The sequence below is a fragment of the Lycium barbarum genome, chromosome 1, assembly GCF_019175385.1.
Source record: "Lycium barbarum isolate Lr01 chromosome 1, ASM1917538v2, whole genome shotgun sequence".
In the NCBI taxonomy this organism is placed as follows: domain Eukaryota; kingdom Viridiplantae; phylum Streptophyta; class Magnoliopsida; order Solanales; family Solanaceae; genus Lycium; species Lycium barbarum.
Genome location: NC_083337.1, coordinates 133,160,251 through 133,232,339, shown reverse-complemented (window position 1 = coordinate 133,232,339; position 72,089 = coordinate 133,160,251). Strand labels below are relative to the sequence as shown.

The 72,089-nt window shown below is 38.0% G+C and overlaps 2 protein-coding genes and 1 pseudogene across 4 annotated transcripts; 1 reads left to right on the top strand and 2 right to left on the bottom strand.

Annotated features, from left to right (window-relative positions):
• Positions 1 to 30,028: 30,028 nt before the first annotated feature.
• On the bottom strand, positions 30,029 to 33,036 carry LOC132614367 (GDSL esterase/lipase EXL3-like). The gene is made up of 5 exons (XM_060328803.1): positions 32,898 to 33,036; positions 31,507 to 31,637; positions 30,734 to 30,967; positions 30,355 to 30,613; positions 30,029 to 30,219 (listed from the first exon to the last, which is right to left on the bottom strand). Exons 1-5 carry the CDS (start codon positions 33,034 to 33,036, stop codon positions 30,029 to 30,031), a joined length of 954 nt encoding a protein of 317 aa, XP_060184786.1.
• A 2,433-nt stretch (positions 33,037 to 35,469) lies between these two features.
• On the top strand, positions 35,470 to 51,092 carry LOC132638129 (uncharacterized). Of its 3 annotated transcripts, none has more exons than XM_060355110.1 (9): positions 35,470 to 35,748; positions 40,188 to 40,238; positions 41,279 to 43,385; positions 43,466 to 45,349; positions 47,230 to 47,471; positions 47,570 to 47,763; positions 47,859 to 47,951; positions 48,912 to 49,008; positions 50,783 to 51,092. In XM_060355110.1, exons 3-4 carry the CDS (start codon positions 42,322 to 42,324, stop codon positions 43,566 to 43,568), a joined length of 1,167 nt encoding a protein of 388 aa, XP_060211093.1. In that variant the 5' UTR covers positions 35,470 to 35,748; positions 40,188 to 40,238; positions 41,279 to 42,321; the 3' UTR covers positions 43,569 to 45,349; positions 47,230 to 47,471; positions 47,570 to 47,763; positions 47,859 to 47,951; positions 48,912 to 49,008; positions 50,783 to 51,092. The 3 variants fall into 3 exon arrangements, 2 of the variants coding, with proteins under 2 accessions (XP_060211093.1, XP_060211100.1); XM_060355117.1 differs by having other exon boundaries at positions 48,031 to 49,008; XR_009581614.1 differs by lacking the exon at positions 41,279 to 43,385 and having other exon boundaries at positions 45,136 to 45,349.
• LOC132614360 (large ribosomal subunit protein eL24-like) lies at positions 49,995 to 51,108 on the bottom strand (annotated as a pseudogene).
• Positions 51,109 to 72,089: the final 20,981 nt, after the last annotated feature.

Sequence of the window (72,089 nt, the reverse complement as noted above, 5' to 3'; positions counted from 1 at the left end):
AAGACTCGAGATCCTATCGACCAGCCAATGCATAAATGCAGTTCTGAGGACCGCTTGAACTGGACACTCCATCTCTACTTCTACCACGATTGTCTGGTGTCTGAGAACCCTGCAAAGGAGGGCATACGAATGACGAACAGCCAGTTGCAGACTCTATCGGCTAAAATACACCACCACCATCTCTCAATGGATAATCTCGCGTAATGTAGCCTGGCCGACCACAAGTATAAGAAACTTCTAAACCCAAGCTAGACTTCCCAGCATGTATCTTCCCACACTAAATACATCGTGGCAGAGATGGCCTTGCCTGACTAGGACCACTCCTGAACTGGACACTGGAAGCTCTGGAACTCTGGCCTGGCTCAAGAGAAATAGGTTTATCAAACATGGGTCCTGGAAACTATGAAGGCGCACTAGCTGAAAGAGCACCGCCAACGGTTGTAGAGGAAAGTGAGTCCCAGAATGTGGCTCAATCTTAGTCCTCTCATTCAGTGCCTATTCCTGAGGAGCATGAGGGAGCCTCAGCCCCATCTCCAGCACCTCTAGCTCCTCCACTGGATGCTTCAGGCTAAGATGTAAAAGAGGCCATTCATTTGCTTACTCAGTTGGTTGCCGCCCAGACTCAGCGGTAAGGTACAGGGCAGGGTGATAGGGCTGTTAGTGCAAAGACCCGTGATTTTGTTATCTTGAACCCTCCAAAATTCTTCGGATCAAAGCCAGATGAGGATCCTCAGAATTTTATTGACAGGATGTTGAGGACACTTCGGTTGATACATGCTTTGGACATCGAATCGATGGAGTTAGCATCCTATAGGTTGAGGGATCTTGCGGTTCATTGGTACACAGTTTGGATGGCTTCATGGGGAGCAAATGCACCTCTCCCGGTATGGCAGGAATTTGTAGATGCCTTCCTCCGACATTACTTGCCTCCAGAAGTTCGGCGGGCTAGAGCCGATAAATTCTTGAATCTTAGGCAAGGGAGTATGAGCACTTTAGAGTATAGTCTCCGCTTCAATTCTTTGTCTAGGTATGCTTCGGCCATGGTAGCGGATATGGGTGACCGAGTGCACCGATTTGTGAGAGGCCTAGGGCCACATTTGATGGATAGGTGCTTGACTGTGTCCCTTCAGGACAACATGGATATTTCACGCATTCAAGCCTATGCCCAAAATTTAGAAGAAAGCCAACAACAACAAAGAAGTGAGCGTGAGCATGATAGAGGGCATAACAAGAGGGCCAGATCTTCGGGTCCGATGAGTGAGTTTAGAGGCGGGCACAGACAACAGTTTTCTAGGCATACAGGCCATTCTATGACTAGTGCGCCTCTACGGTTTACAGGCCAGAGATTTGATAGATCTACTCATTTCAGGCCGAGTCAGAGTTTTTCAGGTTCTCAGTTCAGAGGTGATTCTGGTTAGGTGAGGCCACCCGTGCCACGATATTCCCAGTGTGGTAAGTTACATTGGGGCCAGTGCCTATTAGGTTCAGAGGTTTGCTATGCATGTGGTCGGCCAGGCCATATTATGTGTGATTGCCCTTCGGTTGGTGGCAGAGGTAGGACCCAGCCTTCAGGGTCGGTAGCTGGATCTTCTTCATCTATACGCGTTCACATGTGCCAGTCGGCCATGGTAGAGGTAGCGGGAGAGCCCCCAGTTCTAGCGGTTCTCAGCACCGTATTTATGCTTTGGCTGGATGCCAAGATCTTGAGTCTTCTCCTGATGTTGTTACAGGTATATTATCGGTATTTTCTCATGATATATATATATGTTTTGATAGATCCGGGCTCCACATTTTCATATGTTACTCCATATATTGCGGGTCGGTTTGTAACACCCCGTACCTTTTACCTAAGCTTTGACCATGATCCTAGACTTAGAAAACCGGATAAAGAATGTGGGAACTGGAAATTTCCTCTTCAGTTGTAAGATGGTATTTTACGCCCATGAACAGTGACCGTATTTCAGTTTACGGTCCATAATTCAAATCGTAAACTGAAACCAAGGATTTCTGAGCATTCTGGAATTTGGCAATTGGATGTCAAATGGTTAAATACGGACCGTATTTCAAAATACGGCCCGTATTTCCAAACATATTTGGAATTTGAGAAAATATCCTTCATGAAAGTTGTAGAGCTTTGAAATACCTTTCCAACGGTATATTATGGGGGTCCAACGGACATCTGTGCAAAGAGTTATGACTATTTTACTGAAGAGACACAGTGCAGTCCGTATTTAACTGGGCCGAAAAACTAATTTTTCCAGAACAGTATATATTCCTCCATATCAGTTCAAATTATTATTATTCATTCCTTCAAGCCCTAGAACGACCTCCTATCCTCTTCCATCATCAAGAACACCAAGGTAAGCCTACTCTAATTATTCCAACTCAATTCTAATACCTATCCTTGTAATCTAAACAAGAAGTTATCATTCCAAAACTAGGGTTTTCAAGAAAACCCATCTCAAGGTTCAAGAATTCAAGATTTTGGAGATCTTCTTCAAAGCTCAAGTCTTTAATTCAAGTTTTGGAGCGACTAAGGTATGTAGAGTTACTATCTACGTGTGGGAACATCATTGTTCTTCCCCACGCCTCATAATCCATAAAATTATGATTCTCTACTAAAACTAGGATTTCTATACCATGCTCATGATAACCCTAGGTCCATGTCCATGATTATATTATGTATGAATTCTTATAATTCCATCATTGAATTCTTAATATTTCTTTATGATTATTAAGAATCCGTCCGTAATCCATGAAAACCCATGTCTCGTATTCCATGGGTTCTTGCATGCATATTTTTAAATAAAAATGATTATTTCATGAATATCCTACATGTCTACAAGTTTTCATGCAACTATATTATATAATTACTTTCATGCTATGATACAAGATACATACATACTAAAAACAAGTTATTTCATGAAACCATATTTACATGTTATTTCATGAAACCATGTTTACAAGTTATTTCATGAAACCATGTTTACAAGTTATTTCGTGAAATCATGATTGCAAGACAAGTACAAGTTAATTCACGAAAATCATGGGCTTCTTAGCCAACTATATTATGTTCATGTTTTTGAGAGTTGCACGAATTACCGAGAAGGCTCAGATAGCCTGAAACTACGTAGTCACCGTAGGACAAGGATCGCTCCACCCAGATAGGACGATACCTTAATATTACACTGAATGGATCCATCAGGCACGTTACCACCTTATACCCTGGCAAGGTATGAGGGCTCTGCTGGTCCGGCGAGGTACCAGACTCCACATACCCACGTGGTGATATCACATGTCGGTTTATGAAATGCTCTCCCTACTTATCATGTTTTACTTATGTTATATATATATATGTACCTATGCTCATGCTCAGGTTTTCAGTTTCAGTTCTTATCATGTTATTCCATGTCCCATGTTATTTCTTTCAGTTGCTTCACATACCAGTACATTCAATGTGCTAACGTCCCCTTTTATTGCCCGGGGGCCTGCATTTCACGATGCAGGTACTGATATACAGGACGACACATCTGCTCATTAGGACAACATTCGTATCAGCTTATTGGTGAGCCCTATCTCATTCGGAGTTTAGTCAACTTTTATTTTATGATTAGTTATGCATCTAAGGTATGCTGGGGGCCTTGTCCCAGTAAGTACGTTTTCCAGTCAGACTCGTGATAGAGGTTTCATAGACTAGACAAGTCAGTTATGTTATGTCAGACATTCGGAGTCGTATAGCCATTTTGGCTCATTCATGTTATTTCCACACTCATGTTTAAACAAGTATATTTATTAAGTATTATGACTTACTACGTTTTATAAAGGTTCATCATGCATTCACGTTATATTCCACTCATGTTATGCCACATGATGATTCAGCAAGTCATGTGGTTCGCTCGGTCACTGCAGTAAGGCACCGAGTGCCGTGTTATGCCCAGGCCATCTTCCGCTTCCCACGTCATTTCCTCTCCATTGTTATTTCTCCACAGAACTTTAATTGAGGCCACTTCTTTGTTTCTAAGCCTCCGTACTTTCCTATCTAATATGGCAATGGGTATTTCATCATAAGTTAACTTTTCTGTCACATGAATATCATTCACTGGGACGATCCTCGTAGGATCTCCAACACACTTCCGAAGCATCGAGACATGAAATACTGGATGGACTGACTCCAAATCTGGAGGTAGATCTAGCTCATAGGCCACTTTGCCTATTTTGCGTATAATCTCATAGGGTCCGATATACCGGGGACTGAGCTTCCCCTTTTTGCCAAATCTCATAACGCCTTTCATTGGCGACACTTTCAAGAATACCCAATCCTTAACTTGGAACTCTAAGTCCCTTTGACGATTATCTGCATAGGACTTCTGGCGACTTTGAGCCGCTAACAATCGATCTCGTATAAGCTTGACTTTCTCTATTGCTTGCTGGACTAAATCTGGACCTATCAACTTGGCCTCTCCGGTTTCAAACCACCCAATTGGGGATCTACACTTTTGCCCATATAGAGCTTCATACGGTGCCATTTGAATGCTAGAATGGTAACTGTTATTGTAAGAAAACTCAATGAGTGGCAAATGGTCATCCCAATTTCCTCCAAAATCTATCGTACATACCCGTAACATATCTTCGAGAGTCTGAATAGTACGTTCACCTTGCCCATCAGTCTGGGGGTGAAATACCGTGCTAAGGCGCACTTGGGTCCCTAGACCCTCTTGGAACGATCTCCAAAACTTGGTTGTAAACTGAGTTCCTCTATCGGAGATAATAGATACTGGAACACCGTGGAGTCTTACTATCTCTTTAAGATAAAGCTTGGCATAATCTTCTGCCATATAGGTCGTTCTGACCGGTAAGAAATGCGCTGACTTTGTGATTCTATCCACGATCACCCATATAGAATCATATTTACGTCGAGAACGGGGTAACCCTGTAATGAAGTCCATATTAATCACTTCCCACTTCCAAGTTAGGATTTCTATAGCTTGCAATAAGCCACCCGGCTTTTGGTGTTCTATCTTCACTTGTTGGCAATTAGGACACTGAGCTACGAATTCCGCTACGTCTTTCTTCATCCCATTCCACCAATATATAGTCTTAAGATCATGATACATTTTCGTCGCTCCTGGGTGAACGGAGTAACGGGAACAATGAGCTTCTCTCAAAATCTGATGGCGTAGACCTGCCACATCGGGAACACATAACCTGCCTCGACATCGGAGAACTCTGTCTTCCGAAATGTCAAATGATGACCCCTCCTTCTGAGGGAGTGTATCTCTGTACTGCATTAGCATGGGATCCTCATATTGTCGCTCTTCTACTTCCGCTACTAACGATGAAACTGCTGAATTCTGAATAATAGCTCCACTGCTACCGGAGTCCACCACTCGGACTCCTAGGCTAGCTAACTGCTGAAGATCACGGGCCATCTCTTTCTTTTCTGGTCGTACATCACTTAGACTTCCCATCGACCTACGGCTAAGAGCATCAGCCACAACATTTGCCTTTCCGGGGTGGTACAGGATTTCGACATCATAGTCTTTTAGCAACTCTAGCCATCGTCGTTGCCGCAAATTCAACTCTTTCTGCTTGAAGATGTACTGGAGACTCTTATGATCTGTATAAATATCCACGTGGACACCATATAAGTAATGTCTCCATATCTTTAAAGCATGGACCACCGCGGCCAATTCTAAGTCATGGGTAGGATAATTCTGCTCATGTTTCCGTAATTGTCTAGAAGCATACGCAATCACCTTACCATTTTGCATCAATACACAGCCTAGCCCGACGCCTGAAGCATCACAATAAATAACATATCCTTCCAATCCCTCTGGAAGTTTCAAGACTGGGGCTGAAGTCAGTCGGTCTTTCAACTCTTGGAAACTACGCTCGCAAGCATCTGTCCATTGAAACTTAGCTGACTTCTGAGTCAACTTGGCGAGCGGTGCAGAAATAGAAGAGAAATCCTCAACAAATCTTTTGTAATAACCTGCTAAACCCAAAAAGCTACGAACCTCCGTAGGGGTCGTGGGCCTTGGCCAAGTCTTCACTGCCTCAATCTTTTGGCTATCCACTCGAATACCGTCAGCTGCAACAATGTGGCCAAAAAATGCCACTGAGTTCAACCAAAACTCGCATTTGGAAAACTTCGCGAATAACTCTCGAGCTCGAAGAACTCCAAGGACAATACACAAGTGATCCGCATGTTGTGCCTCGGATCTAGAATACACTAGGATATCATCGATGGATACAATCACGAATAGATCCAGAAAGGGCCTGAATACATTGTTCATTAAGTCCATAAACACTGTCGGTGCATTAGTTAGCCCAAACGACATTACTCGGAACTCGAAATGGCTATATCTTGTTCTGAAAGCTGTCTTAGGGATATCTTTCTCCCTAACTCTTACTTGGTGATACCCGGACCTCAAATCAATCTTTGAAAACCATTTGGCACCTTGCAATTGATCAAATAAATCATCAATCCTCGGGAGGGGATACTTGTTCTTAATTGTCACTTTATTCAATTGCCGATAATCAATGCACATTCTCAAAGAGCCATCCTTCTTCCGGACGAACAATACGGGTGCTCCCCACGGGGATGAACTAGGCCTAATGAAGCCTTTTTCAAACAAGTCTTTTAATTGCTCCTTCAACTCTTTCAACTCTGCGGGTGCTATCCTATTAGGAGGAATAGATATGGGTTTAGTATCTGGCAACACATCAATCGCAAAATAGATCTCTCGCTCGGGAGGAAGGCCTGGAAGCTCTTCCGGGAACACATCCGGAAATTCGTTCACTACCGGAACTCACTGAAGAGTCGGCGACTCAACTTCTACATCTTGAACTCGCACTAGGTGATAAATGCACCCTTTCGTGATCATTTTCCTTGCCTTTAGATAGGAAATAAACCTACCTTTTGGTGATGCCGCATTCCCTTTCCATTCTAAGACTGGTTCTCCCGGAAACTGGAAACGAACCATCTTCATTCGGCAATCAATATTGGCATAACAAGAAGCCAACCAATCCATGCCCATAATAACGTCAAAATCTACCATTTCCAGCTCATGCAAATCAATCATGGTACGACGATCACAAATCACAATCACACAATTCCTATATACTTGGCTAGCTATTACCGATTCACCCACGGGTGTAGACACCTCAAAAGGTTTGATCGACTCCGGCTCAACTATAAACCGACCCCCAATATATGGAGTAACATAAGACAATGTGGAGCCCGGATCAATCAAAGCATATACATCATGAGAGAATACCGATAATATACCTGTGACCACATCAGGAGAAGACTCAAGATCTTGGCGTCCATCCAAAGCATAAATACGGTGCTGAGGACCGCTAGTACTGGGAGCTCTGCCTCTACCTCTACTATGGTCGACTGGCGCATGTGAACCTGGCCCCGTAGGGCGTACAGATGCCGAAGATCCGGCTACCGACCCTGATGGCTGGGTCCTACCTCTACCATGTACTGAGGGGCAATCACGCATAATATGGCCTGGCCGACCACATGAATAGCAAGCGTCTAAACCTGATCGGCACTGACCCCAATGTAAATTTCCACACTGGGAACATCGTGGTACGAGTGGCCTTGGCTGGCCTGAATCACCTCTAAACTGAGACCCCGAATAACCCTGACTCGGCTCGGAACGAGTAGATCTGTCAAATCTCTGCCCCGCGAACTGTGGAGGTGTACTGGTCATTGAATAGCTTGAATGGCTGGGAAACTACTGTCTGTGTCCGCCCCTGGACTCGCTCCTCGAACCCGAAGGTCTGGCACTCTTGTTATGGCCCCTATCCTGCTCACGTTCATTTCTCCGCTGCTGTAGGTGTTCCTCTAATTCCTGAGCATGTGCCTGAATGTGTGCAATATCCATGCCATCCTGAAGGGACACAGTTAAACATTTATCCATCAAGTGTGGCCCTAGGCCTTTCACAAACCGGTGCACCCGATCGCCCATATCCGCTACCATGGCCGAAGCATACCTAGCCAAGGAATTGAAGCGGAGACTATACTCTGTAGCACTCATGCTACCTTGCCTCAGATTCAAGAATTTATTGGCCCTAGCTCGCCGAACTTCTGGAGGCATGTAGTGACGGAGAAAAGCATCGACAAACTTTTGCCATACCGGCGGAGGTGCATTGGCTCCCCGCGAAGCCATCCATACTGTATACCACTGGATCGAGATATCTCTCAATCTATAGGACGCTAGCTCTACTGACTCAGTGTCTGAAGCATGTATCAACCGGAGCGTCCTTAGCATACCATCAATAAAGTCCTGGGGATCCTCCTCCGGTTTCGACCCAAAGAATTCCGGGAGTTTCAAAGAAATGAAGTCACGGGCCCTTGCACTAACAGCCCTGTCACCTTGCCCTGCGCTTGGCCTCTGAGTCTGGGCCGCAACCAACTGAGTCAACAAATTAATGGCCTCTCTCACGTCTTGGCCCGAAGCATTCTGTGGAGGAGCTGGAGCTGGGGCTGAGGCTCCCACGTGCTCCTCGGTAATAGGCACTGTCTGAGAGGACTGAGATTGAGCCGCACTCTGGGACTCAACTTCCTCTACTACCGGTGGCGGTGCTCTTTCAGCCCGCTTTTCTGCCACCGTCTTGCCCTTTTGGGCTGCTGTATCCTTTTTCTTTTTAGGCATCTCTGAAATACACAACACACGATTTAGGAACAAGAATTTCTTACCTCATAGCTCTATCGCACGATTCTTATGAAGAAAGAAGGTCATATATTCCTAAAATGTCTACAACTTCTCGTTTATAAGTGTGGCGCGCAACACACCCATAACCAAGACTCTACTAGACACGGCTCGTAGACACATCCTAGGACTGAACTGCTCTGATACCACTTTTGTCACGACCCGGCTAAGGGGCCGCGACGAGCACCCGGTGCTACCCCACCCGAGCACCCCCTTATCGTACATAACATAACATCTAGGTGAACCATAAGTCAATTCGTGATTTTCTTATCGTTAATCATATAGATCCCATTAGACGACCATCATCATTTAACATATCATAGGCATCTATGCCACATCACAAGTACAAGGCCGACGAGGCCAACAAAAGATATACAAAACATGGGCCGACATGGCCGAACATCTCTACCCACATACACATGACTACGAGCCTCTAAGAGTATGACATATCGTATGAGCGGGACATGACCCCGCTATGCCCATAATTATATACACAAAAGAATAAGTACCCAAAATCTACGGCTCCGAAAGAAATGGAGCTCTGCTATGCAATCTCTGAATAAACAGTTATGGATCAAGTCTGTCTCCCTGTGCACCTGCGGGCATGACGCAGCGTCCACAAACAAAAGGACGTCAGTACGAAGAATGTACTGAGTATGTAAAGCATGATCAACATCGATATAGAAGCATAATAGATATCATATGAAAATAGCATAGGAGGGGAGACAGTAATATCATCATCATGTCGCTTACTTGCATACATCGTCGTTCGTATCCCATAATAATACTCGTACCATACTTGTGCTCATATTCGTATACATGTCCTTATTCGTATTCCTATACATAGTCTTTTCACATTCATATTCATATTATATACATAGTCATTTCATATACATAGCCTTTACATAGCATACCCGACCTCATAGGATCGGTGTTTCATACATACTTGGCCAACCAAGGCTCAAGATCATACATACCTGGCCCTACCAAGGCATCAGGGTTATCCGTACCATCTGCATAGGTGTGCGCGCATTTCGTAATCGTATACATACATTACATAGTCATATACATATAGTCTTACCCGACATCATAAGCTCGGGGCCTTATCATATCCCTTCATAGGCATACATATACATATATCGTAGCTCGTAAGCATCTCTAGTCTCATTTTACTCTCATCATCATTACTATCCTCATCATTATCGTTACATTTACATTATAGACTTACTCGTCATACGAGGAACGTAGTATAATCATAGTACATATCAAGGGTCGTGAGCTTATGAGCTCGGAATGTCAACCATGTGAAGACAACATACTCATATAGAGGAATTTAGGAATTTGGCCAAGAACCATGCCTTATGAAAGAAGGGTTAGCCTTACATACCTTTCCGTCGAACTATTCTACACTTGCACGTTCCCTTCCAATGCTAGCATTTATACCTTCATTAATATTATAACAATGGCCATTAGTCATTCACATTATCCACATTATCTAGATTCCTCAATTTGCCTCTAATTCACCCACATTCATGATTATAGCACCCATCTTCGTCCATTCGTCTAAACTGTTTAGTTCATGATCTTAATACCATTTATAACACATTCATATCACAACACAACAACATTCATAACTCAATTCAACTATTTCTCAAAATGTCACTATTCATCATTCATGACCTAGTTGACCACATTTTCTACAATCCATGTATTTTAATTCTCCAATGCCTTAAACATCTTGTAAAAATCATGAATCTTACCTTAGAAGTTGTAGGAACAAGCTTTGGTTGATAATACTCTTCTTTGAGCAAAACCCTAGTTTTTCTCCATTTGGATTTCTTGACTTGGATGATCCTTGATGATTCCCTTATCCTTGATTCACTTGTCTTAATGTTATTGATGGCTTATAATCCTTGAAAACTCATATAATAAATGTAGAGAGAAGTTTTAGAGAGAAGTGGTGTAATGTGGAAATGAAATAAGACAAGTCTTGATCCTCATATTTAATGAATTGGAAAATCTGTGCTGGGTGAACAGTGGTCGTCCATAGAGGTTTACGATCCGTATTCCACTTTACGGACCGTCCCTCGTGGTCGTCTTTAAGCTTAAGCAGGACCAGAGACTTTGGCCTGCATGCATGGTGATTTACGACCATGGTTTACGGGCCGTAAATCCCTTTACGGTCCGTCCACCAGGTCGTATTATACCTCTTCCTCAGCTGGCAGAAAGTTGAAGTTGGACATGCCAGTTTACGACTTCAAGTTTACGGACCGTATTGCACTTTACGATCCGTACTTTGCACTATACGACCACTGGCAGAAGGCTGAAGCTTTTGCATGGCAGTTTACGACTGCCAGTTTACGGACCGTGTTGCACTTTACGGTCCGTATTTTGCAATATACGACCACTAGGCAGTTTTGCCAACTTTCAATTTTTTCTCATTTCTCGACTTTTCATTCTAATCATCCACATCCCTTCACATACATTTCCCATGAAACATTATACACTCGCACTCCTCGCACACATCATTAGTTCATTTACTTGCGTACCAACGGGAAATTTTCCGACGTGTAACACAAAGCTTGGTATCAGAGCCTAGGTTCAAGTGTCCTAGGGAGTCTATGAAACCGTGTCCAGTGGGGTCACTTTTATATGTGTGTGCGCGCCACACATATAAACAGTTGACCACCAAGACATTTAAGTTTGTCTCACTTCTTTCAACTCTAGATCGTGCAATAGAGGTATGTTCTCAGAAATCACTCGGACTCATGTGTTGTTTCCCATTCTACCGAATACGCCACGTCTCAATGGATGAGAAAGATATAAATCTAATCATTATCGATATGTTGCTTTAAGATGGAGTCATCAGGAATTATCCTAATTCGTGCCATGAAGTTTAGAGCAGTAAGTAACATTTTTTTTCCATCTAATTCTGAATGTATCAAATGTTTAAGCGGCAAGAAGGAAATTCGAGACCCAAGACTTACCAAATAGTGCATGGTGTGTTTATCAGGTGATAATACCCTTTTAAAAACAAGTTTCGGCATGGCAGTACACGTAGGTTATATACCTTATAGAGTATGTTTAGTTGGACTCTTTGACCATGGAGCTATAGTATAAGGGTGATGGTTCATATTTAAGACCCCACGAGGTAGGATGTTATGAAGTTAACCGCAGCAGGCATAATTGTCCACGGTAGTTTTGAGCAGGAAATAGCCTAAGAGCCAACCACCTGTAATACTAGAAAGTCTCGACCTTTTCTAGGATATATATATATATATATATATATATATATATATATATATATATATATATATATTGCCATATGATCTATGCACATGACTAGGAAGGGACTGATGCGATAAGAAAACCACGAGTAGACGATATTGAATTTTATTTTAGGGTTAGTTTTAAATTATTTAAGCTTATTCAGGTCAGACCTAGAGAGATGACGTTAGTAAGTTACTACAAGAGGCAGATATTACTATGAGATAAAAGATATGACAATTCCCTCTTAGGTTATGTGATTAAGTATTTATCCCTGGTGTGTATTGTATGATATAATTTTGAAAGTGTATAGGGAGTTTGGGGTTAGTTGTTCCAATTCCTTGTTTGAGACAGATGGAATTTTCCTAAGTGTGATCCATGTCCATAGTTCAGGAAAAAAAAATAGTATACAACCCCAGAATAGAGTCAGATAAGGAGGAAAAGTTAGGAATAACTTTATGCTCCACTTTAGTTGTTATATCCCGTATTTTTATACATTGGAATATTTTTAAGCGAATTGAGGTAAATTTGAGGACAAGATTATTTCGGGGAATAAGATAGAGACTTTTAATCTTCGATTTTAATTAGTACACGAATTGCTTATAAATTTTAATTGGTAAAGAAATATTAGTGGAGATTAGGAATTAATTAGCCGTGATTAGATTATTAAGTGGGGATTAAGACTAATTATCATTTAATAAGAGGTTAGTGGGCCGTGTGGACCCCACCATGGCATGGCCAAATCTGATTGGCCCATGCCTTGGGTGGGGCACGTGTCCAGCCCATGGACAACATATAAATGCCAACTTGATGACTAATAGACCAGACCTTATTTCATTTTCATCATCTTCACATTTTGTGAACTATAGAGATAGAGAGGGAGAGCTCACGGCTATGGCTGAGCTAAATCAAGCTCACAAATCTTGATTCAAATTTAATTTTTCCAAGGTGTTCTAAGTCAATTGAAGGAAATGGGAATGAGAATTAACCATTGAAGGGCATCAAGAACGTGTATTTAAATTCACTAAATTTCAGCCACGTTGAGAAGTCAAGTTGTTAAGGTAAGGTTTGATCATTTTCTACACGTTTTAGTAGGGATTTGGACTTGTTACAATTTGTAGATGTGAATTGGATATATGGAATTATGTATGTTGATCTTGAAGTGTTGTTGAAGCCGTGTAGGGGGCTGTTTTTATTTGGAAATGGTGAATCAATTTTAAGCCGTGTGTTGGCTGGTATAATTCACTAATATAGATGAAAGGAATGTATGGAATAATGTATAAAACGCGTATGTGGTTTGCTTGGTGTATTTGTAGATGTTTGTAAGAATTTCGGGCACCTTTATGTTGTTATATTGGTTGGGCTGTTATAAGGTCGTTTCGATGAAAATGTTATGGCTAAGGATCATTAAGAATAACTTGGATATGTCGTAGCCGTATGTAGGTTATTATCGACTGCTATGATATATGGGCTGATTTGAAATGTCATGCGGGTTGTTTAGAGTGTTCTCGAATCTTGTTTTGATTAGTCTTAATATGGTACTTGAACGTGTGGTTGTTGATGTTGACTTGGTTGTTATGTAGTTGGTTTGAATGTAAGGGAAACGTCGTCTAATTACCTAGAAAGGAGTTACTAACGTTGGAATACGTTTTGAACCTTCCCGTAGTTTAACCATAATTCTTGACGTCTTAATATAGGTTGAGACACTTCGGGCAGCGTATACGTATTGTGTTACGGATAAGCGTTAAAGGTATGTAAAGCTGTCCTTTCTTTCTTTTGGCATGTCTTAGATATAAGTGACGTATGATATGAGCTTTGGGGTAATCCTATTCATAAGTTTCGAGTGTGATTCGTGATTCGTATTCACTTCTTGATGTTAGAACTCTTAAGGTAATTAAGCTATTGCCTCTCGAGTCTTCTATACGTTGGATAGTAGTCGGTATGTATAAGCTCCTATTCTTAGAGACTCTACGATGACTAATGTCCTTGACTTTCATAAGATATTTCATATTATCTTGATACATGTCTATGATTCCTGAGGCTCTATTTGATATAGTCCATAGCGATATTTAAAGGGGTACTCAACATGACTATCGCCTTTGATACTCGAGTGTTAGCTATTCTATTGAGTCTCAGATGATGATTTAGTTGCATATGGTTGCTCATGATATTCTACTCGTGCATACTGTTATTATATTATTCACCGAGTCCCGGGCCGGGTATGTTATCGTGCACAGTGTCACTGCATTATTCACCGAGTCCCTTACTAGAGGGTCGGGTACGGTATATGTATATGATGATATGATTATGGCACCGAGTCCCATGATGGGCCGGGTATGGTATACGCGTACACGACTTTATTCACCGAGTCCCATAATGGGCCGGGTATGGTATATGATAATGATATGTATGATTTTGTTTCATAAGGCACAGGTACAGTGATTTCTTGATTATCATACTTGTCTCCTGGAATCTCTACTTCAGTTATGAGCTTCCTTAATGTAATTCATGCTTTATATACTCAGTACATATCTCGTACTGACCCCCTTTCTTCGGGGGGGAGGGGGGCTGCGTTTCATGCCCGCAGGTGCAGATACTCGCTTTGGTGATCCTCCAGCTTAGGGCTTCTACTCAGTTGTCTTGGAGTTCTCCATTGTTCTGGAGCCTAGACTTTTAGTACAGATCCTTTTTATGTATATATATGTTTATCCAGGGGTACGGCGGGGCCCTGTCCCGTCATATGTCACTGTTAATACTCTTAGAGGTCTGTAGACATATGTGTGGGTTGTGTACCGATGTTGTTCGGCTGTGTTAGCATGACTTATCGTTGGGACGTTCCCATACGTAGTGGCAGCCTTGTCGGCATGCATATATATATATATATATATTGGGATGTTGTATGTAGTAGCAGCCTCATCGGCTTGTATATATATTTTGGGGATGTTCCCGTACGTAGTGACAGCCTTGTCGGCTTGCGTATTATGTCATGCTTGATTGATTGTGACTCCTCAGGAGACAGGTTACCTTGATGTATATATGTGACAGTTCTGAGACGACGTATTGCTTTTACAAGTTTCCATATTATGTTTGGTTTCAGGTTGATTATAGCTAACAGGTACGTATACGAGTGTCCAGCTCGGGCACTAGTCACGGCCTACGGGGCTGGGTCGTGACATTAGTACTCAGAGAAGAATTAGAGAATATGATGCTAGCAAGTGGTTAACAGAAGCATAGTAAGTAAGTTTGAATAGATACAGTGAATTAGAAATTTTCAACAGAGTTAGTAGAAGTACGATTTGAGTTACTTAGTCAAGTTAGCACTACTAAGTGGGTGACTGTCTGAATACACCGAAGGCGTATTAGAACCCAAAGGGTTTAAGTTACATTTTAGGTATAGAAATTGGTGAAAGAAGAAAACCATCTAAGCAATAAGAGAGCAAGCTACAGAAGAAGAGCCTTTAAGAGTTATCAGAAAAGCGTTTTCCTCAATACTGACAAAGCTAGTATGCCAGTTATGTACATTAGAAACCCGTTCATTTAAGTAATCCAGTTTTCCCAGTAAGTTAGAGGAAATTAGAGAAATCACTAGATGACCAATTATCTCTAACTCAAGGGATCCACAGGCTTTAAACATCATTTTTTGAAGTAAGGGGGAGATTGTGCGATAAGGTGTCGATATAGACTATGTGATAGGTGTTAAGGAGATTATGTCAGAGGATCACAGTTTCATGTAACCAAGATAAGGTGCGTAGAATATGATTTTTGTCATGCTGTTAAGATCAAGTACTAGGTAATTATGTTATGAGATAAAGTTCTAGATCGAATAGTGGGTTTTAAAGGTATAACGGTTCCAATTCCAGAGTAATTCATGTACTATGTGGTACTAATACCCAAACGTACTCTACTCGTGCCTTTCGTACCCATATCATGCCCATGTTAGAGATTGATACTCCGCGTTTAAGATACAAGAATTAAGACTTCATACGATAGTAAGTTATGCAAGGGAATGTCCTTTCATGTCTGGCACTTCTGGTGTGATCATGTCTAAAGTTAAAAACCGCATTCAGGTCTCACGTATCTATCGTGCTTTTATACTCATGTCCATGTTCTAGCATCTAAGTGCTTTTCAAATCTGATGATGATCTTGACCCCTATGATTATGTTATCCATGTTACCACATACTCATGCCCCAATTCATTTCGCTATACATTCCACTTATAGCGGTATCGTAATAATGATTTTGTGAGATAATAATGAAGGTGAACTAAGATGGATGTTCTACCCATGATTCTATGTAATTCGTGCTTATGTTCCTTTAGCTAATGTTTTACGATCACGATGACATGATTCCTTTTTCCTTTCGCTAAGTATCTAGGTCTCATTATGTTCGAGGTGACTTTCTACCCATGTCTTAGATGCTCGAGGAACGAGTTATACATGCCTATAATCCATTCTTTCATGTGTCTTATTTATAACAAGAGCGTTTACTCACGGTGATAAGAGTAAGCTATGTTGAACCATGTCCTATTCCTTCGGTATATCTAAATCCTAAAGGTAATGTTTTATCCATGCCTTACGTCTCTGAGTACCCAAGAGTTAGCCTACAACTGTACTCCACGCAAGTCACACTTATGCCTTAGTCTTACTTCAATGCTCATGAACTTAAGTCTATACGCCATGGTATGCAGATACTTATGTGAACGCCATGTTTTTCATGTACCCATGTCCCATGTCATGCTATTCACGTAATCACGTTTCATGTCATATGAATCACGTTCCCATGTACGCATGTTCCAGGTTACGTCCTCCATGTACAATGCACCATGTCATGTCTGTTCTCTAAAGCAAAGTATCTTATGTGAATAGTACCAATAATTCCTTTTCTCTCAGTCCTCTATAATACGCTCACGAGAATGAGCAAGGTGAGCTAAGGTATTCATAATCATGATTAACAGCTAACAAGATAATCAGAAGTAAGGTGCATTCCTATATTCAAATAGATAACTATTCATATAACCTGTGGTACTTATCTCAAGAGCATTCTACTCAGATTCGATGTATTCATGTCATGCCTATGCTAGAGATTTATGAATACCTATGTTAGGATCATATTCTTGTTATACGATTCAAGTCTGTCGCATTTCGCATCGAGTTGCGCTTACATTCAAAGCCTAAGTCATACTCCTATCTCATATTACATGGTGACATACTAACGTCTATGATTAAGTCTCTAAGTATCCAAATCCTACACGCGCTTAGTATTAAACCCACATGTTGTAACAATCATGTTTTCGACATTCAGATCCCATGTTACGATATCCATTTTTACACGTATTCGTATCCCATGACAGATTAGCACTCATGTATTCATGTCATCCAGTCTTCACGTATATGCCCTACGTCATGCGTCTCACGGCCAGGTAATCATGTCATGTTCGTGCCTATTTCCAGTACTCATGTCATTCGTGCCTACGGACTTTCTTCCAAACCCCATATATAGTAATCATGTAATCATTCAACTGATATTCGTGTGTTCAAGCCAGCTCAATATTTATGTTAGCTATATCAAGATGCAGTAATCACGTTATGTCACATCATGCTTATTAAGATACCCTGTGAGTTGTGTGTCGGTACTTTAGCTAGCTAGCAGGCGTTTGAGAAATGTTGTGAGGGTCCGAATTATGAAGGAAGTCCTGCCATAAATTTTGTAAATTCCAGAGTTAGTAGTGATTCTTAACCACTAGTCATAAATCGAGGACAAATGTTTCATGATTCTCATTCATGTAGGCGCTACTCAGTTTCATGTTCCCAATGTACATGTTTCCATGTAATCACGTACTCAGTTCTCATGATCCATGACCATGTTCCCACATAACCATGTCAAGCTCTTATGTTTTACGTCATGTTTCTTTCATGTTCATGAATTCAAGCCATGTCCAGCCATGTTCTTAACCATGACCCATCATTCGAGGACGAATGATCCCAAGGGGGAGATATTGTAACACCCCGTACCTTTAACCTAAGCTTTGACCATGATCCTAGACTTAAAAAAACAGATAAAGAATGTGGGAATTGGAAATTTCCTCTTCAGTTGTAAGATGGTAGTTTACGCCCACGAACAGTGACCGTATTTCAGTTTACGGTCCGTAATTCAAATCGTAAACTGAAACCAAGGATTTCTGAGCATTCTGGAATTTGGCAATTAGATGTCAAATGGTTAAATACGGACCGTATTTCAAAATACAGCCCGTATTTCCAAACATATTTTTAATTTGGGAAAACTTCCTTCATGAAAGTTGTAGAGTTTTGAAATACCTTTCCAACGGTATATTATGTGGGTCAAACGGACATTGTGCAAAGACTTATGGCCATTTTACTGAAGAGACGCAGTGTAGTCCGTATTTCAAAATACGGCCAGTATTTCAAAATACGGCCCGTATTTTGAAATACGGCCAGTATTTAACTGGGCCGAAAAATTAATTTTTCCAGAACAGTATATATTCGTCCATATCAGTTCAAATCATTATTTTTCATTCCTTCAAGCCCTAGAACGACCTCCTATCCTCTTCCATCATCAAGAACACCAAGGTAAGCCTACTCTAATTATTCCAACTCAATTCTAATACCTATCCTTGTAATCTAAACAAGAAGTTATCATTCCAAAACTAGGGTTTTCAAGAAAACTCATCTCAAGGTTCAAGAATTCAAGATTTTGGAAATCTTCTTCAAAGCTCAAGTCTTTAATTCAAGTTTTGGAGCGACTAAGGTATGTAGAGTTACTATCTACGTGTGGGAACATCATTGTTCTTCCCCACGCCTCATAATCCATAAAATTATGATTCTCTACTAAAACTAGGGTTTCTATACCATGCTTATGACAACCCTAGGTCCATGTCCGTGATTATATTATGTATGAATTATTATAATTCCATCATTGAATTCTTAATATTTCTTTATGATTATTGAGAATCCGTCCGTAATCCATGAAAACCCATGTCTCGTATTCCATGGGTTCTTGCATGCATGTTTTTAAATAAAAATGATTATTTCATGAATATCCTACATGTCTTCAAGTTTTCATGCTACTATATTATATAATTACTTTCATGCTATGATACAAGATACATACATACTAAATACAAGTTATTTCATGAAACCATATTTACAAGTTATTTCATGAAACTATATTTACAAGATATTTCATGAAACCATGTTTACAAGTTATTTCATGAAACCATGTTTACAAGTTATTTCGTGAAATCATGATTGCAAGACAAGTACAAGTTAATTCACGAAAATCATGGGCTTCATAGCCAACTATATTATGTTCATGTTTTTGGGAGTTGCACGAATTACCGAGAAGGCTCAGATAGCCTGAAACTATGTAACCACCGTAGGACAAGGATCGCTCCGCCCAGATAGGACGATACCTTAATTTTACATTGAATGGATCCATCAGGCACGTTACCACCTTATACCCTGGCAAGGTATGAGGGCTCTGCTGGTCCGGCGAGGTACCAGACTCCACGTACCCACGTTGTGATATCACATGTCGGTTTATGAAATTCTCTCCCTACTTATCATGTTTTACTTATGTTATATATATATATGTACCCATGCTCATGGTCATGCTCAGGTTTTCAGTTTCAGTTCTTATCATGTTATTACATGTCCCATGTTATTTCTTTCAGTTGCTTCATATACCAGTACATTCAATATGCTGACGTCCCCTTTTATTGCCCGGGGGCCTGCATTTCACGATGCAGGTACTGATATACAGGACGACACATCTGCTCAGTAGGACAGCATTCGTATCAGCTTATTGGTGAGCCCTATCTCATTCGGGGTTTAGTCAACTTTTATTTTATGATTAGTTATGCATCTAAGGTATGCTGGGGGCCTTGTCCCAGTAAGCACGTTTTCCAGTCAGACTCATGATAGAGGTTTCATAGACTAGACAAGTCAGTTATGTTATGTCAGACATTCGGAGTCGTATAGCCATTTTGGCTCATTCATGTTATTTCCACACTCATGTTTAAACAAGTATATTTATTAATTATTATGACTTACTACGTTTTATAAAGGTTCATCATGCATTCACGTTATATTCCGCTCATGTTATGCCTCATGATGATTCAGCAAGTCATGTGGTTCACTCGGTCACATGCAGTAAGGCACTGAGTACCGTGTTATGCCCAGGCCATGGTTCGGGGCGTGACGGGTTTGGGGTCAAACCGGAGTCGATCAAACCTTTTGAGGTGTCTACACCCGTAGGTGAATCGGTAATAGCTAGCCGAGTGTATAGAGATTGTATAGTTGTGATTTGTGACCATCGTACTATGGTTGACTTACATGAGTTAAAAATGGTGGATTTTGATGTTATCATGAGTACAGATTGGTGGGCTTCTTGCTATGCCAATGTTGATTGTAGAATGAAAATGGTTCACTTCCAATTTCCGGGAGAACCACTTTTAGAATGGAAGGGAAATACTGCGTCACCAAAAGGTAGGTTTATTTCCTATCTAAAGGCAAGGAAAATGATCACAAGAGGTTATATTTACCATCTAGTTCGGGTTCAAGATGTAGAAGATGAACCGCCAACTCTTCAGTCAATTCCCGTGGTGAATGAGTTTCCAGATGTATTCCCGGATGAGCTTCCAGGCCTTCCTCCCGAAAGAGAGATTGATTTTGCTATTGATATGTTGCTAGACACCAAGCCTATATCTATTCCACCTTATAGAATGGCTCCCGCAGAGTTGAAAGAGTTAAAGGAACAATTGAATGACTTGGTTGAGAAAGGCTTTATTAGGCCTAGTTCTTTCCCGTGTGAAGCACCCGTGTTGTTTGTCCGAAAGAAAGATGGATCCTTGCGAATGTGCATTGACTATCGGCAATTGAATAAGGTGACGATTAAGAATAAATATCCTCTTCCGAGGATTGATGACTAATTTGACCAATTACAAGGCGCCAAATGGTTTTCAAATATAGATTTGAGATCCGGGTATCATCAAGTGAGAGTTAGGGAGAAAGATATCCCTAAGACAGCCTTTAGAACAAGATATGACCATTTTGAGTTCCGGGTAATGTCATTTGGGATAACTAATGCACCGGCAGTATTTATGGATTTGATGAATAATGTGTTCAGGCCCTTCCTAGATTTATTTGTGATTGTATTCATCGACGATATCTTGGTGTATTCTAGGTCCGAGGTAGAGCATGCGGACCATTTACGTACTGTACTTAGAGTTCTTCAAACTCAAGAGTTATTTGCCAAATTTTCTAAGTGTGAGTTTTGGTTGAACTTAGTGACATTTTTAGGGCACATTGTTTAAGCCGATGGTATTCGGGTAGATAGCCAAAAGATTGAAGCCGTGAAGACTTGGCCAAGGCCCACGACTCCTACGGAGGTTCGTAGTTTTCTGGGCTTAGCAGGTTATTACAGGAGATTTGTAGAAGACTTTTTTTCTATTTCTGCACCGCTCACAAAGCTGACCCAGAAATCAGCTAAGTTTCAATGGACAAATGCTTGTGAACGTAGTTTCCAAGAGCTAAAGGATAGATTAATTTCTACCCCAGTCCTGACACTTCTAGAGGGATTGGAAGGTTATGTTGTTTATTGCTACGCTTCGGGCGTTGGGCTAGGCTGTGTATTGATGCAACACGGTAAGGTGATTGTGTATGCTTCAAGGTAATTACAGAAACATGAGAAAAATTATCCAACCCACGACCTTGAATTGGCTGCAGTGATTCATGCATTAAAGATGTGGAGACATTATTTGTATGGTGTCCATGTGGATATTTATACAGATCATAAGATCCTTTAGTATATCTTCAAGCAGAAATAGTTGAATTTATGGCAACGACGGTGGTTGGAATTGCTAAAAGACTATGATGTTGATATCCTTTATCACCCCGGAAAGGCAAATGCTGTGGCTGATGCTCTTAGGCGTAGATCTATGGGAAGTTTGTGTGATGTTCGGCTAGAGAAAAGAGAAATGGCTCGTGAGCTCCAGCAGTTAGCTAGCCTAGGAGTTTGAGTGGTGGACTCAAGTAGCATGGGAGCTACCATTCCGAATTCAGCAGTCTCGTCGCTAGTAGTGGAAGTGAAGGAGCGACAATACGAAGATCCCATGCTAATTCATTACAGAGATACACTCCCTCAGAAGGAGAAGTCATCATTCGAGATTTCTGGAGATGGAGTTCTTCGATGCCGAGGCAGATTATGTGTTCCTGGCGTGGCAGGTTTACGCCACCAAATATTGAGAGAAACCCATTGCTCCCGTTATTCTGTTCACCCCGGAGCAATGAAAATGTATCATGATCTTAAATCTATATATTGGTGGAATGGGATGAAGAAGGATATAGCGAAATTTTTAGCTCAATGTCCCAACTGTCAACAAGTGAAAATCGAGCACCAAAAGCCGAGTGGATTGTTGCAAGCTATAGAAATTTCAACTTGGAAGTGGGAAGTAATTAACATGGACTTCATTACAGGCTTACCCCGTTCTCGACGTAAGTATGATTCTATATGGGTGATTGTGGATAGACTCACGAAGTCAGCTTATTTCTTACTAGTCACAACTACATATGTGGCAGAAGATTTTACAAAGCTTTATGTTAAAGAGATAGTGCGACTCGATGTTCCAGTATCTATTATCTCTAATAGAGGAACTCAGTTTACAACTAATTTTTGGAAATCCTTTCAAGATGGTTTGGGGACTCAGGTGAGTCTTAGCACGACATTTTACCCACAGATTGACGAACAAGCTGAGCGTACCATTTAGACTCTTGAGGATATGCTACGGGCATGTGTGTTGGATTTTGGAAGTAATTGGGATGATCACTTACCACTTATCGAATTTTCTTATAACAATAGTTATCATTCTAGCATCCAAATGGCACCGTATGAGGCTTTATATAGGCGAAAGTGTAGATCCCCAATTGGGTGGTTTGAAGTAGGAGAGACTAAATTGATAGGGCCAGACTTGGTCCAGCAAGCCATAGAGAAAGTTAAACTCATACAAGGTCGGTTATTAACAGCTCAAAGTCGTCAAAAGTCCTATGCAGATAATCGTCGAAGGGACTTAGAGTTCCAAGTGAAAGATTGGGTATTCTTAAAAGTGTCGCCAATGAAGGGCGTTATGAGATTTGGCAAAAAAGGGAAGCTTAGTCCCCGGTACATTGGGCCTTATGAGATTGTGCGCAAGGTAGGAAAAGTGGCTTATGAATTAGATCTACCCCCTGATTTGGAGTCAGTTCACCCAGTTTTCCATGTCTCGATGCTTCGTAAATGTGTTGGAGATCCTACTAGGATCGTGCCAATAGATGATGTTGAAGTCACTAAGTAATTATCTTACGAAGAAATTCCCATTGCCATTTTAGATAGGCAAGTACAAAAGCTCAGAACCAAAGAGGTAGCTTCAGTTAAAGTTCTATGGAAGAATAATAATAATAGAGAGGAAATGACTTGGCAAGCCGAAGAAGACATGAAATTCCGGAACCCGCACTTATTTCAGCCCCCGGAAGATATCCAAGATGAAACGTCAGGATTATGAGGTGTGTATGCTTTCTTTCCATGTCGTTGGGTCGTGTGTGGCCCAAATTTATTGCTATTATGTTGTGGCCCTATGAGGCATTGTTATTATGGGCTGTTGTGACATGATGGTAGTGCCCTACTACAGGAGAAACTCTGGCGAAATTTTCATAAGAATTCCCCGAGCACTTAACATTCGAGAATGAATGTTCTTAAGGGGGGAAGAATCTTACACCTCGAATTTTTTTCCATTGATGCACAGTGAATAGAATAACGAAGGGCACAAAGTATGCAATGTTTCAATAAGTAAGAAATAGCATTTGATGATCCTAATTGAGATTTCAAAGACATTTGAGGTAAAGAGAAGAAAGTTGGCCAAGAAAGCAAGGTATACAATATGTATTGGATAAGATTTACGAGTACTGAATTAATGATGACTTAATGATGTTTTGGAGAAGAGTTATAATGTCCCTTATATTGTTAATGAGGTGTTAAACAAGTGTTATGAAGGTTCCATAAGGATTGGAGATCGAACGAGTCGACGAGAACGTGTTTCGGAAGAGCTGGGCATTATATGGCCCAACATACTGGCCGTATGTTAGGCCGTATATTCTGCCCAGAATGGCAGCCTCTTTGGACGAAATCTACGGCCAGACATATGGTCCATATAAATTATACAGACCATATGTTGGTCCGTATAACTGCGTTGGGACAGATTGGGAGTTATTAAAAAAGGGGACCAAGTTCATTTCATTTCATTTCATATTCACTCCCCTTCTCTCAAGAACTCTCTAGAATATTTCTCCACACCTTTTCCACAAGAACTCAAGAGAAATTGATGATCAAGTTCATCCAACCAAGAGAACCAAATGTAAGAAACTCATTAAGTTTCATCCAAGACAAGAAATCCAAGTGGAAGTGGAACTAGGGTTTTGCTCAAGTAAAGTGTTTCCACCCAAAGTCCATTATTACACCATCTAAGGTAAGTTTTATGGTCTTTCCATGTTGTTTAAGGTATTGAAAGGTTGAAATACTTGGATTGTAGAAGGAGATAGAAAATGGGTCATGAATGTAAGAATAGTATCATTTTTTAGTAGTAGCTTGGAATGAGTCATGATTCTTGATATGTTGTGATTATAATTATGTTATAAATGATATTAAGAACATGGGATAGACATTGTATATGAGTGAATGTAGTAGTGTGCTATGACCATGGATATGGATGATTTGAAGTGAATTGGGAAATATGGATAATGTAGGTGAATAAAGGTTATTGCTTATGATGTTGTGAGTGTTGTTATAAGACGTTTGGGAATTGATATATGATATGGAGAAAGTTATATAAACAAGGGAGATGCAGCCCAATTTTCTCTAGCTTTAGTCAAGTATTCTAAGCTATCGATTAGCTAATGTTAGTATAAACTCTAATGAAGGTAGAAGCGTGAGCATTGAAGGAGAACATTCAAGTGATAGAATAGATAAATGAAAAGGTATGTAAGGCTAACCCTTCGTTCAATAAGACATGGTTCCTTGGCTATATATCTATTTTTTTCATGAGTCTATATTGACCTCCAAATGATTCTACCTTTAAAGCTAGTAAGCTCATGATTCTCGTTATGGTTACGATTCTACTAAATTCCTTATATGATGGGTGATCCTCTAAGGATAGATGTAATGAGACGACGATAGTAATGATGACGAAGATGCTTATGAGCTCTTATGTATATGCGTTTATGTATGACTATTATGTAACACCGAGCTCATATGGCCGGGTATGATATGTATTGCGCGCACACCACTGCAGTTGGGTACGGATAACCCTGAGCCTTGGTAGGGCCAGGTATGTATAATCACCGAGCCTTGCCATGGCCGGGTATGTGAAACACTGAACCTTCGTGGTCAGGTATGCTATGAATATGAATATGAATATGAATATGAATATGGATGTAAATACGGATACGAATACGGATACGGATATGGATGTATGTATATGTATATGTGTATGTACACAATCACGCATTAGAAATGAAAGGTCCCTATGAAAGAAAAGTAAGTGTTTATGACGATGGTTCTACTACTTCCCATCTTATGCTATTTCTTATGTTGTCTCTTATGCTTCTATAATGATGTTGATTATGCTTTACATACTCAGTACATTCTTCGTACTGACGTCCTTTTGTTTGTGGACGCTGCGTCATGCCCGCAGGTGGCCAGGAAGACAGGCTTGATCCATAGCTTTATTACTCAGGGACTACATAGAGGAGCTTCATTTCATCCGAAGCTACAACTTTTGGTATTATTCTTTTGTGTACATACATGGGCACGGCGGGGTCCTGTCCCGCCTATATGATGGCACCTACTCTTCTTAGAGGCTCGTAGGCAGTTGTGTATGGTTAGATGTCTTTAGCCTTGTCGGCGTATATTTTGTATATCATTTTGATAGCCTCTTCGGCTTATGTACATTGATATGAGCATAGTTGTTGATGATGATATAAATGTATTGTTGCCCAAGGAGATTAGTGTGAATGATGGATAGAAAGTATGATTAAGCTATACGGCTCACCTAAATCTAAATGTGAATGTATGATAAGAGGTGCCTGGGTGGGTTAGCACCGGGTACCCGTCATGGCCCTCCGGTTGGGTCATGACATTATCTAGCTTTAATCAACAGAATTCTGAAGGGTCTAAGTTAATAAAATCTCGAACTCTGGCATGAACAACTCTATCATCAAAACCCATACCCTGACGTTGGGCCTGAGCGGCTACTAATTGGGTCAACAACTGAATAGCCTCTCACATCTCCTGACCTGAGCCATCTGGTAGAGGAACTAGAGGTGCTGGAGCTAGAGCTGAGGCTCCTCTATGCTCCTCTGGAGTAGGCAAAGTATGAGAGGACCGAGATAGAACCTCATTTTGGGACTCTCCCTCCTCAACCTCTACCAGTGGTACCCGTCCAGTTCTCCTCCCTGCCACTGACTTGCCCTATTGGGCTGTTGAAGTTTTCCTTGTCACAGGCATTACTGAAATCATAACACACGGTCAGGAGAAAGGAATCCTCATAACATAACTCTATCGCACGATATAAGATGAGAAAGAAAGGCAATTTTCCTAAATGTCTTGCAGCCTCCTGTTTATAAGTGTAGTGCACTTCACACCATAAATAGGACTTTGGTAGACACAGTTTGTAGACAACCCTAGGACGCAATTGCTCTGAAACCAAGTTTGTCATGACCTAATCTGGAGGGTCAAGAAGGGCACCCGAGCGCTACCTATCGAGCATCGTAACCTACTTTCCTGCTATGGTCATAAACAAAATAGAAATATGCTACGTAATATAAGAAGTATGCTGAAAAGGAATGAGCCCATAATGATATACTATACAACCAAACTGGGCAAAACTGTAGAGTAGAATACAGACCGGGTCTAACCATACCATGCCTATCTATAAGACTTTAATGGAACATCTGTCATAAAGAAGTCGGGACAGGGCCTCGACATACCCATATATACACAAAATACTGACATAACAAAACTCGACAACAACTCCGAAACAAGAGAAGTGCTCCAACGTTAGCTGATCTGCGGCCTACAGAGGCGGATCACCAATCTGTCTATCTTTACCTGCGGGTATGAAACGCAGCGCCCAGAAAAAGGGACGTCAGTACAGATAAAGTATTGAGTATGTAAGGCATGAGAGTAATAAGAAAGAGACCTAAGAGAACATAGAATATAATGGATGCATCCTGTATGTCTGATCTGCTTCTATGAACCAATGTTGTATGTAAATGTTGTGCATGCATGCATGAGGTCATACATATATATGCGTATATAACGCCTGTCAAACCTCTGTGGGCATCCCATCGTATCATATCGTATCGGCCTCTGTGGGCATCATCATCGTCGTAACCATCATATTACCAGCTGATCAAGTGGTAGTGCATATACAACGTTGTCACCTTTCCCATAACCCATACATATATACATAAATATATATATAAATGAACCTAAAGAGCACAAGTAACACTAGAGACCATATTGAACCTAAAGAGAGACTTTCTAAAGATAACACTACGGAACATGAATCAAAGGGACCATCCCTAACTCTAAGAGTAGAATCATTATGGATTATCGTTACATGTACATCTTGTTCGTAAGGATCATGCCAAGAGAAAGAAAGGAATAGCATTGGCATACCTCGTCATCCTCTTAACCACTCAACGTCTATCTTCCCGAGCTAACAAATCTACATTCAAGACGATTCACACTAAGGTTAAGTCATTGAAACACTTATAAGGTCAAACTAAACTATTAAGTGAGCTAGCAAAAATTTTGGCAGCATTTCCGCTATATCACCTACTTCCACCAAATTCCAAAACAGCTCCCAAATATCAATAACAACATCAACAATACCATAACCAAAATATTATATGCAAACTAAGTTCCAATTAATCCCAAAACTTATTTCATAATCAATTCTTAACCAATACTTCAATCCTAACACTTTGTGACATTTTCTATCATGATTCTCTTCACCTTTAAGACTTCCTCCACCTCCAAATCAACTCAACATAAGTAATAAGATGAAGAACATACCTTATCCTTGAAGAACTTAGCCACACACAACTTGCTCCAAGATTTAATCACCACCAATCAAACTAGAAGCAAGAACGCACACTCTTCTATGAACTAGCCTTAGGGTTTCAAGGTTAGATCTTCTCTTGAAATAGCTTGAGATGATTTGGAATGTTTATGAGTGTTTGAGATAGCTTAGAGGGTCTAGAATAATCAGTTTTTGGTGACATAATGACCCAAGGTCGTGCCTCTTAAATTTATAACAAAAGGGAAAAATTCCACCGCCTCATTTTCACGGTCACTTTCACGGACCTTGAATTATTTCACTAGCCATGAAAGTGGCCGTGAAACCATCCTAGGAGCTACACCTCACTGCCACCATTTCACGGTAGCAAAAATCCATTTTCATGGCCCGTGTAATTATTCACGGTCCGTGAAAGTGGGAGTGAAAATGGTCCCTGTCCAATTTTCCAACGAAACGTATTCTTTCCGATTCGTTTAATGTCCCGCCTTCATACTCTTTTCCAATCATATTTAAGAACTTATATAACTCCGAGACATACCCATAATCCTTATACACAGCATCCTAAATGATCTCCAATACAAACTTACAACAACCTACTTATAACGAAGCCGAAACGTACGCAAAAAACAAGGTGTAACAATTAAGATGAGCCCATCTTCTAAAGTGGACTGAGGCCCAAGTTAATAGGTGACCCGGTCCAGCTGTCCCAACTTATAATTTTGCTGTTTAATCCCTGTATAGTTATATTACTCTGTACATATATAAGGCTGATGTATATTATAGATTGACACTTTTGGCATTTTAGATATTTTGACAGATGAATGAAACCTCTCTTCTCTCTCTTTACATTGAGGGTTTCTTCTTTATATTTCAACTTCGATCTCTGATTTTAGAGATCTGACAATTACTGATATGAATAATGGATATTACAAAATTCTCTAATTAGAGAAGAAACAAAATATTATAATTTCAGTCAATAAAATGTGATCTTATAATAGTGTTTGCAGCTCTTTTGGCTAAGTAATCTGTCACCTAGTTAGCCTCCCTAAAGCAATGAGCGGTCTGAACTTCCGGCTATGTACTCTTTTAAGTTTTTTTTTTTGTTTGTTTGTGTGTGTGTTTGTGTGTGTGTTTACAGGTATTGTATTATGGATGAGAATATGTACTCATTTGATGTCTTAGCAAGGGTACGTACAATGTACAATTCCAACTGATGTGGGGGTTGCCACATTCAACATGACGCTGCTTATGTTAATGCTCGCCAATAGAGGAATGTTGGAGGCCTTGAGCATGAGGACACACAAGATCATGTGAAAAATGTGTTGCAAGTTTGCACATAATCCTAACAAATAATATTTCTGATTCGTTTGAAGCTACTGTCATTCTCCCGCACAAGAAAGGTGATTGTTAATCTACCTTCTACCCCCTGAGTTAAGTCACTATTGGTATTTTCATTCTATATTTGCGCAACTCATAAGACACTATCACCATATATTTAAATGAGATATATGGACGAAACACATTGTATTATGGACTCCATATATAGAAAACTTACCTTCACACATCTTATAATGTATGCTAGTATATCATTTTAATGGATAAATTCACTATGTATGTATTTGTTAAAAACTTATTAAACTCAACAAGTAACTGTATTCCGAATCTACTATCTGAGAAGTGTAAGAGGATACATATATAGTTAAATTCCAAAAGTGGTACTAATAAAGATTTGTAATTACCAACTATTTTAATTTATTCAACAGAGTTTTTTTTTTTTAAAATTCAACATAAACACAGGGGAAACAACAACAACACATGCATACAAATAATCTCAAAATTCTCTAGACACAGACACTTTCTATGAATCTAAACTGAAGCTTTATCAAGGACGAATTAAAAAGTTGTCTAAAAGAAATTGTTCATATGATTTTTGATGATCTGATCAATGAGAATCCTATAACCTTTGTCGGTGGGATGGAAATTGTCCCAGAACAAATATTTCGTGTCATCTTCACATATTGCACTGTATTTAGTGCATAGTATGCCCACCTCTAGGTTTCCTGAACCACAACACCCTTTCTTTGCTTCTTCAAATCCTAATATTTGACACAACCAAATAAATTGTTATAAAAAAGAAGGGGGGAAAAGAAACTGAAGAGTCAATATATGAATTTAATTTAAAGAAGGATATAATAATATTTATCGTAAGGATATAATAATATTTATCGTACCATGTTTTTTATGGGTGACAACGAAATCAATTACAGGATTATAGACATCGATGAAAACCAGCTTGGACTGAGACAATGTTTTCGATGGTAAATCAATTTCGACTGCGAATTTGGTGTTGGCCAATTGTGCCGCTTGATTGTGTTCCATGACACGAACTCTATCAATTCCACCTAGTAGTTTTCTATCCATGGGCAAACACCCTAACAGAGGAATCCTCATAAGCCCAATTCTTCTTGCACCCAGCAACCTGTACAATTCCTTGCAAAAAAATAATTTAAGTGATACGGAGGGTCAACATGGGGAATTACTCATCACAAAATTAGTTCTCATATTAAGAATTGAGAACAATAAAATGCAAATAGGCATAGGTATATGCACTTGTACGAAATTGGAAGCCCATGCCACTATACGATCTGTATACGAGTTAATATCGTATTGGTTCTGGCGAAATCCGGTGACATAGTAGTTATTGAGAAAGTCATTACTATCAGCAACCACCATGTAAAAGCTATTGTTTAAAATACATATGGCTTCTTCTTCCCCAACTAATCCCTTTAGCTTCTCAATGTATTCTTGGAAGAGAGTTAATTGATCCGATAGTGATAGGGCTGACTGATAAATAAACATAAATCAAGAACATAAGACAAAGGAACAGTGTTGATTTTTTGGACATAAATAAGGTTTTAGTGTGTGCTTGGTAATAATGAAAAATATTTTCATATCCACAAGATTTTTTTTTTAAAAAAAGTCATTTTTAATAGAGAAACTGACTTCGTTTTACTTATGGGTGGAAAATCTTTAACCATAAAATCATATTTTGACTTTAAACTTTTTATTAATTGTTTCAGCTGACACGTAAAGACTATTATTAATTTTTAGTAATCAAAGATTTCACGAAGACACCCTTTGATTTTTTTTTTTTAATTATCATAAGTAATTAGTGTTTTTGCTAAGTATTAAACATGTCTTTCACTAAACCAAATACCGAAAATACTTTTCAGGAAAATATTTTCCAATTTTTTTTCATAGAAAATGATTTTCGCCTACCAAACACATCTTTTTGTGTTGCTAATTGTAGCAACAACACATGATCATTTTCAACAAACATTGTTTTAGCTCTAAAAAGAAAAATAGCATGAGTAAGAAATTACCAGGGTGGTAGCTGTTAGAGGATCGTATCCGCAACCTCCTAATGCAACACTTACTCCAATTTTGGGATCTTCATCCTTTAGATTCGGCTCAAAATAAGCTGGTACAAGCCCTTTGATCTCCAGTTCTTCAGCTTGTCAAACGCACAACATGAAGGCATGCATGTCAAACTCCTTTTGGAAATATTTCTACGCATACTACGTAGATAAGTTAATCACATTAAAACATGCCTCTTCCCTTTTTTATTTTTATTTTTTATTTTTTATAAACCACCTAGTGGGGGGGGGGGGGGGAGGTATAGACCCCAACTTGTTGATTTCACAGCAAAAATTGAGTGTACAGCAGGTGGCTTTTTGACCGGTCCTCCTTGAGATTAGACATTTAGGATGAAAAGTTCAGCAGCATGAAGGAAATGAACTATGCTAGAAAAAGCAAAGGAAACATAGTAAAGATTACAAAATTCATAGACAGATTTAAACAAAAAATGCATTGTCCTTTAACATGTCTAATTCTAAGACATGTCCATCTTAGTCATTCTTCATCATGAGAGCTCTGACTTGAGATGGATTTTAATCTTCGTTGTATCATTTCAGTTTTATTAGATGTCCCCGAAGGGAAAATATTAGATTAAGACTTCTTGACATAAATCAAAAGTTAAGTAGTACAATTCCTCATAGACACCGGGGTCGCATGAGTCAGACCGGCCAAAAGGCCACAGTCAGGTCCAAGACGAGCATGACCGTCATAAAATTAGTGCTACTGAATGGGAAGGTCCGCACAAAAATATCATAAGGATATACGTATGAACACATCAACATCAATTGAAATATTGATGAGGATATATGTCATGGGCGGCTTTCCAGCCATGCCCCATGGCGCCATGGCAAGCCTCTCAGCGCCTAGCGCCATGGATGGCCCCGTGGTCTTGGTTGCACCAAGTAACAAGGTTGTTTCTGCCTATGTCACCCCATCGATGTCCCTCGCTAGCGTCCCTATATTGGCCGAGCCCATATGCGTGCCCAGCGCCCAGCTACAGTGGCAGTACCCAGTGCATCGTGCCCATGCGCGTGCGTGCCCTGCGCCCCTGCGTGCACGACAGTGTCATAATCCGAGGGTGCCCATGGACCTGCTCTAGTTTAGTCCCTTTTGATGTAAATATAGAGTAGTTTACTTTCTGTATTTTGTAGTATGATTCTCTAGCAAAATTATGTCTAGTCTTGCAACTTTGGTTTTTCTTTTTAAAGGATATATAGGGGGGATTAAGCAATCAAAAACTTTCAAGCAAGCAATCAATTATGTGTACTGGTGTCTCTCCCCCTCGACACCGCTTGCTCTCGTTGTAATAGCTTTCATTACTGTAATCAAACCTTCTTTCTTTCTCATTCTCGCTCACTTTTCTGTTCTCTCAATTGCTCTTGACATTGGTTATCCCATACGACACTGACAGTCTCGTCTAGTGTACAGAGGGGACCCCGATTGGCGGAGAGTAATTTTGGAAACATCGGTTTCTTAGCCTTACGTCGCCCTTCCATGAAGTCTCAGGAAGGTGCCATGTAACAGTTGGTATCAGAACCAAGGCTCAACATCGGACGAGGGAACACATTGTTAGTGTCATCATTTTCTGACCGTGGTGAACCATGGAGATAGCCTCTTACTTTTGGAAACCGCGGTTAACAGACTACGACCCGTGACTGAAAGGTTAGATGGCCTGGAACGTTGGATGCAGCAGGTCGAGCAAGATATTGTACATATTACTGGAGACTCAGATGGACCCGCCCAAATAGTTGCGACGCAACGAACTAAGTATCTAGCATACAGGGCTCAAGAGGCAGAGAGGGTGACTGCCATGCAGCAAACAATCGACAACTTGACTAATCAGCTCAATGTTGTCAATACTGCACTACAAGGCCTACTCCAAGGAGGAGGCAATCCTAATGGAGGCGCGACAAACCTTGCCCCGGCACCCCAGAAACTTAAGATTCCTAAAACAAAGCCCTATCAGGGGGCTCGAAATGACAAAGAAGTTGAAAATTGCATCTTTGACTTTGAGTAGTACTTCGACGCTATGGGAGAATTGGAGGAGACAAAGAAGGTAGCAACTGCTGCCATGTATTTACAAGGCGATGCCAAACTCTGGTGGCGTGTAAAGTATGAAGCCATCAAGGCTGGTGAGGATGCTCTTGGGACATGGAAAGAACTAAAAGCAGCCATACGCTTACAGTTCTTCCCCGAGAACATAGAGTACAATGCACGGAATAAGCTTTGGGAACTCAGGCAAACGAAGTCAGTCCGACATTATGTGTGCGAGTTCTCCACACTCATACTGAACATAAGGGACATGGGTGACAAAGACAAGATTTTCACATTCATGGAAGGCTTGAAGCCCTACGCTCGTATGGAAATACAAAGACAGAGGGTCGATTCCTTGCCCAAAGCTATCTAAGCTGTGGAATGCCTTGGTGACTACCAAGTGGAAGCTCGAAAGGATAGACCTCCACAACCTATCCGTGGGGGATTCAAGGGGGGCCAATCTAGCAATGCTGGCCCCAGCAGAAGTGGAGGAGATCATAGTGCGACCAAATCCAAGAGTTCCTCCTCAGGCAGCACTAGTTGTTACGATTCGCATTTTCACGGGCGGGGTTAGCACTCGAAAAATCTACTTCGAATTCGTTGGTGCTCTTTTGGACTTTGTTTTAAAAGAGTCGCCACCTAATTTTTAGGAAATTAGGAAAACCAGTTTTGAAGGGTTTATTCATACACCGTGAAAAATCTTTCTTAATCCAAAGTTCTAGGTAAGGGTTCTGGTGATCCCCCAAGGAAGGTGTTAGGCACCCTAGTATTAAGGATCCATACTAGACGGTTGACCTTCGAGTTCTAATGTGTGAGTATTTGTATGAACTGTTTATTTCCCGCAAAAAAAAATTGTCATGTTGCTTATCATTTTGAAAAGAGTTGAATATATTCCCTTTATATACAGGCTATTTAGGTTCGGATTTATGACATTCAAATACAATTAATTTCTCTTATATATAAGGATAGTAGTTTTTCTTATAGGAAAAGATAGAAAGTTCATTTATTCATTGGATTTGGGTAACCAAATTTTTATCCATGCATTACTCACACGTGGACCGGGTTAATCCGTCCAGTATGCTTTCAGAATATCATGGAGTAAATAAAATATGCCTAATATACATTTTTATGGGATGACTATCATCCTAGAAGCATAAATGAGACCAGTGAAGAAAAAACACAACTTAGGCATGAGATAGAAGTAGTTTCTATGAGCATAACATAGCCTAAACTTAACTTTACCCAAAACATATCACAACAGGTCAGTCAAATGTAGCTCCAAGAAACATGGGATCAAGTAGATGTAACAAAGTATGAGAACACAAAGGGAAATCATTCTCTAAGTACAGTGTCATCATAACAGATTTAGCATCTATAAGGTATATCTGTAGCTGCATAAACCTACCTCCCAAATGGTTTCTAACAGTTTATAGACATTTCAAGTGAATACTTGGTTATCCTCAAGACATTATATTCCAAATCTAAATGATTTTTTTTCTTATGAAAGCAAAATGAGCAGGTAGGTGCACATTACAAGCTTAACGGCTATGGCACAACCAAAGCCAAGCAGGCACAAACCAGAGTCCTCTATTTGTATGATACCATATATTTTCTTATAGAATCCAATTCAAGGCAAATGCAACAATGGAGTCCAAGTTAGGATGGTCTATAGAACCAACTGTCCAGGAGCTTTTAAGCTACTAAGTTCTCGTGGGGAATATAGATTCTAAACCTAATCAGTTACACCATTTTAAATGACTTAAGCAAGTAGGCAGGTAACAGTTTCAGAATGCATAGGGATCCCATGTTCTTTATTTTAGATGTCCTCACTACTACAAGAAGGGCCTTTAGCGGCAATTATTTAGCGACAATAATACAATAGCCGCTAATTGATTCTTTAACTTAAAAAATTAGCGACAAAAACATATTAGCCGGTAACAAGTATCCTTTTACCGACAATTAAAATAATGTACCACTAAAAATGACTAATTGAAAGCAATTTTAATCATTTTATCTTCCCTCCAATTCTTTCCCCAAATAATTAACTATTCCCTCCAAATTATCAAAACATATAAAATAAAAAAACTTTCGCTCTAGTTCTTTTTCAGAGCAGAACCCTTATGCCTTAAAGGAACAGAACCCTTACAAATAGGAATTACAATCTCCAGCCACTGGTAAGCTCTACTGCTATCTCAATCTCCTCCCTCGCATCTGTTTATGTGGGTATGTCTATTTTGGTTTATTTTTCCTATTTATACTCTACTTTTTCATGAATGTTTTCTTCATACATCAGATCTAATGTCACACCTTTGTTTTGTTTGATTTCTGAATTTAATTTCCTTTTTAATAATCGAAGAAGCAATATTTTACAGATATTAGCTGTAAAGTGTGTCTTTTGTGGTTAGTTTTCCGATTTGTTTAAGTTATGGATTTTCGGGGGGTGTAAACTTTGGCTATTTTACTAAGTTTTGGTTATACCTTTTTAGTTTTTTCTTAATTTTGGCAATTGAAGGGTCATTATATATCCATTTTTAGGGAATTATTTTTTATCTTTCATGAATCCTAGGATTTCATTATATATCAATTTTTAGGGATTTGTTTTTTATCTTTCATGAATCCTAGGATTTCAGATAGATTGTGTTTATAATGAAATTTCAACTATGCGTACAACTATTCTCTAATGTCATAAAACATTTATTTTTAAGGAGGTAGACGTTTCAATGAATTGCGAGGTAGCGTTGTTTTTGCAAGACTTTGAAAAGCCGAGTTCCAAAATTTCAAATACAAAGAAAAAACAAAAAAGAGAAGCTACTTGTTGCTAAACTAAAATAAAAGGAATGTTTTGCTAGAACTGTTTTCAGAACAAAACCCTTGATGCCTTTAGGAGCTTCATTCATCTCGTTCACTTTCTTGTCTTTCCCGTCGAAGTAATCTACTTTCCAATCATCCAAAACTTGAGTTTAAGTCAACTTGTGATGTTCAACTATGTCAATTTGTAAAAATAAAGTTTTTATGTTTTTGCCAAAGCGGTTTTGTGATATCTGACTGCTGATAATTGACTGAATTAGTTCACCTATTTCTCCACTGTTTATTTCTATTTAGCTACTGTTTTATCTTTTGTTTCACTGCTGTGTATGTTTAATTTGTGTTCTAGGTGCTGGCGCACCTTGAATTATGTTAGGAATAAAAAAGGTTTTGTGAACGATCAAGTACTTGCTTTTATGATTATTGGATTAGATATTGCTTTATCCTTAGTTTTTTCCTATCCTTGTTCACATCATGAAGTTAATCGGCTGCTTCCATTGCTGCTACCTCGGCTCTTTCTTCCTTAGTTGCATGTCTTGAACCCATGTTTTACACTCTGTAGCTGAAAAGGAATCAAAATATTATGTTTTAGTTTTCATAATTAAAACTACTTTTAAATGCATTTTCACCTTCTAGGCTCTAGCGACAAAGGCCACTGGCTATTCCTACAACCATCATCGATTGAGTATGAAAGGTTTTGAGACCAATACTATATCAAAATTTACGGTATTACCGATTTATTTACTTCCATACAACCAAAATCCAAGAACTTAGAAGCAACATTGTTGACTGATTGTTGAGTGATTAAATTCAAGAACTTGAAGCAACAATATATATTAAACCCTTTTATGGTTCTGATCAGGGTAACTAATGTGAAGTAAAATCTGTCCAGCCACTAAACATTTAAGAATCTAAAGTAAAATCTGTCCAGCAACTTCATTAACAACTTATAAAATGCATAATCAACAAAAAAATGAACACTTTGTTGCTGATCAGGTATTGCATTTTTGGCAAAAAATTTAGTTTTTCTCATGGTTATTTGTAAAGACAACTCTATTCTTTAAAAAATAAAATTTAGAGCATTGAGATAAATAGATATTTTATATAGCAGTCATGGAAGAAACTTATTACCAGTCATGGAAAAAACTTACTCTTTAGTTTCTTTTTGTGTTTTTGAAAATTTGTAAGCAGCTACTATCTTTCAATTTTACTGGCTCACTAAACAAGCTTTTAGTTCTTTTGCTACGAGTAAAAGTTCGTATAGTTCTTTTGACACTTAAGAACTTCATACGGGAAAACAATTTGAGGCAGAGACAAATTTAGTATTTGTATGGTTGGTTGTTAATTTCTTATCTTGTGTGGTTCAAATATTTACAGTTTCATAGTATTGGCTATAATGTGGAAGTAGCCATATAGGAACAATATCCCCAACATCAACTCAAGAAAACCACTCCATAAGATTTACCCGGTAGAATAGCAATCAAATGTTAATATGCAGATTTAACACAACAGGTACAAAGATTTGAGAAATCTAGATAGCACACAACTGAAAAACTAAATGCTACCGAGCTTGAAAGAAGTTATTCATATCATTTTGTTTCCTATAGGAATAATAATCCCTTTCTCCATATTTCTATGACATCGTTACTACATGATAGTTGTTATTTTTTTTAACTATAATGAATATGACAACCTGTAGTACCTCTATTGCAGCATTTCAATGTGTACATTGTATGCTAAAAATGGAATTTATGACATAGCTTTTGTACTTCTATTATCCATTATATCATAGCTTGCAAGTATCCTATAAAGTACCTAAATGTAGATGTTACATATAGTACTTTTTCTAACTTCTTTCTTTTACGTCACAACATTTTTCTTTGTCTTCTTGAAAATGCAGAAGAGTAACAAAATTCTTGAATTGCCATGGAAAATACTAGGAGTAGAAGTTGGATCAATTGCGATAGATTTAGTAAAGAATATTTGGATGGAGTAGAAAATTTTTTAGATCATGCATTTTGTGAAAAACGTGATGGAGGAACAATTCCATGTCCTTGTACAGAATGTGTGCTACACTATGAAGTAAATCGGGCAACGGCATATGATCATCTTGTGGTTAATGGCATTATACCTTCATATGATACTTGGTTTTGCCATGGGGAGTATCTCAATAAACCAAATAAGAGTGCAGAAAATGATGGCAGACAAGAAGCTTTAAGGGGTGGTGATATGAGACGAATGATACACGATACTTTTGGAGGTAGTACCCCATTCACAGACAATAACATTAGCGATGGAGGAGAGTTAGAGCCAAACTTAGAAGAAAATACTCATAATCCAAGAGGAAATCAACGTCATCCAGAGATGGATAAGTTTGAACGACTTATGAAAGATGCAAAGGAGGAATTATACCCTGGATGTAAGAAATTTAGTAAACTTTCGCTTTTGCAACATCTTTACCACATAAAAAGGATGTTCAGATGGTCAAATGAATCTTTTAATGCCTTGCTTGGTCTATTGAAGGATGTATTTCCTGAAGGAGCTAAGTTGCCTTCTTCCTTATATGAGACCAAAAAAATAATTGTAGTCTTGGGCTTGAAGTATAATAAGATTCATGTTATATCCTGTATTTCGCACCTTCGGATAATTTGAGATAATTGTGACTAGTAAGAGATAAGGCAATATTTTGATCTTATTTAATACATAAGTTGTTCATAAAAATATTGATGCGGAAATATTGAGGAAGGCTAAGGGCAAAATTGGAAATTTGGGAAATAGTTTCATGAATTGCAAAAAATTAGTCATGAAATAATTGGGCTTGGAAAAAAAAGGCCCAAGTGTGGCCGGCCAAGGGTATATGGGCCAAGGCCCATGTAAAATTTAAATCCAAGTAATAAAAAGAGAGGGTCATATCATTATTCATCATTTATCCAAGAACATTCAAGAGAAAGAGAATTGAGAGCAAAAACAAGGGGCCTTTCGGCCAAGGAAAGAAAAAAAAAACTCTTGAAGCCAACAATCTTGATTCAAAAAAATATATTCTTCTTGTGTTCCTACTAATTCAAAGACCCTCTTTAACGTGGTATAATTATTGAAGCAAGAAAACTACTCTTGGTGGCAAGTTCAAAATTCTAGTCAAGTGGAAAGTTGAGGAAAAAGGTAAGAATTCATATTCTTTTATATGTTATGGAAGGTTTATATATATAGTAGTAAGTAGAATTGAATGAAAATCATGGAAATAATATGTGTTGTGTGTGGGCCGTGTGGGTGTGTGTGTGTAATTGTGGCCGTGTGTTGTTGAATGTGGAGGAGAGGTGAATTAATTTTATTTAATATGTTAGTTGTGTTGTTGTGGACTTTATAATGCAAATGAAGGTTTAATGGTTCAAGTCGGCATTGAAATTGGTTGTGGGTTGTTGTAGGAAATAATGCGATTTTAATATGGTTTTATGTAATTGTGAGAATGAAGTTGCTAAAGTATGAATTGTTGTGGTAGTTTATGAATTGGAAAGAACAAAATGTGTTGTGGTAGCTTTTGTTGAATTTGTAGAGTTTCGGTTGGAATAGAGTTGGTTGGATTGTTTTGAATGTTGTGCGGGTTACTAATGTTAGAATATGTTCCAAATTGATTGTTGGTATTGTTGAAATGATTATTGGTATGGTTGTTGATAAATTTGGCCGAGTTGAATTCTCGGGGTTGTTGTATTTACAGGGGAGATGCTCCGAAATTTCTGTAGACAAGTGCTAGTTGGAATTGAATTTCTAAGTACTTGTACCTAACGTTTGGTAATTAATAACGTTATTGTAGATCTTGGGGAGCCCGAGACTTGAGTTGGGATTAGCTTAGGAGGCGAGCAAGGTATGTAAGGCTCAACCTTTTCTTCTTTGGCATGATCCTTATGAAATAAGTATATGATGTATATGTATGGTTTCGGAAAGATTCTTATTCTTAGAGCCACTAGGATGGCTAACGTCCTTGATTTCTCATAAGCTATTCTGTATGGTTTTGATATGTATCCATGATGTCCGATGACGTGTATCTATGATGTCCGAAGTTTGGCCAATATGTTTCCGAATAGCATTTGAGAAACAAATGATATGACTATAGTTTTGACCTTCCAAATGTTAACACATTCGATTGCTCCATCGAGCCTTTGATATGTTTCGATACGTACATAAGACTCTAAAAGTTCTATTTGATTTGATCTATAACAATATCCAAAAGATTTTTGACATGATTATGGCTTTGATTTTCCAAAAATGGCTTCTGAAACGCTTATAGAACGTTCTGTACTTCAAACGTTCGTAACTTTCTCATACTAGGTCGGATCGACCCGAAACTTGTTTCTGAGCCTTCAAGGGTCAATAAGTATATATATCCATTGAGTCTTGATTTATGTGCATGTGGTTTCTCACTACTCTGCTCGTGCATACTACTATGATATCGTTCGCCCGGTCCCGGGCCGGTTTCGTTATCGTGCGCACTATGTTATATTCGGCAGTATGATGTGTTACGGTTCCCGAGTTCCTCACCATAGGGCCGGGTACCGCTTATATACGGCGTTATGATGTGATATGGCATATGATGTGTTCTGATGTTGTGACATGTTATGATGATACGATATGTTCGGGTTTGTACGGAGATTTGAAACCTTCTGGAGTATGATGTGTTGTGGCGCCAGCGTCGGAGTGGCGACCACGTTCCTGAGCCCTATGCATGACTCTTATATTTGCATTATTTGTGTCTTAAAAACGAGCTCTCGGTATATTGATTTTATTCTTATTTTCCATACTTCGTATTTCCGATATGACTTTGGGTAGTATATTTCATGATTTACATACTCAGTACCTATTTCGTACTGACCCCCTTTCTTCGGGGGCTGCGTTTCATGCCCGCAGGTACAGACGTTCGTTCTGGTGACCCGCCAGTTTAGGATACATAATCTGCTACTTTGGAGTGCTCCCTTTGATCCGGAGCCCATATGTTTGGTACATATCTTTGTTGTACATGTTTCTGTATATATATGACTATTTGGGGTACGGCGGAGCCCTGTCCCGTCATATGTTTTTATTGTGGTTTGTAGAGGCCTGTAGCCATATATGTGGGTCATGGGTCATCATTGTGTGGTCATGTCTGTGATTTGTGTCTTAAGCGGTCCTGTTTGCTGTGATGGCCGAAACGGCCCATATGTGTGTGTATGTATGTATATATATTCGGGCGATGTGTTTTCCGCCAGCCTTGCCGGCTTCTGTGCGATATTTTGCTATATATGATCGCTTAAGACGACATCTGATTTTAATATCTGCATAACTTAATGTATGCTGAATACGGATAAGTCCTTGATATATCGATTGGGTAAGTGAGTGTGTATGGGTGTCCAGCTAGGGCACTAGTCATGGCCCACGGGGTTAGGTCGTGACAATTCATGCTTGTCCCAATGATTGCATGCTTTTTAGGAATCAATTTGTTGATAAAAAAGTAAATGAATGCTTAGTTTGTGGCGCTTCTAGATGGAAAAACAAAGATAAAAAAATTCCAGCCAAGGTCCTAAGGTACTTTCCTCTAAAACCAAGACTGCAAAGGTTATTCATGTCTTCAAAAACTTCTAAACTGATGTGATGGCATCATGAAGAACGAAACAAAGATGGAGTTTTACGACATCCAGCAGATTCTGAAGCTTGGAAAATTTTTGACAACAGATATTCAGAATTTGCTAGTGATCCCCGTAATGTTCGTCTAGGATTAGCTTCTGATGGATTTAATCTGTTTGGCACGATGCGATCTGTTTATAGTACATGGCCGGTGATTTTGACGCCCTATAATCTTCCGCCATGATTGTGCATGAAACAAGAGCTCTTCATTCTGTCCATGCTCATTCCAGGACCAAAGGGGCCCGGAAATAACATTGATGTCTTTTTGGAACCTTTAATAGAAGAATTGAATGAATTATGGGATACAGGTGGTAGCAACCTATGATGCATTTTCTAAGGAGACATTTCAAATGCGAGCAACTTTGATGTGGACTATAAATGATTTTCCAGCATATGGTAATCTATCTGGATGGTGTACTCATGGTCAATTTTCCTGCCCTTCTTGTAACATAGAGACTCAATCTAGAAGGCTCAAACATGGTAGAAAATTTTGCTTCATGGGCCATCGACGTTTCTTGAAGCCGAGTCACAAATATCGAAATGATGCAAAATCATTTGATAGGACTAAAGAATCAAGATCTGCGCCTCGTCCATTATCTGGGTCACTAGTTCTAAATAAAGTTAGAGGCATACAGTTTACTCTTGGGCAATCATCTGATGAGGTAAGCGGGGTTAGGAAAAACACATGGAAAAAAAGGAGCATTTTCTTCAATCTTCCTTATTGGGACTATAACTTGATGCGTCATAATCTTGATGTGATGCACATAGAAAAACATGTGTGTGATAACTTGATTTATACATTGTTGGGTCATGGTAAAAAGTCAAAAGACAACTTAGAAGCTCGATTAGACTTGAAGGATATGAAAATAAGACCCAACTTGTGGCCTCAGCGTCGGGCAAGTGGGAGGACATATCTTCCTCCTACTTATTTTACAATGTCTCTGGCAGAAAAGGAGTTGTTTTATGAAGTACTACAAAATGCCAAGTTTCCACATGGCTATGCTTCTAATATTGCTCATTGCATTCGCAAACGAAACATATCAGGGCTAAAACCTCACGATTGCCATGTTATAATGCAAGAACTTCTTCCTTTTGCATTGCGGCGTTCAACAGATAAAAAGGTGAGTTCTGTTATAATTGAACTATGCACATTCTTTCGAGTTCTTTGTGGCAAAGCGCTTAAAACAGAAGAGTTAGAATTACTTGAAGAAAAAATTGTCTTAACACATTCTAATATGGAGAAAATCTTCCTCCTATCATTCTTTACTGTTATGGTACACTTGGTTATTCACTTGGCAACTGAGGCTAAAATTGCGGGGCCAGTACATCATCGCTGGATGTACCCAATTGAGAGGTATAAAAAACAACATTGAATTTATTGCATATATTGAGTTATTAATCATAAAAAAGTGATAGCATTACTATATTTTTTAGGTACTTGGGTATTTTGAAATCATATGTTCGTAATCGGGCATGCCCAGAAGGTTCAATAGCAGAAGCATACATCGCAAATAAGTGTTTGACATTTTGCGCATGATATTTGGAAGGTGGTGATTCAAGGTCTTATTGGTCGGGAAAAAGTGATGATGAGATTGAGAATCTGATTGATAGAGAAGGATGTCTTTTTCCTTCTGTTGGGGAGCCTTCTGGCGTGATAGATGTATTTAACTTGGATGATAAAACATGGTTGCAAGCACATCGACATGTCCTTTTCAATTGCGAATCAGAGGTGGTTGATAATTATAAAAAGTGAGTGGTATATCAATTTCTAAATCTGTGTATCTTACTTTCTTTGATTACAGAACTGATATACTCCAGTTACATGATGGTGAACATATTGCTGAAATCAAGAGATTATATCGTAAGCGTCGTCTTAGACCTCATCAACTTGAGCATTTGCATTTTGATATGTTTCATGAGTGGTTCAAGGAGCAGGTAAGTAGTAGGATTAAGTCAATTATATCTATAAGTTATTGTCCCTGTACTTATATCGATATTTATAGTCGTATATTTCTATTTAGTTAGGTGAAGGAGTTGGAGGACATATCTAATATCCCAAAGGATATTCTATTCCTTGAAAAAGGGCCAGGTTACGTTGCAAGAAGATTCAATGAGTTCAATGTAAATAACGGCCACCGATTTCGAACAAAACAATGTGAGGAGTTCATGAAGACACAAAATAGTGGTGTTATGGTCGTTTCAAAGACTGAAAGTTATGCAAGTACAAGCGACAATGCTCCGAAGTCTGCCAGAGTCTATTATGGTCGATTGAATGATATTGTGGAGTTAAATTACTATGAAGAATTTAAGGTTGTCTTATTTAAGTGTGATTGGGTTGATGTAACCAAAGGTAGAGGAGTTAAGGAAGACGAATTAGGTTTCACGCTTGTGAACTTCTCACACCTTATAGACTCTGGCAATCGAGGAAGTGATGAGCCTTTTATTTTTGCAAACCAAGCTCAACAAGTAATATTTGTGCAAGATCCTAAAGGTCGTGAATGGATTGTACCTAGGCCAATTAAATCTCGAGACTTTTTTTATATGGGCGAGGAAAATAGTATGCAGTTTGAGTCATCAATGCAAAGTGATGCCACTGACTTCATAGTATTAGAAAATGTTTGTGATACAAAATATGACTGTAACGATTGGGTAAGAAGCGATGTTGATGGGATAGAAATTGATGTGCCACATTCTCAAACTCCTCCAAATAAAGGTGAAACAGATGTTGATGGAGGAAATGACATTGAAGATGAAAGTGATAATGAATAAAATGGGTGCTAGTTATAAAATATTTAATTCTTTTTAGTTTTATTGAATTACTTATAGGGATGTGGTATTTATTTGATTTTGAACAGTGAATAGGATATAATTTTTATTGTTAATTAAAGTCACATATTAGAGAACATGCATATTATTCAACTACGAATTATCATATATGTATTAGTGGTTTATCCAATATTTGAGTGAATTCTCTATGCGTGCTTTTACTTATATTTTGTTGATGTTGCCTTTGGATTTTGAGATACTGATATGATCTTATCATCGGATAGTAATTTTGATTTCTAGTGCGTAGATATCTCATAACTTGTGAAGTATCTTTGTAGCAAGGCTTTAAGTAATTAGTTCAATTTTGAGGTGGACCAATGCGAACCAGAGCTGGAAGCAGATTTGAAACTGAACAACATGATGATGAAGTTGTACGACCTTATATGGAGCAATTGATGAATGGTCAAGACTACTCTCAAGCTGAAACACATGATGGTCAATCTAATGAATTGAGAATAACTGACACTAAGGAGCAATAAAATGATGAATCAGGTAACACTTTTATATCTAGTATGAAGTCTGATAGATATCCTATTGGAGATGGTATGTACAGGTTGTTACTGTTATTTTCTTCGGTCTTTGATGTTTTCTAGTTTGTTCATCTAGATCATTTAATTCATCTTTCGTGTAATGAGAGTAGTGGAAATTATTCTTCTCTGCTTCACAGTTGGGAAAATTGGTGAGTACGCTTTTTTGAGTGTTCTTGTTTTGTTTTTTGTTTTTTTTTTTTTAAATAAAGTCCACTAGGCTTTTGGCCTAGGGCTAATTTTATATTTTTTTCTCAAAGTAAAACAAGCAAAGTGTCTTTACAAGTGTAGCCAAAATGGTTAACAAAATGCAGAAATTAAACTAATGACCAACTTAAGACTTATATGATGTCCTAAGTTGGTGCTACAAATTGCTAATGAATGAAACCAAAAATGAACTAAAATTTGGATAAAATAACTTATGCATGCACTGCAGTAGGTATTTTCTTGCATTTCTCGCCAAACTAGCAAATGATATAGTTGTGTTGTGCTGCAACTTGTTGAATTTCCAGACCAATACCAGCAAGAAATGCACCTGATGAAGCTTTGCATGCATGGCCTTATCATGTGACGTTGTAGTAGATAGCCATTGCTGCATATTGAATTGTTCTTCTGCCTATTTGAAATCTTGTAGCAAATCGAATTGTAGTCCTAAAATAGTCCATATAATTGCCAATACATTTTCCATATGTTGTCCATCCCTCAGCAGGTTGAGCACAAGGTACTAATACCACACACTGAGGCATAGTCAACAAATGGATCCTGTATGACGTTATATCCATTTTAGCATGATTAAGAAACCCGCAACTTAAAAAACCAGTAGAACCAAGAAATCCCATATCATGTCCTAAATTTGGATCAATGAGATAGTAGTAGTATCCAATACTGTATAACATTTGTATCACATCATATCCTACATACTTAGGATCAGTGACACAAACAACCTGTGCATATCCAATAATCCTATGGACAATATGTAGAAGAACCAGCAGCAGTTGCAGTTTTGAATTAGTAGCACCTATATTGACAACTCCCAGATCAGTATCAATATTGAGCCATGTTAGTACCAAGTCATGTCCAAAATTTGGATCATTGTTACCAACAGTTGCCAAGCTTGCAGCAGATGTTTCCCTCATCTCATAGCATGAAGTTACCATATCATTTCCTAAAGAAATAGGATCAATGAGATAATAAACTTCAGCTATGAAACTAAAATGTACCAAGTCCTGTGCTAACCATCTGTAAGCAATCCCTCAGCAGTAGTAATATTTGCATTCCTGATGGCCTTGTTTCCCATTTTGTCACAGATTTCTTTCCACTCGAAACCTGCAAAAAAGAAAACTGGATTATTGAAAAAATATATCACCATTCTCTCCTCCGATTGGATTTAGTATGATCATAAGACTTCCTCCACTTCCAACCATCAGTCCTCCTCTTTATCACACCAGCAGCAAAAAAATGACTAGCTCTGTCCATTATTTCCAAATTTACACTCTGTCCTTTCCTATCACCAAGCCCCATCCCATATCATTTCCTCCATATATGTGAACCTCGTTCTTTTACTACGATTTTCTAGTTGCTGATAAAGAAATGATAGTTGCTGGTGTTAAGCGTCAGTTTTTTAAAGTAAAATGTTCAAACTTTATCTATTCAATTGAAAAATACAAAATATTAGTATCTGCTACTACATAAAATGAACACCATCATATGCATCAAGGCTGTCCATTCTTGGTCAGTAAGTACTGGGGACAAAAAAGAATCAACACAAACTTCTATTGTTCCAATAATTAATGTGTAGTTTATGACTTCAACTAACTCATGACCTTTGAATCTTTTCCATGTTAGATACTTCGGAAAAAAAGAAGGTTCGTGGGCCCACATTACTAAAAGAAATTTGGAATTTGCCTCCAGAGAAGACAATCGCTGTGCAGTTCAATAGTGGTAACCAAGCCATTAACAAAGATGGTCGCAAGCTTGCAAGCTTTCTAGGATTTGTTGCTAGAACTCTAGAACTAACGCCGTTACATATACATGATTGGAGAAGCTTTGACAAAGACGAAAAGAAGAAATTGGTAGAGTTTGTGAGAGTAAGGAGTTATTATTATCTTATAATTCATGACTCTTACAAGACATTATTTCCATTTTACATGATATTATCTTACAGTCATTTTCTTTTATTTTTCAGAAGAAGTTTTCTATCCCAACGCATGGAGAAGAGTTTGTCATAAATTCAATAGGAAAGATTACAAATGTGATTTAAATAGTGTTTATCTGACAAAATTTAAGACCAAAGATGTGTTGTTGAAGAATAAACCGAATCGTATACCAAGGGATCAGTGGACTGGTCTAGTTTCCTATTGGGTTTCAGAAAAAGCTAAGGTATCATCAATTTTAGAAGTCTTGAAAACATATAAACCAAGCAAAAGATATTTCTATATATAAACTATAAGATTTTTTCTATGTTTCAATGGTAGAGGCGCAGCCAAACAAACAGAAACAATAGGGCGGAGCAAAAGATGCCACACATAGGAGGATAAAAAAGTATTGCCACCTTGATGGATGACAAGGTATTCTTTTATAGATTAAAGCATATAATATTTTATGACTCTCTTTGTGGTGCTTATTTGACATCATTCAATGTACTAGGCTGAAAACGGGGTTGAGCCTACACGAGCACAGGTTTTTATATTAACTCATAAACCACGTAAGGATGGTAGACCACTGGATGAGGAGTCTTCGAAGACAATTTTAAGATTTTTCTTCTCTTTTTTTATGAAGTAGGGTAAAATTTATTAATAAAGTACCAATAAGGATTCACGTGTATTAAGTTGTAGTGCCAACACATCCGAGCTTTTTTAACTTTATTTAACCGTAAAATTAGTGTCATTGCAACCTGTCCAGATAAGAAAAAATAATCTACTTTATCTTCCACAAAAATAATAGCATTTACTGTTCAATTGAAAAAAAAAAGAAAGGAAAATGTGTTCTTGTTTGTGTTTTGTTTCATTATTATTTACTTATGTTTGGTTACTTAATTGAGGAGGACATGATCAATGAAAAGTTGAGTAATAGTGAGGGATCGAATGAGCAACCTCCTTGCTCTGTTGCTTGGGATGGGGATGTGTATTCCCAAGTGTTGGGAAATGAAAAAACTGGTTATGTTCGTGGTTTAGGACTAGGTCCAACTCCTTCTGTACTATGGGGTAGTAGATCTTTTGGAAATAATGTTGAAGAGGAATCATCCAATGAGATTGTAAAACGGTTAGAACAACAGGTAACAAAGTTAAAGGACATAAACGGAAAACAAAATGAAGAACTGAGTTTGGTGAAACAAAATCAAGAGAAGTTGCTATCTAAATTAGCATGGGTGAGAAAAGCCATGAGTATAAATGCTCCTAATGAGTTATCTATACATCATAATAACAATGGAATTTCTGATGACCAGGTAACGATTTTATACGTTGGAGACATTTATTGAATTTTAATATTACAGAAATAATGTTATCTAATATGTTAATATTTTTTAGGTTCCCGATGCCAACAGTGGCCATGAACGGGGACAACAATCACCACATATATTGTTTAAAGGACAGAGTGTTGCTGAAAATATTCCATCTTCTCATGGTATTGTTCTTGTATTTAAATATGTGTACATAGCACTCCTTTTTTGAATTATGCAAAATGAATTGGTGTTATTGTTACTGTGTTTGATTCGAACAGCTATTTAGTCATCAGTTTTTCCATCCTTTATTTCTCTTTCGACGTTTTCCAACTCTTCTTTTGCTCGTGCCTTCTGTTATGCACTTTTTTTGCTAGTGCCTTCTATTAGGTTCTGTTACCGGAACTTTTGCCTCTACTTGCTCCTTTTTGTCCTCGATAGCCTTAACTGAAAATTAGTTTACTTAATAATGTGTGGATATAACCACATGACAATTAACTACAGTAACAAAAACTAGATTCAACCAGTCCCTAATAATGGTTAATTCACCAAATTGTTGTGATTTGTCAAAGGCAACGAATTGGTCAATTTCCTTTCTATGATAGAAGAATGCATAACTTTAGTCAGTAGGACTTGAATCATATGTAAGCAACTATTGAATTTCTTCTATCCTATTCCTTGATTTTCGTCATACTAGATCTATTTGAGAAGGTTTATGAGTTTATAATAAGTATGTCTGTTTAAGATTCCTACGAATGACATCAAGAAATAATGATGGAACAGTCTCGTGGAAGAATGCTAGTACAAGACTAGACAAGAGTCATGGCTTATATTAGTAGAATGATGTCAGATAAACCTTTTCATTTAACCAGATTATAAAAAAAAATACCAGGTTTGGGATTAATAGAGGTTTAGTGTTCAAATATGTAAGAGCCAAAGACTTCGGTATAGGTATCTGTTATGTTAGAAGGCATAACATAGGTTTGCTTTAGTTCCATAATTAGTTTGTAGCAACTCGAATGTGTAATGTTGAAGCTTTGTCATCAAAGAATGTTGTGTAGGTATTGGGCTGTGCATTCAAGATAGAATTGGTTTTGTAAAAAGGTTAAAAATTTGGTATAATCTTTAATTTTTTTTTTTTTGAACGAAAATAAACAATGTGCATATTTAAAACAAGACCAAAATTCAATAAATATATTGTTTCGAAGTGTGCTATGCTAACTACAGGTCTGCAGTTTACCATCTGAACAGAATAGCTACACTCAATCAAGATGCAAAACCACTCTAAGTACTACTTAGGAAAAACAACATAAACATTTGCTTAGCGTTTTCCACCACCACTGCCAAGCTTAGGGACTTTTCCTCCCTTTGGCATGTTACCCTTACCTCCAGCTTTGTGTGACTTAGCCATCACCTCTGCCTTCTTGGCTTTCTTTTCGTCCTTTGTCTTCTTGATTTCACAAAGAGCGGCTTCCCTGGCAACATCTCGAACTTCTGTCCTTTTAGCTCTCTTCTTCTGGATAACCTCCAAGGTTGCACCAACAATGGACCTAAAATAGGGCTTCTTTGTGGCGCGTCTCCTCTTTCTAACAGATTCTTCCGCAATATCCTTGTTGTGTTGCTTCCTATACTTGGCTATCCATGTAAGCTTGGAAGGCTTCAGGCGGTTGTGGAAGTAGTGTTTGCATTTGGAGTTAACAAATAGGAACACCTAAGGATCTGAACGAGTTGTCTAAATGTGATGCCCCTTCCTGGGTATTGTTGTTTGTTGTTGTTTTTGTGGCGAGCTGTCTCAATCTGTAGTCTTATTGATAGGGGAGACTATGGCAAAAATTTTAAGAATTTCAAGACTTAGTATAATTTTGAGTCTAACAAATTTCAGAGTATATTAGATCTATATGTACTACTTGTTTTACATCAGATTTCATTTTTTGACATTCACTCATTTTATTATTTCAGGTCATACAGTATGGTGTTCGAATACCATGTGGAAGATTTCAATATTATGAAGAGTTGCTGGAATTGTTGGAGGGCTATGCATTTAGAAACTTGTTATTGCGAGTATTTGATAGGAATTGTTACAATGACCTTAGTTATTTAGTTTAAACACATTATATTATCTTTTAGTTCGCTAGTTACATTAGTGTTATGAGTTAGTACTTGCTTTTGTTTATCTTGAGTTAATGAAGTATATTGCACTTTAATGAATTATAATAGTGTGTTTTATGAGTATTTACCATTATAATTGTCGATAAAGCCATTTTACAAATGGGTTTAGTAGCCATTATAATTGTCGCTACACAATAGTTGTTAAACCATGTAACTTTTAGCTGCAGTTTATTTGAATTTAATGGCAATAGAAATAGACGCCAAAAGTGTTGACAAATCCATTTTGGAATGAATTTAGTGGCCATTATATTTGTCGTTAATAATAACCATTAAAGTAGGTGAGTTTTTGCGGCAATTTAATTGGAAAAAGCAACAATAACAATAGACGGTAAAAGTATTGATTCAACCATTTTTGGAATAGATGTAGCAGCCATTATGATTGCCGCTAAACAATAGCCATTAAAATAAGTCCTTTTAGGGGCAATTTATTAGATTTAGCGGCAATTGTATTGGATACTAAATGGTGGATTAGGCCATTTTGGAAATGGAATTGGCAGCAATTATAACTGTCGCTAAAAAATTGCCGCCAAAGGATATGGTATTTAGCGGCAATTAAATCAACATTTACCGGCACTTTTCTGTATTGCCGCTAAAACCTTTAGCGACCCCAGATACGGCTGCAAAAGTGTAATTGCCGGTAAATGTAATAGCGACAACTATAATTGCCGCCAAATGCTTTTTTAATTGTCGCTAAAGACCCTTTTTGTAGTAGTGCCTAACCCTTCTCTTGATATTATCTTATTGGCAGGGAAATTTAAGTTAACTTAAAGGATGCATTTAGCCTTAGCTGTGACATTATTCTTAACCTTTACCCTTTCTTTTTAATTTTTTTTTTACTAAGTGTCATATATTTCCAAACTTTATATGTTGCACAGGAGGAAAATAGTTTCATTTAAACATGCCTAGAGTAGGACCAACTTTATCTATTACTGGTCCTTTGTATTAATGTATTAGAGGCGACGGCTAGGTTTCATGGAAGTGGTAAGAGAGAGAGAGAGAGAGAGAGAGAGAGAGAGAGAGAGGGGCGAGGTAGGGGGTAGAAAGAGAAAAAATGAAAAATGAGAGGGTGGGGTAGGATGTCCGATATTTTGAATTAAAGGGGTTTGGGCCAGCTCACAGCCTGGTTTGGGCTGGACTCGGTCCAAATCCGTGTCTTAATATTAAATGGCCTTATGTTTGTGTATATGTATATGTATACTTGGTGTATACATATGCATATCCAATACATAAAACAAGTAATTAGAGAAAACATTAAAACTGAAAAAGTATTAATTATGAAAAATTAGGCCGTAATTATTTTATTAAAATAATTAAAGAAAAGTCGGTCAAATTATTATCGGCCTAAAATGGCCTTAATGAATTAACCGTCATAATTAAAACATTAAACTACATAATTAGCAATTTTAAAAATTAAATTAAACTAGTTTATTTGAAATAAAACATTAACAGACTTATTTTGCAAAATAACTCTAATTTCTGTAAATCATGAGTTGGCTAATTTAATTATGGCCAAGGAAAAATATATTTATAAAAAGGATCAATTTGCAGTAATCATCACTTAATTAATTAATTAATCAAATTGAAACATTTATGGACAATTATGCCTATTTTTGATAATTCCTGCAGATTATATAAAAATCATAAATTTAAAGGGTTAAATGGTTAATTACTTGAATTATTTCGATTACTCAAATTTTCAAAGATTAAAAGAGAATGAAGTATTTGCAAAACTTGATAATTTTTAAATAATTATCTAAATGAGAACCCTTTTTTTAATTTAATTAAATTTAACAAAGTCTTATAAAATATCACGAAAATACTCATTAATTTCTAAAATAAATTTATGATGCATGAAAGTCTCTTTTATTAATTTAAGGGAAGGAAATATTGACCTGGACAATTCATAAAAAGAAAATCATTTAAAGCTTTAGAAATGTTCGGCTCATTTATTTATTACCCGGGGACTCTGAGTGATTAAAAAATATTAGAGAGGTCAAAATTAGGTGTCAACACTAGTGCTACATCTCATAATAATGATCGGGGGAGGAAGCCCCCTGCAGGATGCCGTCATTACGGCGGACCACATTGGCACAGATGAATGCCCATCAAATTCTGGATGATGGGGCGGACGACGATGAGGATGAGGCTGATTAGACAGAACTGATAGGTGCCTTCAATGCACTTGTTTGTTCCATTTCTGATGCTCTAGAGGACACCAGTACCGGTATATGTAAGAAGAAGGACCCAGGCCCAACTTCCAAGAAGAGAAAGACAAAGGCAGGCGATGGGCCTCCTCCCAAAAAGGAGAAAATCCTGATGTTTGTCGACTTGAGAGTAAATGGAAAACCTATTAAGGCCATGATAGACGCAGGTGCTACGCACAACTATCTGGCCTCTACTGAGGTAGAACGCCTTGGACTAGTTGTTGGAAAGGGAAGGGGTCGCGTCAAGGCGATCAACTCATTGCCTCAATTGGTGGGTGGACTACCTAGAGGAGTGTCGGTAAAAATAGGTCCTTATGAAGGCAAGTTCGACCTGTGATTGGTAATCATTGACGACTTTAAATTGGTAGCAGGGTTAGAATTCATGAGACAAACTAACACCATTCCCATGCCCTACGCGGATGTGCTACTAATGATGGGAGTAAACGGAGTCAAACCCTACATTATCCCATGCACAACCGTAAAGACGGCCTCAGGAAATATCTCTGCATTGTAGCTGAAGAAGGGAGTCCACAGACAAAAACCCACGTTCCCGGCTACCCTTTGTATCGAAGAGATTGGGCGGACTTCAGGGCCCAGTCCTATTCCTGTGAAGAAGCTCATGAAAGAATTGGAGGATGTCATGCAGCAGAACATGCCAAAGCAGCTCCCGCCTAGGCAGATGGTGGATCATGAAATTGAATTGGTATCGGGTACGAAGCCACCTACCCGAGCACCTTACAGGATGTCACAACCCAAACTCACCCAGCTTCGAAGACAATTGACGGAGATGCTGGACACGAGGATTATTGTGCCCTCCAAGTTGCCTTACGGGTCACCTGTGCTATTCCAAAAGAAGCACGATGGTACCATAACGCTCTGTGTTGACTATTAGGCTCTAAACAAGATCACCGTGAAGAATAAGTACCCCATACCACTAATGACGGACTTTTTTGATAGATTGGGCGGTGCCATAGTGTTCACCAACATAGACCTAAAGACAGGTTATTGGCAAGTCCGCATTGCAGAGGGAGACGAATCCAAGACGACATGTGTGACAAGATATGGGTCGGAAGACTTCCTAGTTATGCCGTTTGGCTTGACCAATGCTCTAGCCAAGTTTTGCACTCTGATGAACCATGTCTTTCGGGAATACATTGATGAATTTATGCTGGTCTACCTGGATGACATTGTGGTGTATAGCAAAACGTTGGGTGAACACCTGGAGCACCTGAGGAAAATCCTAACTCAATTGCGAGAGCATGAATTGTACGTGAAGTTATCTAAATGCTCCTTTGCCCAAAAACAGATTGACTTCCTCGGACATGTTATCAAAGAAGGGCGTATCAAGATGGACCAACAAAAGATCCAGGTTGTCACAGACTGGCCTCCACCAAAGGATATCTACGCTTTGAGGGCGTTCCTTGGCCTATGCAACTTTTATCGTTGGTTCGTCAAGAACTAATCTCTCATTGCATTGCCGTTAACAGAAATCCTAAGATCACACCTTGAGATTGAGCGCCAAAGAGAGCAGAGGCCTTACATTCACTGAAAGTAGCTATGTCTAGTAGCCCTGTCTTGGTTTTGCCTGACTTGGCCAAACCGTTCGAAGTACAAATGGATATCTCTGACTATGCATTGGGTGGAGTCTTACTAAAGGAGGGGCACCCGGTTGCATATGAGAGCCGAAAGTTGAAGGGTGCGGAACAGCGCTATGCCGCCGACAAAAAGGAATTATTGGTTGTCGTCCACTACTTACGCCTTTGGATACACTATCTTCTGGGGACCCTGTTCGTGGTGAAGACGGACAACACGGTTTTCAGTCATTTCATGACCTAGCCAAAGCTAAATGGTCGTCAGGCCAGATGGCTGGAACTCCTAGCAGAATGTCACTTCAATCTGGAATACCGAAGTGGGAAGACCAATCACGTTGCGGATGCACTAAGTTGAAGTGCTGATCTAGCATCGGTGTGCCTACTTGCCACCCTTAGGGGGAGTGAGGTAGCCACCACCATAAAAGATCAAATCCAGGACCTCCTCACCAAGGGTCCTTCTACACAGTACTTGGTCGAACTAGCAGGTCAAGGAAAAACTCACTAGTTCTACATGGAAGATGGGTTCCTGAAGTCAAAAAGGAACCGAGTTTATGTTCCCAAAGGCAGGGATCTGCGAAGGGCTCTTCTGATGGAATGCCACGATACTGTATGGGCAGGCCACCCAAGATAGGAACGTACCATGGCACTGCTTCGTCGTGCTTATTATTAGCCCTAGATGGCAGATGATGTAGCTCAATATGTCAAGACTTGCCTAGTATGACAGAAAGACAAGTCTGACCGCTTAACACAAGTGGTCCTGTTGGAGCCATCACCGGTCCCAAAGAGGCCTTGGGAAAGCATTTCATTGGATTTCATCACCGTCTTACCAAGGTTGGAGATCTCACGACTATCTTGATTGTGTTCGATCAGTTCTCTAAGTATGCTACATTTATTGCGGCCCTAGAGTATATATCAGCGGAAGCTACTGAAAATCCCGTAAATTCGAGTTAGGTGTAAATGTATGAAAACCAGTATTAAGTTAATATTTTAGCTATATTAATCCATTCGGGATTAATTTGGTTGATAAACAGTCGTTTTGAAGTCAAACCAAAAAGTGAAGTTTTTAAGGCCTTCTAAATTCGTCTAAGTCTGAGACAGTTTGTACTTATGGCCATTTTTTGGATATTTTCGTTAGGAATTTGAGAACACTCAAAGCATAAAAGTTGTAGGTCCTTGAAATAACTTTCCAACCATATATTATGGAGCTCAAACGAAGGTTTGTGTAAAAAGTTATGATTGATTTACTGAAGACGTGTAAAATGGAAATCCCGATTCTTATAGGATTAGGTTTTAAAGCCCAAGCCTTTATGATAACATATAAATATAACCCAAAAACGCCTAAAGAGAGGGTTCGTCGATCAGAGGCTTCTACCAACCCCCTAAGGTGAGTTTTTACTCAAATCCCTAAGTCAATTACATTAACTTAACACTAGATTAACACCAAATCATTACATGAAATCGCTAGATTGTGGAAATTTCATTCAAGGTCAAACATGGGATGAAGCTTTGGGATTTCTTCAAAAAGGTAAACCCCTCAAATTGATGGATTATATGGAATTGTTATTATGTTCTAGACATTGAATGGTCAATAAAATCGTGAAATAGGATTGATTTAGATGCACTCTATTAAAGACAAAACCCTAGTATTTTTGCTGTAGAAGTTTCTCCGACGAGTCAGCTTTAATTGACTTTTACCGCTAATCTAACCGTTGGATCGAGCCCAAATTTTAACTGAGTGGTCACAACATATAGGTCTTAAATGTGAACGGTGGAGAGCTTATTTAGATATCCGGAGAAGTGCGTTTCAAGCTATGAACAGTAGCTGCGAATTTGGTGAATATCTATAGCTTATTGATCATACAAGCCTCAATTAGATGTAGAATGATTCTTTAAAGCGTGGAGCTTACGTTTAACATATATTAACGGATTTAAGGTATGTCTCTTTTCAAAAACTCTTTTTGACTACAAAGGTGAATTGTACACATCGTATGGAAACTAAATATGTGAGTTGATTGTGGTTGGTGTGCGTGAGGGACAAGCCCACATTAAACCTTGTTTGTAGTATATTCTATATATGTATTTATGATTTCTTCCCTCTATAAGAGATGATTAATGATGAGACTAAAATTTTAGTAAATGATTCTAGAAATTCCCTTAATGGATGAGTGAACTTCATACTTGAAAGACTAATTAGTTCATGTAAATACCCTATAACGAATTTTGGAACTTGAATGCTAAATGCTGATGTGACTACCCAAGATAAGTGATGATTTAGCTTCTATGCTATAATTCGGCTTCTATGCTATGAATTTGATTGTTGTATTTGGCCTAGCTACTCGGGAGGAAGGGTAGTCACTATGGATCCTAGTGTGATAATGCCTAGCCATTCGGGAGGAAGGGTGGCCACTTACGGGCTCGCTACCTAGGGCGTGATTATGCCTAGATATTTGGGAGGAAGGATAGCCACCGTTGAATTTCATATTCCGGTGTGATGCGCTGCTATGATTAGGGAACCTCAAAGGTCATCCCTTCGTTATGATTGATTTTTGGGCCTGTATTGGCAAGTGTGATATTCCTATCTTTTAATGGAACTGTTATTAACAATCATGATCAACTTAAATGGCATATTTGAAGGTTGGAACTTGACAAGGACTTTATAACCTGTTTTTGACAATTGTTTTTCATTGAGATAAACAAGCTGAATAGTTGTTTCCATATTGTGTCACACTAACCTCAGAACTGATTTCTTTAAGTATTATTTTACTTTATTATCATATTAATTATTGTCCCCGAGACACTCACTTAGGTAACGGAGAAAAGCAGGTTCTTGATACTCAAAACGCTTAGGAAGGACTTGACATTGCTGCTGACTTGGTGAGCCCACATGTTCATTTGTGGGACACCCCTTATCATATTTATTTATTCTAGTTTTCTTTTCGGGCTGCGTCCCGATGTGTTAGACAATTACTCTTTTATCTTAGAAGCTCCATAGTACACATTCTTGCGGGTAGTTGCTGAGTTTTGTTTAACTCTTGGGCATTCGTCATGTTTTGATTAAGTTTTATAATATTAAAGACTTTCGCCAATTTAATTCATATATCATGATTTGATTGTATTTATTTTATAAACTATTGGAGGTGAATATTGAACCTGGTGGGTTCAAGTGTTGTTATTGCATCATCTTTTAGGTTCTTCTCATGTTGTTCATGACGTCGGATGCCGGTCACATCTAGGGTGGGTTTTGGAGCGTGGCAGATACAACTCGACTCTTCTTCACCCATGTTGTCAAGTATTGGGGTCTGCCCAAGGACATCGTTAGTGATCGCCACTCTCGCTTCACTAGCAACTTTTAGACTCAGCTTTTTAAGTGCCTAGGGTCCAAATTGAGTCACATCTCTAGTTTCCACCCACAATCCGATGACCAGGAAAAGCGATTCAATGGTATGTTGGAGGAATATCTTTGGCATTTTATTACCGGCTCACCGAAGAATTGGGTGAAGCTATTGGATGCAGCTCAACTGTGTTTCAATTCACAAAAGAGCTCTAGCACAAACAAGAGCGCTTTTGAAATTGTTACCGAACAACAACCACTACTCCTACACACTGTGAATGCTCCAAATATGTCAAAATATCCACGAGCAGCTAGCTTCTCAAAAGAATGAAAGTAGAATTTAGAGATAGTATGGAGCTATCTTGTGAAGGCGCAAAAACGGATGAAGAGACATGCAGATCAAAATCGTCGCTTTGTGGAATATCAGGTTAGGGACAAGGTGATGGTGAAGATCCTAAAGAGATACATGTTTGCAGGGGTCATGACCCACGCCTATTGCAAAAATACATTGGACCTCTGTCCATTGAAAGGCGCATTGGGAAGGTAGCATATCGAGTGGATACCCCAACTTGGTGGAAGATTCATCCTGTTTTCCATGTCATTCTTCTAAAGCCTTTTCGAGTAGACGCAGAGGACCCATCATGAAGCCAGCTCACAATACCCAGTATTCGAGGCCCACAAGCAACTGGGAAAAGGGTAGAAGAAGTCATCATCAATGATCGAGTCATACATACATCAAGGAAAGATCACCAAGAGTTCCTGGTGAAATGGCAGGGATGTGACACAGAAGAGAATACGTGGGAGAGAGGTACCAGCCTCAAATCCTATAAGAAACTGATTGATAAGTATCTTGCAAGTAAAGCGCCGAGGACATCGCCAACTCAGGTGGGGGAGAATGGCATGGGCGGCTTTCCAGCCATGCCCCATGACCACTTGGATGTGCCCCATGGCACCATGGCAAGCCTCTCAGCACCTAGCGCCATGGACAGCCCCGTGGTCTTGGTTGGGCCAAGTGACAAGGTTGCTTCTGCCTATGTCACCCCATCGATGTCCCTCAATAGCGTCCCTATACTGGCCGAGCCCCAACGCGTGCCCAACGCCCAGCTACAGTGCCAGCGCCCAGCTACAGTAGCCGCGCCCAACGGCCTGCGCGCACGACAGCGTCATGATCCGAGCGTGCCCATGGACCTGCTCTAGTTTAGGTCCCTTTTGATGTAAATATAGAGTAGTTTACTTTCTGTATTTATTAGTATGATTATCTAGCAAAGTTATGTCTAGTCCTGTAACTTTGGTTTTTATTTTTAAAGCATATATAGGGGGATCAAGCAGTCAAAAACTTTCAAGCCAGCAATCACTTATCTGTACTAGTGTCTCTTCCCCTCGACACTGCTTGCTCTCATTGTAATAGCTTTCATTACTGTAATCAAACCTTCTTTCTTTCTCATTCTCACTCACTTTTATGTTCTCTCAATTGCTCTTGACATTGATTTTCCTGTACGGCACTGACAGTCTCGTCTAGGGTACGGAGGGGACCCCAGTTGGCGGATAGTAACTTTGGAAACATCGGTTGCTTCACCTTACGTCACCCTTCCAAGAAGTCTCATAAAGGCGCCACGTAATAGGATATAAGACTTAGTGATGTTAATACGTATAATTAAAGGAGGTGACATATTTTAAGTTATTAGCTTATCTACGTAATGGGCGCTTGAAAACACATGCTAAGGTTTTTTCAATTTTTTTTAGTTGGAACTGTCTAACAGGAACACTTTATCATATGTTTAGATGCTCAAGAAAAACATGTCGTGCTTCAAGTGTCTAAATGAAATTTACTGGTAAGTTTAAGTGGTTGTAGATGTATTCTGCCAAAATAAATTTATTGTTAGGCGGGGTTAAGATGGGTATTAATGAGGTGTACTAATTGCGGCTTAATTCAACTAACAGCGAGTTAGAGGAAGCTAATGATAAGCGTGACAAGAGTTAGATTTTGCCAAATGAAATTGTTGAATATGAGATTAATCTGTCCTTCTGATCAATCACTTCTTCGCTTGTACCCTATATACCAACTTTTTATTTGCCAATTAAAGTTATATATACAATAGACGGGCACAAATTTTTACAACATGCAAAAAGTTTAATTTCTAATTTATACAACATGCAAAAAGTTTCTTACTTCATCTGTATTTTGGTGTAATAGACGCATCATTCAATCAAATTGATAATGCTCACTGACTTTTTTATGCCAAGCGCAATTGGTCTAGCGGAGGAACCAGTTGCACAGTGGAATAAAGCAGTACTATTAGCTAACAGTTTTTAAAGTATACTTTGATTTATGTTAGATTCTAAGGGCACTAGTCCATAGGGAACGTCTTGGCCATCTGAGGATTTGCACCATATTAAGTCTTGGTAAGGTTCTCCCGTTTGTGTCAATTAAACAACATATTTCACTGCCTTTTCATTTTTACCAAGACTACTATTTGCAAGAGTTGGCCCATATCATATTTTACTTAGAATTATATAAAGTATTTAGTTGGATTTAAGTTTGATCGCGAACGGAGGCAAAAACAAATACTGATATTTTAACATCGCACTTCCGTGTTCTTTTTTGTAAATATACTCAGCAAAGCCTAGTGCTATAGTACTAGGACTTGATACGAATTATTCTAACGGAAGGTTAACATTAATGTTTATAAATTGAGAAGAATAAGAATGGGAAGAAAAGGAAATAGAGGCCTACATTTGTTGTGAGCAATGTAAAGAAACATATCAAGTAGTGAACGTGATGAAAGTATGTACCATTGTAAAGAAGTTGGCAAAGTTGCATAAACTCAGAAACTTAATTACTTCTCAAGAATACGAACTAAAAGAATTTTTAAGTTTGAAAAGCTTCCAAATTAGGAAGCTGAGTAGACAGTCGTTGGGCTTTAGTTTACTTATAGAGGCTAGAGAAGTTATCGATTGTTAGGTGGTACTTGTTTGCGATGGGTCTTGAGGTGTGCTACTGCCTACTTGTGGCCTAATTTATTTACACTCCTATTTTACTTGGCATTATTCCTAATTAGTTTGTTTTAAAAAAAGACAAGTTTTTCTATTTGAAAGTAATTTAATTTTAAATAGTTCACTTTTCCTTAGTAGCATGTTTCTATAGCCATTAAAATATCATGCATATTTAAAAATATCAAGTTTTTATTTCATTTAAGTTCCATATCAAGTTAAATTTCATCACATAAATTAAATTAAAAAGTTAGAATGAAGGAGAGTAATGACAAGCAAGAAAAAGGTACAGGCGAGTGATAAGACTAGCTTTTAATGGATGAAACCATTGAGACTATGTAATGAATTTCCTTCCAAGTGGCTTTTAGGACCATCTACCAAATTCTGTTTCCTTGATTAGGCAGGGACAAATCATTAACGTATGAAAAAGCTTCGTACATTTAATATGTAAGTTGAAGCTGTCAAATCATCAATCAATATACAGTATAAAGTTAGGTTAAGTGTAGACAAGATGATGTGACACCTCTCTATAGCCACCATTTTTATTTATCTTTATTCTCTTTTTTTTTAAAACTTTTTCCTAGTTATAAAATGACATAAAATCTACATTTTTCATTTCTTTTCAACTTCCCATATTTAAAGTATTTACAGGAATTAACTACTTAGTAGTTATTGTGCATTATAGTGGAGAATTGAAAAGCATATCAGCTTTCAATTGCTAATCGTGCTTCTTTCTCCTCATCAAAGTGACGGTTATCTTGCCATAGTACACTGTTAAATTTTTGTTTTCGGTTAATAAATTAAATATAATGTCCACCCATTATTAATGAAAGAACGGTAATGGTTGTGACCAACCGTTACAATCTTCTTATGTTCCATTTTACGGAATGCTACAACCTTTCATATTCCACTTTAATGGAGGTAATAATCTCATTATTGCATTCTCATTCTTATTTGAGTCATTTAGATCAAAAACATATATATCTTCTCATCTAAAGGTGTGTTTGACATTACATGACTAGCAGTCCATGAAAATTTCAACAATATCGAGTACCAAACAGAATACCATAGTGTTGAAATAATCTGAACAACAATAGTAAGGATAAAAATGAAGAAGTGAAAGATGTCGATCTATATGGATAAACTGAAATTTCTCCAGCCGAAGAACAAGTGAAGATATACAATAGGTATCTCTTTCTTTTTGTTGGAGATTCTGTTCGAATTACAGAGTTTATGGTAATTTTATTTATTTAATTATTAATTTGTGAGAATATTATTTATCTATTAGTTTGATGAGGTTGTAGTTGGCTAGCTTTGAAGTCTAGCAGACATGGATATTACGTTCCAAGCTTCTAAGATTAACTTTTATTCATTTATGTTTTATTTTTGCATTTTTTCGTTCTATGTTACATCAAGTTTTTTTTTTTTGGTTGAAAATATTAATTTGCCTGTGAGATTTAACAATCTTCATATTCTCCGATTACCAGATCTATTCAACTTCCCCTCATTATTTAACTATGATACATGCATTTGAAACTTCCCCTCACTATTTAACTATAATACATGCATTTGTGCGATTTTGGTGTTGTGGATAATTGAATTGTTCTTTCTTTAAATGTCTTCCCAATTTAGGATGATTTGAAAGCTACTTTCAGTGTGTGTTGGCTGATTAAAGGATACGTTGGATTGGCAATTGTTGTAATTGAGAAATGGTTCTATAGAATTACGTTGAAAAGTGTTGGTGGATCTTTAAAGATATATTGACAGAATAATTATTTCCGGACTAACTGGATATTTAATTGCATATATGTCTTCTTTCTGGACTAAGCCTTTTTAAGTTTCATCAAATATCCCTTTTTCTTATGTGATTACTACCTTCATTTTAGATTTAGCTTTGTTTTTGTGTATATGTGAATATTTTCTTCAAATTTCGTTTTTCCTATTCAGCTATGCGGATATTTTGTAACTACTCCTCACATCGTTCGATATATTCTTTTATAGATATGTTTGTGATACTCTCAACCGTGAAAACTAAACCGTTGTCATTCCAAACTCTTCAAGTCTGGCTAATCCTATGATAATTGTATAGATAGATGACTTCTTCTTCTTTTCTGTGCATATGATAATCTTTCTTAATAACTTTATTTCATTTAAATAACTTCATATAGTTTTGAAATTCTCATTTATTTGGTTTAACGTTTGAAAATAGCAACATATATTGTATAATTATATGATATTATAGTATATCGAACGAAAGTTGATGAGCAACATAAAGGACTATATATTGTATATTTATCTAAGATTATATTAGATAAAAATTCATTTAGATGAAGTTATGCACTGCAAGACAAGGAAGAAGAGTAAATTTAGTGATAGTTGTACAAAGTGTGAGTAAACTAAATTGTCTTTTAGAATTTAAGATTTAAATATTATAAAAATCTGTTGAATGAGTTGTATATATATAAATTTGAAATTCTTATATGAAGAGAGATTATTTAGCCGGATATGTCGAACTTTAAATTCGTGAAAAAATATCTTTCATTCATCTTAATGTCACTAAGAATAAATAAAAACAACAGAGTAAAAGAGGACGTGACAAAGAAAAAGAACATGAAAGTAGCAAGGAAATTAGAGCAACTCAAGAGTTCTTGACAAGAAGAATCACATGAATAGAATATAACGTTGGTAGAAGAAAAAAGATTGATTTTTATTTAATAATGTCTCCTAGTTAGTTAATGATAAACTCATAAACATAATGTTCACCGACTTACTTATGCAGGACAGTTGTTTCTAGCACGTAAACTATTTATGTGCTTCATAAGGTTGCATTCCAACAGTCAAATGATTTATTTTTGTTTTCTGTCTTTTCTAGTACTATATCTTTTCCTTTTTGGCCCTCCATAGGATTAGAATAGTTTTGGAATATTGATGTCTATATAATCTCCAGTTAAATTAGCATATATTTTACTAAAGAATAGGTTTAGTAACAAAAGTCCATTAAAGAATAGGTTTAGTAACAAAAGTCCATTAGCAATGTATAATTATATCCAATAACGGAAACAATAATAGGAGAGTCAATATTTTTTTCCTGCTTTTATGCTTCAAAATATGCATCTAATGTATTCATTAGTCAAAATGGTAAATGCGTTCAACTTTCGTTTTTTGTTGTTAGATTGAACGGGTGTGAGTGTGTATAGCTGAAAGTGGTTTGAAACATCTGGATGATGCTATATGCAAAATTTGAGGAAGATTATTGGTTACTTGGATTGGTTCGGAGGCAAAAATCATATCTAAAACAATGTCATTGCAAAATGTGTATATCCAGTATATCAATATATATATATATATATATTTACAAAAATGTATATATAATTGAGATCCCTTGTTTTTTTTTTTTTTTTAAAAAGTTAAGGTCAGTGGGAGGACCCACCAACTATTTTATTAATTTATGATTAAACAAAAAAAAAAACAGATAGTCTCAAACGAAAGCAAAAAGACAATAAAATGGAAAGAAAAGTAAAGTGCAAATGGAAAGCCTAGACGGTGTGGGGCCTTCAGATTTCAGATGCTTTCCCCAATCAATCTTGAAATGTCCTCCTATGGAGATCTCTAAGGTCTGTCTGCTTCAACATTTTTTTTTTTTGCAGCACAATCACAGCATCATAAAAGTAAAAACGCGACATCATTGATTCCCATGTTGTCAACTTTAGTGAGAGGCAGCAGCTTCCTTTTCTTCTTCAGTCCTAGTGTGGTATTCTCCTCGGATTCCTCATATTTCTCAACAGGAACTGACGTGTCCTCAACCTTCTCCGTTTTCTCTTCTTTTTTGAAATGAAAGCTTAACCAAAACATCACAGCAGCACAATCACAGCATCATAAAAGTAAAAAAGCGACATCATTCATTCCCATGTTGTCAACTTTAGTGAGAGGCAGCAGCTTCCTTTTCTTCTTCAGTCCTAGTGTGGTATTCTCCTCGGATTCCTCATATTTCTCAACAGGAACTGACGTGTCCTCAACATTTCCTGATCCTTAGGTAAGGCAATTGCAACTTGTCACTGTTCACTATTCTTTTGCATTGACACCCCATCTCTTGAAAAGAGTTGAAAAGTACATCTCCATTATCCAGAGCTAAATTAGCTAAATGATCTGCTAATTTATTACCCTCTTTATATATATGTTCAATCACCACAGTTTTACCCTCCATAAGCTTTCATATTTCTTCTACCATGGTAACAATTTGCCAAGGTACCTCCCAAGTCATCTGAATGATGTTTCTTAGCAATAAAGAATCAGTTTCAATCATGATTTTATCCAATTGATTGTCCTTCAAATATCTAAGAGCTTGCAGAATAGCCAGTGCTTCTGCCTCTGTATTAGTACTCATAGGATCATTCATTTCTTTAGCCTGAGCTTGCACCACATTACCCATCTCATTCCTTACACAAAAGGCCCATTCACTTCTCCCAGGATTTCCTCTTGAAGCTCCATCAGTGTTAACCTTAATCCAACCCATTTCTGGTAACTTCCACTGAACTTGAATAACTTTAACATGTGAAGAGTATCTATGTAGAGCTTCCACAACAACACTCCATCTATAAGGTGCATATTTGAAGTTCCTTCTTCTCACTTTCATAAATTGAATCAAAGTATGCATCACTTGATAGATGAGTTTAATGATTGATACTTTCCCATCATGTCTCATGGTATTTCTTCTTTTCCAAAGTTCCCAAGTAATAATAGCAGGGATAGCTTGATAAATACATTTGACATGAGGCTTTCCAGGCATATCCCACCAACTATTGATTATTTGAGTAACCTGTAGATTATCAATATTTATCCCAACTGGATTACAAAAATGCTTCCAAACAGCCTGAGCAGTTGGTGATTTTAAGAACACATGAGAGAAATCTTCCACTTCAGGGTGTTGGCAACAGTAACATCTAGAAGGTAATTGATGACCCCATTTCTTCAATTTATCATCCAAAGGCAATTTAAATTTCCAAAACTTCCACATAAAAAAAAAAAAAAACTTTATAGGTAGTCCTTCCAACCACATGTGCTTATAAAGAATGCTAGATTCCCTTCTTTGTCTTAGAAGTTGAAAAGCAGAACTTACTGTAAACCTGCCTCTAGTGTCCAACTTCCAGTATGCCTTGTCTTCCTGCATATTCTCATCTGGAGGTTTAATATTCTGCACAATATGATCAGCCAGTTCTGCAGGAAGAGCTCTTCTAAGCATCTCCTCATCCCAAAGCCCTTCATTTGATGCTTCTTTTACAAGAATAATGGTTGGATCACATACAAAATTTGGTGGAGTAATATAATAAAGAGCTCCCAAACCTGACCAATTATCAAACCAGAAATAGGAATTGCCTTGTTGAACCTTCCACCAAATTTCATGTTCAATCTCATCTCTATGCTTAATCATCTTCGTCCACACATAAGTACCTAACTTAATAAGAGCAATCACTGCATGAAACTTCTTCAAATATTTATTGCTCATAAAAGTCCTCCAAAGGGACTGCTTTGTCCTCATGTTGCACCACAGTTTTGCAAACAAGGATTTAGACATATCTTTTAAACTTATGAATCCCATACCCCCTTCCTCTGTTGGATGACATAAAGTTGTCCAGGTTGCCCAGTGCTTGCTTGAATTACCAACTGAGTTACTCCAAAAAAACTTTGCAAACAACCTGTGTATTTGTGCAAGTACTCCATCAGGAGGGTCACAGGCTGATAACAAGTGGATGGGCATACTTTGTAAGACATGCTTGATTAGTGTTGTTCTCCCCCTAATAGATAACAACTTTCCAGTCCAAGAGCTAAGCCTATTTTGAATCTTTTCAATCAGCTCTTTATAATGAATATTCATTCTCCTCCCATAATACACTGGCACACCCAAATAAGTAAAAGGAAATTCTTTTTCTGGAATTTGAGTAACATTATGCACCACCTCCTTGATGTTCTGTGAGGTCAAGTGATGCATATACACTGCACTTTTATGTTTGTTAATCCTCTGGCCACTCACCTTTTCATAGTTTGTTAGAGTCTTCATAACCAGCCTCAAAGATTCCTCATTAGCAGAAGTAAAAATAATAGTGTCATCAGCATATGCCAAATGATTAACATATGGACTCCATTTTGGCATTCCATACTCCTTGTAGCTAGCTTCATTAAACAATGCATTCAGGGCCCTAGACAAACATTCAGCAGTAAGTATAAAAAGAGTAGGAGATAATGGGTCCCCTTGCTTTACCCCCCTTGAAGATCTGAAGAAACCATGTGGTTGCCCATTGATCAAAATAGAATACCAATTGTTAGAAATGATTCTGAACACTAGATCAATGGTGAATTCACCAAATCCTATTTTCCTTAACACTTTAGTCAAGAATAACCATGATACCTTGTCATAAGCCTTAGCCATGTCCAACTTGATGACCACATTAGCAGACTTTCCTCTAATTCGAATATCATGTACAATTTCTTGAACCAGTACAATGTTCTCTACAATACTTCTACCTTTAACAAAGCCAGATTGTTGAGGTGAAATAATATTAGGTAGAAACTGTACCAACCTTTCATGCAGAATTCTTGAGCACACTTTACTTGTGAAATTACTCAAACTAATTGGCCTCATATCAGAAAAAGTGTTGATTTCTTTCTTCTTAGGTAATAGAACTAAGTTGGTACAAGTGATATACCTAGGTATTTCATGTCCACAGAAGAAAGATTTCACCATTTTCACCATGTCTTTGGATATAGTGTCCCAACAAGCTTCGAAGAATTTTCCTGTAAATCCATCTGGACCCCCTGCACTATCCCCATTTAATCCAAATACTGCCCTTTTAATTTCTTTTTCTTCCGGAATTTCATAAAGCTTCTGATTCTGATCTTCTGTAACCATTCTAGGAATCTTATCCAGCATAGAAAAGTCAGTAGGATTATTCTCTTCTCTAAATTGATCAGAGAAGAATCTGATTGCTTCCTGAGCTATCTCCTCTTCAGATTCTAACCATGTACCTGTTTGATCTTGAATTCTTTGCAATTGTAATTTCCTCCTTTTTCCATTAACATGAGCATGAAAGAATTTTGTGTTTCTGTCCCCATCTTGAAACCACTGCATACCAGCTTTTTGCTTCCAAAATTTCTCTTCAATAGCATAAAATCTAATCAAATCAGCTTGTACCCTCTGCAGCCTCTCTCTATTCAGCCCTGTAGGATTTTGTTCAAATTCCCTCTCATGAACTTGCACCACTTCCTCAAGAGAAGCTATTTGTGTAAATATATCACCATATGTCACATAGATTTTCATGAATATACATAGAGATACATGATATACAGGAGATAAACGAATGTAAAGTGGGAGATACACGAATTACAATGGAGGGATACACATATGAAGTCGTCTTCAAACCTTGAGTTTTCAATCTGGAATCTAGTTAAAATCCGCATCAAACCGTCTCTAAACACCTCCAGAATTGATACTCAAGTTCCTTAAAATGCTTACAACCAAATTCGATATCACCCAATCGAAATAGAGTCCTTATCTACATGGAGAAATGAAGATTTGACAATCTTCTTCAATGCATTCCTCCTTCCCATCATTGATTCGGATTTTCAAGAAACAACAATGATAAATTCACCCACTACAGGGTTTGAAAACCTTAAAAATCCCCAAGGAGCTCTTATTAATATCAACCTAAAGATTCTCGTATTATAATAGACGGATTTGGGGAAAGTAATTAAATAAAACTTTAAAAGAGAGAATTTTTTTTTTTTTTAAATCTTAAAGCTAGTTTAGTGGATGAAGTATCCGATTATGAAAAATGCCAATTTTTTAGTCTGTAGCATGGATATGGACTACTTAGTACTAATTTCGTTAACTTGGATCACTTTATGCCATTTAGTGGACGTTGGGAGGCTCGCGTAGTTTGTTACGTTAACTCCAAAAGGATAAGTTGTGTTGGAATTGATAAAGTTCTGTGGAGTTCATAATTGCATAAAAGGAGTCAAAGTAATGGCTAAATTATCATACGGTGCCAAATTTTCAATATCTTTTATGTACATCGTGGAATAAAGTAGTACTATTTGGTACCAAAAATATAGGAACCACATGTACTTTGAATAATATGAGATTTTAATTGCACTAGTCCATATGGAACATCTCGACCATAGTTCTGCAGAATAGGATTTAATTACATTTTGAGGCCATTCAAGAAGATGTGATAGCAAAATTCATTTAACAGAGTCACCCTAGTCATCACATTGTCAAATGAATTCTGGTGATGTTCGTCATCTCCATCGACATTTGAAGCATCATATCCGTCATCTATTTCATTTCTGACGCCATTGATACCCATAGAGTAAGAAAAGCTCATGTGATGCAAAACCAGAATTTTTGCTGGGAAGAGAAGTAGGAAGCTACAACTAATTATAACTAGATTAAAGCTATATGATAATTTTATTAACGGAAAAGGGTCAAATATACCCCTGTACTATTAGAAAAGGGTCAAATATACCCCTCGTTATACTTTTGGTCCAAATATACCCCTATCGTTATACTTTTGGACCAAATATACCCTTCTCCTTCTACTTTCGCACAAAATAGCCCTTAATTTTAACGGAGAGACACATGTCAAGCTCAGAATGAAATGACCCGCCCCCAATTTTAAATGCCCAATTTCCTTAGAAACCCACCCGTTTAACCCGACTCGACCCATTTTCTTTTCTTGTCATCTTCGCCTTCTTCTCTTAAGACCCAAATTTGAGTGTTCGTAGCCGGCAAGAAATGGAATTCGCTAGAGATGCAAACTTTAAGCATTTGATAATTCTGCTCGTCCATTTTAGCATCATGAAAAGTCAACCAAAAAGATTGTTTCCCTACCACTATCTCTGCCGTGCATAAGTGAAATTGAGATTGGTGATCATAAAGTTATTTCAATTGTAAATAGATGTTCTATTGAAACAAGAGGTGTCAACTCGAAAGATCATTACTGAGAAAAGGAAAGAGCAAGATTTTACAGTTGAAACTGTTATCTATCCGTACAATCATGTACACTTGGGTTAACTGAAATTTCACCTGTGAGGCATCTTAAATGGTCTCTAATCATTTTGTTGTCATCAATGGCCCAGTATCTGGGAATTTTCTTTGAATAATTATACAAAGAACATCATGAACAATGGTATTTTCTGCTTCAGTATAAGCAACTTGACTCATTTTTCCCAGGGCTTTCTTTTGGGTCGTCTTTCCTTTGAGATTTTAGATTTTAATGTAGTTTTAGCTGCCAAATAAGCCTAAGAAACGTAAAAGAGAAGATTGTACAACCACTCTCCTTGCTCTGATCCTGGAAGCAAGTGCCAAAAGTTTGCATCTCCGGCGAATTCCATTCTTTTCGGCAACGAAAGCTCAAATTTAGGTCTTAAGAGAAAAGATGAAGATGACAAGAAAAGAAAATGGGTCGGGTCAGGTTAAACAGGTGGGTTTCTAAGGAAATCGGATATTTAAAATTGGGGGCGGGTCATTTCATTCTGAGCTTGACATGTGTCTCTCCGTTAAAATTAAGGGCTATTTTGTGCCAAAGTAGAAGGAGAAGGGTATATTTGGTCCAAAAGTATAACGACAGGGGTATATTTGGACCAAAAGTATAACGAGGGATATATTTAACCCTTTTCTAATAGTACGGGGGTATATTTGACCCTTTTCCGTTTTATTAATATCTAAAGGAATAATTACACTGCATTTGTATTGTATGCAAGGACAAAAGCCTGCGGAAATTGTAACTAACTCTATGGACTAAAGAGCTACAGACAATAAACCTTGTGGGTCTATTTTAATTAAACAAATTATAACTTAAAACTTATATGGATTGAATGGTATCACTAACGAACTTTACTCCAATGATCATTTTAACTACTTTAACCGTCAGGTACTCTTTCTTTAGCTGGGTGTACAACCTTCGCAAGCTGTCTCTTTCTAATTATTCGAATCGTCATGAGAATAAGGGGAAAAATTACAAAGGGGAGAATATAGAAGGCGCCCTATATATAATTGCTTTCAGAAAGTGAGCATGTAAGAATTAATGTACGATCATAAGAGAGATTAGCCCGTAATCTATCTATATATAATATAAAGCTAGGCATAAACAATCCTATATGGCACCTATGACTTCCATTGACATTTATATTTTTCCTCCTTTTTTGACTTTTTCCTCTAATTTTTCTGTTTATCTTATTTTTAAAAAGTTAAAAGTGTCTTAAATACATTCTCAAGTAAAGACTAATGCATTCAATAAAATGAAAGCTGAGACTACATGCTTTCAAATCCCATGACTTTTCATCTACAAAGAACGTATAATTAAATACTCTCAGAACGTATGTTTATTCATTTTCTCTTGGAACTTTTATAATGTTTGGCATGTAATTTTAAAGCTTCAACAATGTTTTAGATTTCTATTCTTCAGCTTCAGCCCTTTCCAAATTCTTCTTATGGTAATATGTTGCTTCCTCCAAACAGTCAATTAGTTCAACATGCAATTTTTTTTCCCAGGTGAAGGGCAATATAAATATTGCTTCTTGATGATTACAGTTTGCGGCCATCTTAACTACTCAATCAGGTCATTGTTTTCTGAAAGCAATCTAACTTGATCATTCGATAATTTTGTTGTTCTAAAATAGCAATTCAAGATCTCAAGGGAAATAAAGAAATTAACTATCTAAAGTTTGGTACAGAGTAATACTTCACTGTTATCTTTGCTATCTGGTAAATTTGTGCCTTCACGTATCTGTTGTTTATTTACGTATTTGTAATATGCATCACGAATTTTCTATTGTGCTGGCGATTTTCTAGATCGTTCTCAGTGTTTTTTTTTTAATCTCTTTTGAACTTTGAAACTAAACCTCTTCCGATCATGATATTTGCGTCTAAGTTTTCAATTTGAATTTCTCGACATGTTGGCTGGGGTTACTAATTTTGGTGATTC

Excerpts from the sequence above, each read along its gene's own strand:
- LOC132614367 (XM_060328803.1), bottom strand. The coding sequence starts at position 33,036 with ATGGAAGGGCGACGTAAGGCTAAGAAACCGATGTTTCCAAAATTACTC. Across the intron at positions 31,638-32,897 it reads GCAATTGAGAGAACAGAAAA|CTGAAGAACTGGAGATCAAA; the intron begins GTGAGCGAGAAT and ends GCGTTTGACAAG. Across the intron at positions 30,614-30,733 it reads GGGCTTCCAATTTCGTACAA|GAATTGTACAGGTTGCTGGG; the intron begins GTGCATATACCT and ends TTTTTTTGCAAG.
- LOC132638129 (XM_060355110.1), top strand. The coding sequence starts at position 42,322 with ATGAATTATGGGATACAGGTGGTAGCAACCTATGATGCATTTTCTAAG. Across the intron at positions 43,386-43,465 it reads TGGATGTACCCAATTGAGAG|GTACTTGGGTATTTTGAAAT; the intron begins GTATAAAAAACA and ends TATATTTTTTAG.